Here is a 72,089-nt window from a genome sequence, read left to right as displayed (position 1 = left end):
ATAGTAATTAATAATACTCATTTCGATTCAATTTTAAAAAAAAATGGATAACCACACTTAGTCAGTGGCGGTTTTAGGTACGTGGAGACTCAAGTTACCGACAGGTTTGGAGGCCTCGTCGAGATTTTTTTCTGTCTGTACGATAAATCATAATAATATAACAATATAAACAGTGGTGTGCCTAGTAGGCATGGAGCGCGCCGGGTCAGCGCTCCGACACTTTTTCAAACGGCTACCATCAATATTATATTGTTACATACAATGATGTTGAATCACGTGAATATAGAAAATTGTGTGGTTGTTACCTTTGACATGAAAAACAAATTGACGAACTCAAATAATAAAATATTGTTGAGAATAAATTATGTGTATCGCCAGGATTGAAATACAAATTTGATTTTGTACACTGGTATTGTTAAAAATCCCTACGCTTAGTTACAAGAGTTTGAAACGCTCAACGAAGCGACCGTGTAATATAATAATATTATGCATCATAGAAAACCGCATAAAGTGCACAACTGGCACTTGTGCACTTTATGGCCTGGCTTGACCTAGTATAATAATATGGTAACATGGACATCTCACTTGACCTCATTCTCCTAAGAATAATCTATCAGGCATAGTTTCGTTAGTAATACTATTCTCAGCTAATACATCGTCTGTTGATTTATTTTAATAGAAACTGGTGATGGAAGAATTGGAAACTGTGATGTCAAGCTGCGAAGGATTGCTGGATTCTTCAGCTTGCTCGAAGCTCATCCATCTCGATAAATGCGTCAAAGAGACAATTAGACTGTTCCCAATCGGACCATTTATTGTAAGGTACAATAGAGAAGATTTTGAACTGAGTGGTAAGAATTTGAAAACATTATATTTTTCATTGCCTACAAATTATAATAAATTAGAATAAATGCTAAAATTGAGAAAGTAGACATTATTTTGTTGACTAGCATATTAACGCCCGCGATTTTCATATGTGCGATATGGTGTGTAAAACTCCCACCTCCGCACCCGTTATATATAAATATGCAGCCACGTCAATGCGCGGCCGCTTAACATAACCCTTACATGTGCCAGATAAAAGAATTTAAGCCCTCATTTTGTCCCGAGCAGAGCCGCACGGGACTGGTGATGCAACCTTGCACCGAAGTGCGAAAGCATGATGTTAATTTATATGGCAACTATCAAAGTGACTTTAATTTGAAGAGTCGCAAGGAGAAAGTGCCGAATGTAGGGCGACCAAAACATTTTTTTTGTTCAGAATAAAAAAAAATACAATGTCAGTTACCGCCGCTTTTCACAAAGATATTCTCCAATTCATCATCATCATCAACTGGGGTCGGTCTACTGCTGGGTGAAGTCTTCCCCTAGCTCCCCCACTCTTCTCGGTCCCTAGTCCTTCGCCTTCATTCTCAAATTATACAGGTATAAATGAGAACTCTGCCATTCTGGGCAGTGTTGACCTGTGTGTCCCTGATAACTATCTTAGAAATAGGGAGCATCAGTTGTTTATTCTCCCAAGGTGCAGAACCAACCTGCCACTGTTAATGCCAATAGGGAGGGCGATAACTATGTTCAACCAAATTGCTTCGGGTGAGGGTGAGTTTAGATGGACCCTATTTTATAAATTCTTAAAATAGATTCTCTTTAGCAAACTCGGTGTAGGTACTTCTTTGAACTACTATAATTGTATTTTCACTGCTTTTGTATGTTTATATTATGTTGTCTTTTTATATTTTCATTTTTATCCCTTTTATAACCTTTCTTTTTTTTTCTTCTTTATAATAATGTTTCATGTTATGTTGTGAACGTCTTAAACTTATAATTTGTAATGTCCATAGTATGTTAAAAAATAAATTAATTTTAATTGAATTGAATAAAGTAAACCATTCTGTTTCAGTGAAGTGATTTCGTATTAAATATTATATTTCTTACATATTTAAAATAAATGGTTTCAGTAAGGTATATAAATATCTAGGTACTAAGCTAATTTGTGCCATTGCCCATACCAACCCATTTGCATATTAGTTTGGAAAGTGAAAATATAATATGTACAAACTAAATAATATTATAATTAATTTAAATAATTATAACTTATCTCCAGAAATATATTTATACATAGATACAATGTGCATGTGTTTATTTTTTATTTTTGAAGGAGTTTTTGTAATTCGTACAGGGGCGGCCGAGTCCCTGTGGGGTGACCTGATCATGTTACATGTATTTTTACTATTTCAGAGACTGAAACCTTGCCAGCTGGAGTGACGGTGTTCATGAGTCTCTTCTCAACTCACAGGAATCCATCACATTGGAAAGAGCCAAACTCATTTCGACCCGAACATTTTTCGCCAGAAGAAGTCAAACAAAGGCACCCCTATGCATTCTTGGGTTTTAGCTCTGGAATGAGGAGTTGCGTTGGTGAGTAGCTGATCATTATTCGCAGTGGTGGAGTGGGACTAAAACGCAGGACACGACGGAGCGTCCTTCAAAACTTTTTACCTATAACATTTCTCACACATGAGGATCGCAATACCGAATGAAATCATCAATACTGGTATTTCAATACTTTATATTGAATATCGGTACTCATTAAAAGCATATCAGGAAAATTCTCTCACTGCGCCCTAATTTTTTCCCCTGTGCCGAACAAAATGAAAACAAACTCTGTCCAGAATTAGAAAACCAATGTTTTGAACAGTTTTTCAGACAAGACCTTTTCCGTCCTAGATAAATTGTGTAGTAGATTTTGTTGTCAGATGATTTAGTCATTTTATACATTTAACCTTTTTTCATTTTCTCTGCTTTCATAATTCCGAAAATACCAGCATTTTAGATTTAAAAAACCGGTATTTCGGTATGGATGAATACCTGTCCTATATGGTTACATGTAATCTGTACGTAAAACATTTCACCGTAGCACAGTTCGCCATGACCGTATATTATACAGTCTCCAATTTTAATAGATTCAATCTACATTAATTAAATTTTTATAGCTGATTTTGGCAAAATTCATGAATTAAAGCAAAACCTAACCTAACCAAACAAATAACCCAGCATATCGGCTATTTTCAAAATTTGTTTGCTGCTGGCTTCCTGTAAAGTGTAAGCCGACAAAAACCGTGTTTTATTTAGACATGAATTTTATGTCAGTACTATACGACCCATACGACCATATATTTCCGATACACTATACCGTGAAGTGTGATACGGTGAACTGCATACGTACAAGTTTACGGATACGGTCCTACAAATCCTGTGAACTTTTGAACGATCGGTAGGCCTAATTCCTTAGTAGAAAAGTCTATAGATAAACGTGTTCTTTTTTTTTTTTTTTTTTTCTGTATCCATGAAAATATTGTAGTGAAAAATGATAGAAAAAATGTTCCGTGTAGCAGTAAGTAACACGACTATAAACATTGCAAGGTGCTATCCAGATTTAAGGTAATTTAAAATATTAGTAGATTTTTATCTACTACCTATCTTTTACCTACTAAAAATATGTTGTGGCTCTTTAGAATAACGTTTATGACCACGTAGTGGACTTCACACCCAATTTGAGGAGCAGTGGTCTAATGCTACACTTTTCTTATTCTTCTGAGAAATAAGTATTACTGAAAAAGTGTGCACTATTTTTGTCGGATCGCCCATAGCATACATAAACTATTATGATTTGGTTTAGGCAAGATTTAAATGAATATTTTAAAACCTAACCAGCAGTTTATTGTATTCTTAGTTAAATGAAAACAAATAAATATGACTGACAAGGTTTAGTGTGCACTATTTATGTCGAATCTTAACAGACTACTTCCACCCCTTGCCACTAGCGGCTATTATAAACATGCCGCCATATTGTTTAAATTTTAACTTATATTAATTCCGATCTGGCGCATGGCTTCAAAATTAACCGCATTGAACAAGACTTCCCCTAGTTATAGTCACCTATCACTCTTTATGTGTTAAGACTTGTGCCATTTTATATTATATATTTCCAGCTAGAATAATAATTTATTGTTTCAGGTAAACTGTACGCAATGGTCTCTGTTAAAATACTGGTGGCTGAAGTGATGATGAAGTTCTCCCTAACTCCTAAACGTGGACAGCCAACGGTGGAGAACCTTCCTCTGGCCAATGACATATCCATCAGACTAATCGGAGGAAACCGTGTTATACTACGACCAAGAATAAAATAACAAAATTTTATTTATAAATTATATTCTGAAGATTTTTTTTATATAATGTAGTATTCATTCATAAGTCATTGTTATTTATAAACGGTTTATATACAGTACACCCTGCAATAACAAAATATTATACCTATACTGGATATTTACTTTGCCCTCAATAAATACCAGAGCGTTGGAGTGGACCTCGGAGCAGTAGTACGGAGCACTGGAGCTATGGGATTTTACCCGGAGCACCGAAAATTTGTAGTGCTCCACTGCTCCGGATGTTATTTTTTATTATCAAGTTTTCTCCCTAAAATCCAATGAAAATAGTATATTTTGACACTTCGCAACACTGGAATTATTTTAAATATGGCAACACTGCCGAGTGATAAATAACCTCACTTTTTTGACAGAAGAGGCAAATAATGAGATACGATTTGCTGCCGGGAATTTTGTTTAATAGAATTAATAATGAAAAAGATGATTATTTTAAAACTACTTTTTACCCTGAGGGAGCCGGAGCAAGTATTAGGTCCCGGAGCGGAGCAACTCAAAAAAGGGTCCGCTCCAACACTCTAATGTCAGTTTATCACACCGGCAAATTTTTCATAAGCCTCCACGTACCTAAAACCACCACCATCTGAGAGAAGGTTTCGTTGGAAATGCTATAATTCTCAGTAGTGTGTATGTCAATTTAAAGATTTTTGGTGTATTTGTATCTTTAATTAATTGTCCAAAAATAAATAATATAATGGGTAAGTAGGTAGGTACCTAACAAATTTGCAGATAATATAAAACTAAAAAGCGCCCGTCTGCTTAAGGGTGGCACTTAGTCTATTAACGTCTTTGATAGTGGTGTACGTAATGTAAGGGATTGAAGCGGAAAGTCAGGGGCATAGATATCTACGTGAAAGAGTGAAGGGGCATCTAGTTCCAAGACATCTGCAGCGATGATAATATAACGTCGTTTCCATTGCGTAATTGTATATATGCAAAATATGCGTTTTTCATATTTTTGTATAATTAACACAATGCTTCCGGGCAATTAATTTTGTAATTAACGTGTTAATTTGCATTTGAAAAGTAATTAGCAAAAACACAATTTTGTTCGGCCCGTAAGCTATGGGTTAAAACTGCGAAAATCGCCTTTACACACATGTAAAATAACATAATTTACAAAAATTGCATTTTCGTTGAAATTATGAAAATCTTTTTTGAATTGATTCAAGTGCCATACTGTTTACTGTAAACTGTTTTTATGCTACCCTGAAAACTTAAGATTTTGCAGATGTACAATTATTTTGCAATGGAAGGGACGATAATGGTATCTATAAATGTGACATTTTGGTTTTTTAGTTTATTATTACTATGGTGTAATTCTGTATAACCGTCAGAATAATAAACTCCGCGGTCTGTTCGTTGAAAAAATAAATAAATAAAATTCTTTAAATCAGGCCATACGCATTTTTATTGTAACATTATAATATTATGTATAATAACAATTACATTTTATTTATAGTTTAATACAGTTATATATTATGCATGATTATACAACTTCACATTTTTTTTTGTATCGCTAGATTAATTTCTATACATTCATATTTATTAAGGCAGTTGTCTCGTTCGTAATATAAAATAAACACAGAGACACCAATGTAGTGAACAGAATAAAGTCAGACATTCTAGGCCAGCGATGGTGAATGTTTTTTATTCTTTTGATAAAGGTTGGCGTGGCAAGGACTAATTATTGGGGAAAATTATGAATATTATTAGGAACAACATTATGTATATATTTTAGTATTGGTGTATTATTATAAATTTTGATAAATTTAATTAGTACCCTACCCTTTCGCCCCATGGAGATATTACTAAAAAAATGTTAAATGCGAGTCTTTTTTTAGCGTGCCTGTACACGTGCATGGATTTACTTGCACCAATAGTATTTTAAACTATCGCGATAATAACTGTTTACACGTAAAAAATATTACAATTATTAATTATTAACGCTGCGAAACTTTTATATTTAACACTACAACGTTGAAAATAGATTATGTCGTGTAAAATAATGTGATAACAGGAAGTCACTGTAGTCGCATATAGAAGACATCTCAGTGCCATACATGTCATGGTGGCAACGCGTGCTAGAAGCGTGTTTAAATAATGTATCGGCTTTCCTTTTAGATGTGACTTTTTTCTTCTTCTCAATAAACCAAAAGTTTACTAATAATAATTCTAAGATCGCTCCTGATTATTTTAGACATATATTATATATAAAAAGGGCTGACTGTCTCACCAATCTCATTCTTCAAGAGTAAGAGTAAGAGAGACGCGGTGTTGTCATTTTATGGTACTATTTGACAGGTTGTGAAAATTGGTTAACCTCAAAATGAGTGCGCGGTGAAGTTCGTTTTTTTACCGGCAGATTCGCCACTATTGTTCTACTGCGCAGGTGCAGATATCGCACAGTCCAATGAAAATTCAGAAGCTTCTGAACTTTTTTAATCCATGCATGCAATCTTACAATTTGCACGATAATACTTGTTTACTTGTGCATTTTTTTGTTATGGCCACGATAATACATACTGTCAGCAGTAAATTCATGCACGTGTAAATGGGGTATTATGCGAGCACGACACAATGAACACACTCAAAAGAAACATTTACTGGTGAAAACCCATTTAATCAGATGCTTGTTCGTAATATTATAATAACGACTGTCCAATCAGCTCTGTCTACAGGTGCAGTATAGCAAGTGTGACAAAGACAATCCAACACCGTCTTATTATAAAATTGATTTAATTTACAATTCTTTCACATGCCAACAGAATTTCCTATCGTGCCATAGATTCATCATCGCTGTTCTAGGCACTGCCATTGATTCAAAGAATACGTTTTACACAGTCAATCACAAAGTGTTTAATTCATGAAGATATATATATATATATAAGACAAACTAAAACAGGAGACAAATTAAAATTGAAAACTGCCCCATACGAACCACATTTTGCAGTTTATATGGGCTGTAAAATCTAATCACACTAACATTTGTCCCACTGTAGCAGACTTGTACAGAAACTACAATTGCATCTACAAAATATAGTCCGTGTGAGGCAGGGCCAAAAGATCAAAAAGGAGCAGCTGAAAGTGTTTAATTATATACAAAGGTATAGTGTAGGACCTAAAATGGCCCGAAACCGTGGACGGCTTATTGTAATGCCATTAACAATACAAAGTTTTACTTTGATAGAAATATTTCAGACATGCATTGATTATCTTTAAAGATTGGTTTTCATGTATTTTTAAAGATAAATTAATTACTCATTAATTGAACTAAAAAGAAATGCACCTCAATTTTGTTGTCAATTTGAAGATACCAATAGATATTTAAAATTTTAGATACACATCTTAGAATCTTGATTTACGTGAAAAAAAATATTGGAAGTCGTAATTATTATCTCATGAATCCTAGTCAGTGATGCTACAAAAATTGTGAGAATGCTAAATTTTGAGAGTAAATATACACATTATAATATTTTATAGAAAATGTAAACAGTGACTCAAGGCGCACACACAAGGAGGGGTCCTTGGGTCCGAAAACCCCCAAGAATGAACAAAAAATGCAATACATATTACTAACCGCGGTGATATTAAAAGAAATCTTAATGTGTTGTGTGCTTATAATATTGCCATGCGGTATGTCTGAAAGACGGGAAAGTGCGGCGCGGTTGACACAAATGGACCTAATAATTAGAACTGTTAGTCCAAGCGCACACAATAATCACTTGCGATTACGATTGGTCACGAGGAATGTTCCTGAGAAAATGCAATCGAAGCAACAAGGCAGGATAATAGCGTCTGTACACGTGCATTGATTTATTTGTAGCAATAATGTGTATTTCAAACTATCGTGATAATAATTGTTTACACGTAAAAGTGCTGACCGTCTCGCCAATCTCATTCTTCAAGAGTAAGCGAGACGCGATGTTGTTATTTAATAGTACTATTTGACAGCTCGTGAAAATCGGTTAACCTCAAAATGAGTCTGTGCGGTGTAGTTGGTTTATTTACTGACAGGTTCGCCACTGTCGTTCTACTGCCCAGGTACAGATATCGAACAAATCCCAACTGCCGCGTGAAAATTCAGAAGCTTCCAAACTTTTTTAATCCATGCATGCAATCTTGCAATTTGCACGATAATACATGTTTACATGTGTATTTTTTTGTTATGGCCGCGATAATACGTACGTCAGCAATAAATCCATGCACATGTAAATGGGGTATAAGAGCAGATGTCAATGGCACCAGCTATGTAGTTGTGAAATACCATACTCTGTAGAAAATCACATCCAGCGTAATATCAAAATATAATCAAAATTTGAATAATATATAACCAGATTTGAAACAAATCGATAATAAATCATTATAGAAATGGACCACCCCTATTGCATGTTTCTGTGTGCACGCCTGAGTGGATATATATTAAATTTCATGGAAAAGCAGTTGCAATACTATAATAATGCAATACGCTACACACAATTTGCTACTTTTCTCATGTTGAGTTTTCTTCGATGTTACATTGTTACAAATTGCTTCTACTTCCACAAAATTTTAATTAAATTTGAAGACAGAAGTTTTATTAACATTTTTTAATTCAATATTCATTATGTACACTACTGATATTATCATAACTTAAAAATAAAGTAAATCTATGTGCAATGTGATTTCATTTTTAAAACTATAAAATAGCAAATATAACCGAGATAAAAGAAAGAAACGCCTTCAGGTTTTCATTACAGACAGTAAGTAAATATTAATTTCTATTGGAGTAGACAGCAGTGGCGAAGGGTGGAGGTAGGCTGTTCAGATCTGACATAAGTAATACACACTAAACTTTGTCGGTCATATATATTTGTTTTCATTGAAAAAAGACTTAAAAGTCACAGATGGTATTGGTTAGTTTTTAAAATTCAATTAAACCCTGCGAAAACCAAGCTATAATAGATAATAATCAAAAAATACTCGTCTATCTATAAAAAAATCTAAAATTATGCAATTAAATCATACATAACCTAGGATCTATTATAGATAGAATAATATTTTTTATCTATTGTAGTTGTAGTTTAGGCAGGGCTAATGAATTTAAAAAAATATTCTTAATCCAACGAAAACAAATAAGTATGAATGAAAAAGTGTGTACAATTTTGTTGTACCGCCCAAAGTATGCCAAAACTATTATGGTTTGGTTTAGGTAGGGTTTAATTGATTATTTTAAACTAACCAACACCTTCTGTAAATTGTACGTTTAGTTCAATAAAAACAAATGCGTATGACTAACAAAAGTCAATGTGCACTATTTATGGCGGAACTTAATAGCCTACCTCCACCCTTCGCTACTGGTAGACAGTAATATTTATGTTGTTAAACTTTTGCGTAGCATGAAATATTTATATATAAATTATTAATGTGTATTTCATACAGAATAATCATTAATAAAACTGTTACTGTAGGTATAATTATCAATAAATACATTTAATTAGGGGAGACAAAAAACTGAATAATATTTTAAATACAACCTGAGCGGAGATATACAAAAAGCATAATATTCATTATAGTATTATTATTTTTTACATTAATATAGAATTTATACATACTTACCACAATTATTATCATTACATATTAAAAATATTACTATACTTTCATAATATTGTCCATGGTTTAGGTCGATTTAGGACCATGGTTGCACAAACTACACATCGACAGATTATAAATAATGAATACATTTTTTAAAACAAAACCAACTGTACGATATGAGAACAGAAGTCAAGTTAGCACATATATATTATATGATTACTATTGCTACAAGGCCCACTATATAGTCAGGCCATGACACGAAAATGTCAACTTCGTGGTGGTGCTAGTTATTGATCATACTTCGAATGCAATAATATGATCCAACTGTTGCTTATTTAAATAAGTAGTAATAATTTTAACGAAACATGCAATCGAAAATCTTCACTTATTGTAAACAAGTTACCGCATTGCATTCGAAGATAATCAATTACTAGCACTACCGCCGTAATTCGAAATTCAGTGTCGCAGCCTGCATAATAGTCGCCTTGACACTGCTACTAGGCTAGCTATATTTTAAATACAAAAGTCAGTATGTATTAATAAACAATTAAATGTTGTTGCTCGATTTTATACTATGATAAAAATATACATTTGCTTAGTATGTGTGTAGTTAGTTTTTCAAACATAAACTATGAATATATCCCACAGAAATAAAATTCAACATTATAATTCGTTAACTCAATTTATGCAAAAGTCCAGGTTGCCTGACTTCCATTCTCAACTGTGATTTTAGTTAATGTTTATATTTCAGTGTCACACAATAAATAACGTATGTTTACAATTTTATTCAGATAACACCAATTTTTGATTAAGGAAAATACGCTTCAATGATTAAATAAGTTACATCGATAATATTATCACTTGGAATAACACCTCCATAAGCTTATAGGATTAATATTAGTTTATCTCATGAAGTTGAAATAAATACTGTCGAGAAATGTTTTATGACACAATTAATCAACAACCTAATTCAGTTAAAAACAGTGATTATTAAAGGTGTATTAATTGGAACCACCATTCTAATCAGCTCTTCATAACAGATTTTTTTAACGAAAATTATGTTGTTTATTGTTAATTTTTTATAATTACAGGTAACACTCATTGATCGCGGGAGATACAATTACGACACGATCGATTGCGATTAATAAAGGATTTGAAAAACCAAACAATTTAAAACATAAAAACACTATATTAACAAACAAACCAAAATTAATAACAAAATAAACGTCAGCCTATAACGTCGTGGGTCCCAGGTTCGAATCCTGGGTCTGGCAAGCACACATATTGTTTTTCAATTTGTGTATGAGTCAGAGTATGGACCTACTAGGTTGAGCAAGTGGTTAACATCCATTTCTCGTAAAAACAAAATCTGTACAAAACCTCCACTCTGTGAAGGCCCATATCGTCACCGTTCAGGCAAAAGTCACCAACCCTGAAAATGGCAGTTTTGAGTTGAGTATGTCACCCGAAGCGTAAAATTATGTTCTTTAAGATGCAAAACTCACCTCGGTACATAAGTTAGTAAAATTTTGCTTAAATTCGAATTATTTGTTTTTCACTAAATGACTTTCGATAAAATCTTGACAAGCAAAAGTCATTATAGGTGAATAGACATTATTGACTCTATAAAAAAAAAATCCTTCGTTATAAATATACAAGCAAAAGTCACTATACTATGGATGGTGAGTTTTACTGATGCTTCTTTTGGCTAACATTGTTCAGATTATTAACAAGCAAAAGTCACCAAACCATAATTTGAGTTACCTTGCCTCCTTTAAAACCTCCCAGATGTTTTAATTCATCAAAAAGTAAAAGTACCTTAAAGAAATTATTAAGAAGACATGAGAAAATAATTTAATGTAGATAAAACCTTAAAAACATTAAAATCTGATTTTTCCTGCATTTTCAAACTTTCAAATTGCGATATCTCAAAACTATGTTTTTAGGGTTGGTGACTTTTGCCTGAACGGTGACGATATATTATTAGGATCGGAAATGGTCAAAAAAAAAAATGTCATACATATGTATATTACTTATAATATATTACCGACACCACTTACATAAAAGGTCGTAACTGTTTTATTGGATATTTTGACTTGATTGCCTTTATTAAATAATTTTAAAGATAATAAAACGATGATATCGAAAAGAAAACAATAATTCAATCAATATTTTATAGGCATAACTAAAAAATTATAATTCCGGCATTTAATTTAACGTTGTGGTGTCATTAAAATTTATTGAAATCGTACTACTGAAAAGTTACCATTTTGCAGTTCCGACTATATACATAGGGGGTGTCGATATAACATTGCAATCAACTGAAAAAAACAAAAAAGAATTTACATAATTTTTTTTACCCTGTCTGCACTTATGTAAAATTTTTCGATAACTGTCAATTAATCTGATCGTACGTGTATGATTCCACTCATTATGATTCCTGGCATGTGGCACATGTCAAAATAAGTTAGCAACCAAAAGATATATTGAAAATCAATCGCAATATAACGAATTCATACTCGCCGGAGTCGCGATGAACGAGGGTTACCTGAATTATCCTTTTTTCAAATTTGCTGCCACTTAAAATAATTATTTTTCACTATATTAATATATTTTATATTTTTAAGAGTTCATAATTCGTTTATAATATCTTTAAAATTCTTTATAAAGATATTAGACAAAGCACCTCAATTACTTTCAGAGTACCAGCTTTATTAAATTTTAAAAGATAACTATGAACCGTTATTTAATATGCTTATTAATAAATCTTTGATATTTATTGAACTATATTTTTCTAGAGTGAAGTGAGGTGCAATTAGTATTTTTAAATCCAATTAGGTACTCTGTGTAACTGCTACGAACATTGGAAGTACGTACTTACAATTAAGTAAGTATTAAGACATTACGAAAGAATCATTGAAAAAACAACAAAAAGAATCCAAACATTCATGAATTATATTATCATCAATCATGTTGTTTTGTCACCACTATTTTGGACTCACACCATGCAAATACCAGTTGGTTCTAATAATTATCATCAAAACGCGGGTGTCATATTCCAGTATCTCATATTTTATAGAGGAACAGATATACATGGTCCAAATAGCGTAATTTAATAACCATTAAAATACCACATGCATCCTTTGAATAGTTGCAAACAAAGATTGAAGAGTGAGATTGTGAAAACCACTTAGTCCAAAATAACAAATTTTCATGTACATAACCTGAGTGTTAAAATTTATAGCTGCCTTAAAATTCGTTAGAATCAAAAAAACCTAAGTTTCTTTTCTGACATCAAATGACCTACGAATTTTTATAGTGGACTCTTTCCAAAATTTACAAGAACCTGAAGAAAGAGACAAATTTATAATCAATTGTGTTTAATATAATAATTTATTTTATTTATTCTTTTTGACACTACAATAAGGCAGAGAACCAATGACAGTAGTGTAGTAATAGACACCTAAATATATTGTGATCTCACTGGGAATCGAACCCGGAGTACCCTGATGAAAGGCCAATGCCTTACGCAATGTTATATTCTATATTATTTTCAATGTTAATTTTACTCTAACAAAGTCATTAAAAAATTGGAAATCATAAACACATGATTAGGGATCGTCCATAAATGACACAAGAGTTTTGGGTAATTTTCGACCCCCTCCCCCATTCGACACACCATTTTCACGGAATATTCTGTTGTAACAGAAAAATGAGTTTATATCTCAAAATTAGTTTCAGACTTAGTACAATTCGAAATGTCACTCTTCAATTGCAGTGAAGACGTAGAATTAGAAAGCTTGTTCTAGTAAATAGCATCATGATGTTCAGCCCATGTCCATCGGCAATGTATACAAAATTATATCATTACGGCTGTACAAACACAGCTAAACTTATATCCAATATCCATTGTATATTCGCTGCACAAGTACAGGTAATCGACAATAAAATGTCTATCGGTATTCACAACAAAAAGTATCACCTCACGGGATTTGAGTGTGCTCCGACTCCAAACTAAAAGACTATACATGTTCTTGGAATAGGTAACTAGATTAATTATTGTGAATGTCATACTGAGGCCTGTTTTACCATGTGCAATGCATTGTCTACGAGAGAACAATAATTAATACCTACTAACTTTTATCGTAATAATAACATGTTTTTTTCTCTTTAATTTAGGCAGCTAATTCAATGTCGAAAATAGACTATGTTATTAAAATTATATTTACATCTAAAATAACAACGCAAATTCACAATAATCAGAATTCATACGAAGAAGAATCTATACAAAAAGGATTTAATTAACAATTATTTATGACATAAATGTAGTAAATTATATTCTAATATTTATGTTCATAGTATGTTCATGAATACAGATATCCAAAATATGTCAATACTTTGAACATTATGTCTGAAATTGTCAGTTATTCCTTTTTGTATAATAATTCCACTTGATTATTTTGTACAATAATGTTTATGTAATATGAAAATATGCACAATGGATTATAATATATTATACATCGTCACCTCAATACTACAACTAAATAACTTGATTTTCACTATTTTTGAGATAGCTATTAAATATGATTCTACATTTCTTTCTCTACAAAATGATAAAACCAAATAAGTCAGAAGTCAATGGGAACTGTATTAAATTTGTGTATGAAAATATTAGATAACTTTAAAACCATAAATGCATTAAATAAATAAAATACTATATCTACAATTGAATATTATTTAATTGTTCCCAATTAGACAAGCACAATTTTCCATTTTTATTTTAAATAATAATTATAGCCTAGATTTATGTTAATCAAGTAAAGTTTCAATTTCATTTTTGCAACAATGACCAAATCAGAGTTATCTAGTTGCAGTATTGAGGTGACGATATTATATAACGTCCCAGTATTGACAGAAAAGTATTAAAAGTATTGATATAGCAGACACCGTTGCATCAGAAATATTGTAATGATTAGATTATTTCTTGCAACAACTGTAAACATCTCTAAAAAAATTAATTGTCGTTGATAGAACATAAATCGGTTTCTTAGCACTATAAAGGGGTGGTGAACACAATAAGTAAATACATATTAATTAAATTATTTTTATTTGACACTGAGTACACATAAATACTTTCCATAAAAACTGAAAATACTTGTATCAAATTCTATATACTTGACTCATACCTTGTTTTATCATTACCCATGGTTCATTTTTAACAGATTTATTAGTAAACTACTCCCCCAGTTCTCGATATCCACTTTTTGTTTTAAATTTTCTATTAATTTCATAACTCATTGACAATTAATATTTTTTGTTACCGTTCGTATCACGTAAGATTTACCTTAAAGTCAATACAGAGACGCTAATATAGAAAATTAAATGTCTTTATTATAAATGATAATAATTTATACAAATAGGTTGTTTTGAAAATTTCCAGTGAAAACTTACCAAATTTGAATAACATTTAAAGATATTCACAATTAAAGATTCTGAGGCTATACGAAATATCGATTTTAATACCAGTTAAATTTTGTTTAAAACTTCATTTAGTGAGTTTTCGCTGGAAAGTAGCAATTAGATAAACAGATTATTACCACATAATATCTTTCAAACAGTGTATCAATGTACCACATTGTCAGTAAGGTTCGTTAGTCCAGGAAGATACAAAGAAAGAGAGATTAGGATGCCGAACCAGAAAAGCCGGTACAATAACGTCTTGTGGACGGGAAGAAATAGTATCTTCGCACCTTACTCTCACGGTGGTACCACTATAGCAGTTTCTCATAACAGTCTTACTATAGTGTTAGAATCACTATTTTAATGGATGTTAAGCAGATGGAGCACGAAAAAATTAATTACAGTCTAACAAACGGAGAGTACTTTCACCGTAACTTTGAGCATAAGATTCACCTATATAACTATTAAAGAATTATAAGACTATTAAGAATTATATTTCCTATAAATTCATGAATTAAATAAAAATGTTACCTGAAGTCTGATAGTATAGCTTAAAAAATGTACTCTATTTTGTTTCATTTAATGAATTTTCAGTTGTTTAAAAAGGCAGCGTTTGTTTTACTTAATACTATGAGACCGTTCCTGTTTAATTGCAACGGAATGATGTTTCAAAATATGCTAGCCTTATTAGCAAATGTATTATTCTGCCTGCTGCGTATACCAGTGGCGAAGGGTGGAGGTAGGCTGTTAAGATTCGCTATAAATAGTGCACACTAAACTCTGTTAGTCATATGTATTTGTTTTTATTGAACTAAGACTACAATTTACAGATGGTATTAGTTAGTTTTTAAAAATCAATTAAACCCTGCCTAAACGAAACCATAATAGATTTGGTCTAATTTGGGCAATACGACAAAATTGTGTACAATTTTTCATTCATAGTTATTTGTTTTCGTTGGATTAAAACTACATGATACACATATTTTTGGTTCATTTTTTTGATTCATTAAGCCCTGCGTAAACCAAACTATAATAAATAGAAAATATCATTCTATCTATAAAATACTCAAAGTTATGTATGATTTAATTGCATAATTTTAGATATTTTATAGATAGACATGTATTTTTTGACTAATATCTATTATGGCTTGGTTTCTCAGGGTTTAATTGAATTTTAAAATCTAACCTACACTATCTGTAAATTGTAGTCTTATTTCAATGAAAACAAATATGTATGTCTGAAAAAGTTTAATGTGCACTATTTATGGCGGATCTTAACAGCCTACCTCCACCCTTTGCCACTGGCGTATACTGTTAAAGCTAAAACTCTAAATTGCCCATGCATAATATTGCCATAGTCACATTGGATGGGCATACACTTCAGCAGCCTTGAATTCCGCAATAACAATACAATTGCATGGTAGACTAAGTCCACAAGGGAAAAGTCTCGTAATAATGAGAATCCCAATAGACAGATAATAAAATATTCATATTGCCTGGAGAATATAAATGTAATTAAATAATAATATTTAACTGTCAAAGTAATTAATTATACTTTAAATTGAAGGGGTCTTCAATATGTAGTTTGGATATATTCAGGATCTTTCAGGAATTTAAAAAAAAAACATTTAAGTAACATTATTTTTTATTAAACAATATAATACAATCATCTCTGGGCTTTAATGTCTTATCTTTAAATTGCAGAATATCATCTGAAAGGCATAGATTTTTTTATTAATTTAATTAGAATTTACCATAGACATCGTTACACAAGCAAACGAAAATATTTAATAAATAAATTAATTATTTCTTTGTGGGTTACCGTATTTCAAACAAACAGGAATGTTCTTTTTAAATTTCACGGCTGGAACGATCAACGTTGCCAGTACATCGAAAGGATAACATTTGAGCTAGCGGAACCGATTGGTTTCTTCTGAAAAATCATCCAAACATTACTAGCAACATTATTTCGATTGTTGCTGCATTCAATCAATAATGAGTACTGTACAATAGATTCACAAAATTTTAGAACCAGCATGAGTCTTATATTTATATGGTCAGTATTTTTCATAAGGCAACAGTAAATATTTTTAATAAATGGTTTAAATCAACTAAAGTGAGAGTGTTCAATAATCAGATCATTCCGATTGATGGGTGTAACTTATTACCATCTATGCTACCCTGAATGACAAACTTCTGCAGACATTTAGGATCCCTCTTTTTTTAAATAACAATTAAAAGATAAGTGTTTCAATGTATTTAAAATACTAACTGTTTAAAGAATACTGACCAAACAAATACAAGCCATATAACAATATAATACTTTTAGTTTTGTTCGAAAAGACGGCTAAATACTCTCCGCACTAATTAGTAATGACTATAGGGCCTACGAATCAGTTTACTCGCTAGTGTTGATGGTGATTGTCTTGCCCTTGGGGTCATCGAATCTGTCCATTGTCCTGATGTCCATCATGAAGGTCATGCCGGCGGCAGTGATGAAAAGGAGAAGGAACGTAACGAAGATGCCTGTCCAAATTGGGACAGTGGTGAAGCCAACGCAGTCATACGGTATGTTGCTGAAACGCTGCTGGCCTAGGTCTGTGAAGAATGGCTGGGCCTGGAATAACAATATAGTTTATCCATATGATAACAATCAAAATAAAAGGGTCCCTCCTCACAAGAAATGGATCGTAAATATATGACAGTGAATCTGAAATTAAGCACATTTCATTTCGCATTGTGGATGAATTATTCATAGCAAACTTCTCTATCTTCACCCGGATCTATCAAAAACCACAAGCATTTCAACACATTAGATTGACTGAAACGGTCATTTCCATAAATAATTATTATTACTAGTATAGGCAGGGTTAATGATTTTTAAAAACTAACCATCTGCAATTTGTATTCTTAGTTCAATCAAAACAAATAAGTATGAGTGATAAAGTTTAGTGTGCACTATCTATGTCGGATAACAGCCTACCTCCACGCCTAGCCACTGGCATGTGCATATTCAGGATCCTGACAATTCATTCGTCGAAAACAGCCAGTGAAAAGGTACAAGTTCAGTGATCCCAGTCCTCGGTTTTACGCTTGCACTTTCAAGACCCCCCCCTACTTATGTGGTTACAGTTACCCCCATCCATACAACCCAATTCTCCATTCAAGATTGTGACAAATACCATATTAGGCTTGCTCTATACCTATACTGAAGGTTTAAATTTTAAAATAATTCCTTTGACATAAGACCAACGACAAGTTTTAACAATGGTATAATTTGGATATATAGCGATGGTGACACAAGCTGATTTTAACCTTCCGGGATAAAGCCAGAACCAGATTTGGATAGCCTTATATCAGGAGTTTGATGTGAATCTAACTGTACTATATTAGAATACATGTCACATTGAACCGGTATTGTGGCATCCATCTCTCTTACACGGCGTCTATCACTCCCCAATAGCGCCTCTCACTTGAAAGTCCCACCAGACAACATAGAAAATGCGCAATAGATGCTGGGATAATCTCATGGTGCCTGCTACCCAGGCACATCGGGATAGTATAAATGTGAGCTCCGAGGACACCTGCAGTCACTCGTTTAACTTTTATCACTCTCTCACAAAGTCAGATACCTATTTGGTCGCTATCTTCAACATTCTACTTATTTTGTCTGCATAAACAAACTACCATTCTCAAATTGTATTTCACCGGAGCCATACGCATGATTAACCTCATCCTCATCTCCGGAAGCGACAATAGATCCTACAGTGGAAAAAATCACTCACTTGGAAGTTTTTGATGTATAGTGTGTAACTGCCATTAACATGGGTGAATCTAACATATGGGGAGCAGTGATAAGAAAAGCCACGCGCCGCATATATGCTGCGATCAATGATCTGAAGTTCCTCGTTGCCTCCTTGGGTGACAGTCAAATCTGAAAGCAATTACATGGAACAGTAAATAACTTGACAAGTTGTGGTTTTCTTTCAAGATTTATAATGCAATTGATTCCAGTCATCAAGACCCTTCACTAAGGATTTTCTAGCACTCAAGTTTTTAAAAAACCAGTCGTGGTGAGTCAATTACCAAATAATGATAAATAAACATTAAACATGCCTAAATGAATCGAGTCTATATTGTGATAAACATTTCAAAACGCCTCAAAATTTCAAGATTTTGAGTTAACCCCTTACCGCATAGGGTGCCATATATGGCCGCAGCACAAAATAAATTTTTTGGGTGTTACGAAAATCATTTATCGTTTTACTGCATATAGAACCATATCGGGCAATATTCATCTATCGAATACTGCCACCTAGCGGTCACTAACAGAATTTTTCACTCAGTTATAGCAATTTCAAACTGCAACGACAACACGTGTTATTTGTTGCGTTTTTAAGCGGCTATTTCAATGCAACTGTGTACAGTATGAGCGAAAAAAAAAATATTTCATAAGATCAGATATTGCTGAACACAACTGTAATATTTTGGTAAGTATTTATGTTTCAATCATTATTATAATGTGATGTTTATGTAAGGACAAATCTGGCACTATATGCATTGAAGACTATATGTATACGGCCATATCTGGCACTACATGCATTAAAAGTTATTTTTATATTTTCCACATTTGGCACTACATGCATTAAAGGTTATTCTATTAATAAACTTTCTTTATGAAGAACTAATGACGGTGTTTTTTTTCGTCGCATCGAACTAGATGCTGGCAGATTCTATGGGAACGGAATTTTAGCATGGAACATGCTTTAGTCTTTTTTTAGTCCGTTTAGACCACCCGGGCGGATTCATTATGAAAACATTGCACAGCATTGCATTGCGGTAATGAAAACGAAAATAACACGAAAGTAGCGCGGGCCGCGAGTGGCTTTAGAGTTCACTTGGTCGCGAACGGCGCTTCGGCAATGGCGTGTGATCCGCACCCCGCAACCTCAATTCCATCGACAAAATTGATTCAAAAAATATTACTTATTTCAGCTATCATAAGCCCATATCCATTACTTCTAGCGATTATATATATACTATATGAATTTATAAATTTTAGTTTTTAGAAAAGTAAAATTGATTAAATCCTTTGGATTCGGTTACTTTAACAAATACATTTTTTTCGAATTTGGACAACCAGCATTCAGAGAATCAGTAGGCAAAGCATGTTCCATGTTTAATAATTTTAGCCGTCAGGGTTTAAGTAATCATCATTTGAGGGGCAAACTGCTTTGCCGAGTTTCATATTGCCTAATTTCTGTTTTCTTTTTATTTCACAATTTTCTATTTCATTCATGTTTTTTATCCTCAATAATGCATGAGGTGCCAGATATGGGTACATTGTTAATATTATCGTGACTGCATGTAGTGCCATATATGGCACAATTAATTATCTTTTAAATATACTATAAATAATACAGCAAAAATTTTTTAATTATTTTTTACTAACCTTTCCAACCATGATTCATAACATATATTTTTTTCAAAACGAAAAAAAAACCCATGCGGTAAGGGGTTAATAATGCCATTCAATGTAGAATGGTCGACTCGAAGAAAAATTTCTTCAATGCGTCATTAAATCGAAAACCCGAATCGATTAATCATTAATTCAGTATACACTGGAATTTCTGGGTTAATTCCTTACGTAATTTTAAATTTTCATTGCGCATTGCTGAATTCCATCCAACTACTTACTTAAATACATTTTCCTAAAAATCATTTTCATTTAAATGAGAATTTCTGCAAAAATTCAAACGCCAATATCTTGAAACAACATTTTTTGAGTTGTTTCCCTATTGAAATATGGTATCGATTTAAACTAATTGAAATCAAATTTTGAAGCGGTTAATTATTTATATTATGCTATAATTGGTGCACATTGAAATTATTAATGTTTACCGTTATTGGTAACGAAATAAGTTTAGTGCTAGAAATAAAGCAAATCAATATTAATTTGTTGGTATCCCACGATGGCCGCACGGCTTGAGCGTCGGCCTATAGCATCGTGGGTCCCGGGTTCGAATCCTGGGTCTGGCAAGTACACATATTGTTTTACCTAATAGGTTGAGCAAGTGGCTGACATCCATTTCTCGTAAAAACAAAATCTGTTAATACAAACATCCACTCTGTGGAGGCCCATATAATCCTATTAGGATCGGACATGGTCGAAAGATATTTAAATTACACACAGCGTTTTTAATGCCATCATACGTACATCAAAATAGATTAGGTGGATTTTGCATAATTTCAAGTACAAAACATAATTATAATTATGTATATCGATATATTAGTAATTTTAAAATACTATATTATTCGATGCAATTGTACATGTGTGAAAAAAGTTAACTACGCTGAACTCACAATTTACACGGTAGATACGTTCCACGTGATACCATGTTAAAAAAAAACATGAGAAAAAGTATACACTAAAATATTTTAAAAAATCAAGGGTAACAAAAATTATTCACTATGTTTTATTTTAACACATTCTGGCCAAATTGGTCTCCAACATGCATTCAGAGTTGATGGCTTTGCACCGTGTCATTTCGAAATCGTGTAAAAAAACTGTGCAAGGGAGATCAGTGAATATTATTTTTAACAGCAAAATACTGAAGATGAAACAAAATTCAACTTCAAGCCCGTAGAAAACGTCGGAAAAGTAGACAGAAGTTGCTGGACCAAGCAAATAGTTAAGTTCTCCAGAATTATTTGGCAAGAGAAATGAAATCAGTTTAGATAGGCCTCCATCCAGTAGTGTGTAGTGCATTGATTTAAGCTTATTATGAAGATAATACTTACTCAAATACCAATAACCAGACGGCTCTTCAAAGAACTTGAATTGAACATCGATGGTATCGTTGAATAACAGATTCACACTTAATTCAGTTTCAGAAGTATTTGACAATGACATGATGCCGTTTTCCAAGACAGTTCCATTTTCGATAACCATACTAGGATCGCTTAACAGGATAAACTTCTCCCCGTAAATATAAATTTTATCCTCGGCATTGTAAAATCCGGTGGTGGCGTTCGCCGTGCCTACGGGAGAATCACTTTCGGCCGTTTCCATCAGGTGACGTCGCTGTCTTGATGACTCGGGGGTAATCTCAAATGACGGGTATCGGGCTGTATAAATGGCCAAAACGCTGTCATGCTTCTTGAGAAGCTTATCGAACATTTCCGTCATGAATTTGTCGTGACGGGATAGCATATGAGTTCTGTCTTCGCCCTCGCGAGCATCCTTAAGACTAATGTACAGAAAATCACCAGCTCGAGGTAGAATGTCCGCAGACAGCCCTACGTCTGACAGTTGAACTCGGTCAATTTTAGAGGGGTCTGCGAGTTTATTTAAAGTATGTATCGATGACGCGACGAATGGCAGATAAATGACGGATTCTCCAGTGATCTTCTCGCGTAATCCTGGGAACGGAGATTTTCCTCGTAAGTCTTTTGAAGTGAAGTCTTCTACGCTTAATGTTTCTTCGATGAAAACGACCGTAAACGGACGGCTGTCTAATTGCTTCGATAAAATACTACTGTATTTATCTGCAGACAGCTTGTATAAGGCCCTCGCTTTGTGATCAGAGCCTGCGGTAGCTCCCCACATGAATACGGGGACATATTCATTCGGCTGCACTAGCTGTAACGCTGATACAGCGCAAAGCGCAGATAGCAGCAATCCGATACGCGACATTTTTCTAAAAGGTTAATCGTTCTAAGGATCAGCGAAACATCCGCGATATTTATTTCTAATTATAACACAACTGGGTGTACGTTTCCTCACGATTGATGGAAAATATGTTCACTTCACTGACAAACGGATGGCAGTAGAGAATGACTGGGGTCATGTGAAGGAACAAATCATATGATCACCCCGCCTCCAAAAATTGTCTATGGCATACTATTTGCTTATTGTTGGAACACAAAAGCCCTGAAAATTTTGGTTTTTCAATATCTTACATAGGTACCTAGGTAGGTAGCAGTAATAAATTATTTCTTGCATATTGTACAATACCAAAATAGAATATTTAAAAACATTAATTATCCTTGACATACATAACTGTAGGTATGTAAAAATGTTACAATATTATTCGAATTTGACTTTGAAGTCCTTGAGATAGGGTTTGCTCTTTCTTCTTCGCGTAAGGTTATATTCTACTAATTTATTTTTCTTTTTCTTGTCGTTGGTCATTCCTCCGTTTTTATTTACTGGTCATACCCGCGCGTCTATTGTTTTATGTATGGAGTTTGGCATCACTTTGTCTTCAATAAGGATTTGACTTTCTTATTGTTTACATGTTGCGTCTGACAGTTCATTTTAACTACCTATCAAAAAAATTATCTTGGACGAATGTTAAGTGATAGTTAAGTGAACGTTAAGTGATTAGTGATTATGGCGCAACATCTGAATGACCGTGAGGAGGATATTCCAAAAGCAATGGACACCAGATGGCGAGCAGAACTGCTACAGGAGGAAAAGTTCAACGTACGAGCGTCGATTAAAATGCTGATGTTTGAGGTATCCTCGTTACGTACCTTATTTCAGCAGGGGGACCGGCAAGGAGTGGCACAACGCCCAAAAAACAATTCTTGGCGGCCCCTACGGTCGTAGAGTTAGGTCCAAATGACAAGATGCGTGGGTGCGACCATTCGTCATCAGCTAACCATCTGACGGAGAGGACCATCGCGGCCCTCCAGAATGCGATGTTTTCCCAACGGGACAGCTTCTGAAAGGGTATGCAAGGGTTAGTGGATTGGGCAACTAATCCTGAAAATATCATAACAGCGATGAGCCTGTACCAAAAAATCGAAGAGGGTTTTGGGGACAACGCATAATAAAATTTGCAAGAACATTACTCAGATCCTTACCAGAAGTATACCTTCACTCGGGAGGCACTATCAAGGAATCCTCCAAGCTGAGAGTCCCGGAAGGCCCTCAAACTCACATTATGGCCGGGGTACTCCCAAGGGGCGACGTCCTGTGGGAAGGGAGTTCTCCATCGGAGGTACGGGCTCCGCCAGGGATCCGTACTCTAAGCGAAGGTGACCGCATCTGGACGACCAACAACATAGGGGGCTGCCTAAGAGACTTTTGGAGAGTCTGGATGGCGTAGTGTACCCCCCCAACATTGCTAAAAATAATAGCCGTAGCCCGCATACCTTTTGTGCGGAAACCACCATTGGTAAGTCCTTCTTTACTTTTACGGAAAGAATTTCAAACGCAACAAACAGCAGAGGTCACTCTCCAGATCGAGGACTTAAAGAACTAAGGGGTTCTAGAAGAAGCGGGTCAAACCCCCAGTTTTTCTCTCAACCCTGTTTCTGATCAAGAAAGAAGACGGGGGGGGCCCTATGCTCTGTTTTCAACCGAAAGCGTTTGAATGCGTTCCTACAGCCAAAGCCATTCAAACTAATTCACCATTACGACGTTCCAGCCGTCTTACAAACAGAAGACTGGCTAGTAATAATAGATCTAAGCCAGGCGTCCCTCCAGGTACCAATGGCTTCTCAACATCGTCGATTCGTTCGACTAGCCTACCAAGGGGAGCTCCTACAATTCACGTGTCTCCCGTTCGTGCTGCCAACCGCTCCGATTATGTTGGCATCCCTGACCAATTGGGTCACCGAACGCCTACGAAAGAATGGCTGAGAATATTCACTTACCTAGACGACTTCTTAGTAGCCAACCAATCCGAGAAACAATCTCGGTTCAGGTGGAATACAGGATAACCTTCCTACAGTCTTTAGGGTGGTTAATAAATATTAAAAGATCCTGTCTGAACCCAAGCCAACAATGAGGGTCCCTGGACATCACGTAGGACGCACACAACAAGCGGAGGTCGGAGGTTCTGTCGCCTGAGAAGTGTGTAGCACTCCGTCACCATCTGCTAATGCAGGTACAAAAAGGCAGTTGGTCCCCCAGACAGGCACATATCCAATCACTTCTGGGGCGACTCAACTTCACATCCTACCTCCACGAGGAAGGTTGCATTGTTGACGGCTACAATGCTCCAGTCATCAATATGGCCGAGGTCCCATCCTCGCCAATTGATGACAATCCCACCACAGGCCCAACGGGACATCATGACGTGGTGGCTCTAGGTGATAGGATCCTCAGAGTTGACATAACGCAGGTACAAAAAGCCAGTTGGTCCCTCAGGCAGGCACATGTCCAATCCCTTCTGGGGCGACTTAACTTCGCATCCTACCTCCACGAGGAAGGTTGCATTGCCGACGGCTACAAAGCTCCAGTCATCAAAATTGTCGAGGTCCCATTCTCGCCAATAGACGACAATCCCACCACAAGCCTAACAGGACATCATGTGGTGGCTCCAGGTGATAGGCTCCTCAAAGTTGACACACATCAATCACTTCCTGACGACAGACGCGGCTGACACAGGCTAGGGAGCCCAACTGAATGAACACCCCCTTTCAGGTACGTGGAAACAAGACCAGTTAACATGGCATGGCATTCCAACAGGAAGGAAATGTTTGCAATTCAATCTCAGATACAATCAATCATAGGATCAGATCTGCTTCTGCAGACAGACAACAAAACAGTGGTGGCATACATCAACAACGGGGTCTAGGACGATTTGGCACCGCGAACTGACCTCCGCCGATTGGCCTCCGGTAATTGGCCGCCGGTACAATCGGACGCCGGCTCAATTGGACGCCGACCCAATTCGACGCCGACCCAACTGGCCTCCGGGAGGATTGGACGCCGCACAGTTGAATTAAATGCGCAAAGGAATAGACGTACGGTACGATTTGTTGGAGTAAATAAGCAAGTCAGTTTAATAAGCTTCTATCTTCTCAGTAGTCGTACCTTATACATTTTGCGCCTTGACACATTTTTAATATAGATTAAGAATAATTATTATGCCTTATGATGTTTATTAAAAGAAAATAATTCTTCCCTCGTTAAAACTTAAAGATGTGCATAATCAATTAATTTATTGTCTATACATGGGTACTTATTTATATTTACAACAAATATTAAAAATATTGTTAGATGTTAGAATGAAAATTACATTATATTTCAGCGTTTTATCGACTTGAAAATATTATAATAAAGCTTAAACATGTATATTATTATGCGTAAATGTGTATTTTAAGATAGTATGAAATTACAAACAAAATATTAAGTAAGTTATCTGCTAAGTATAAATGTTTCAGTAGTTTGATTGATAAACTACTTAGGTACTGGGTGCCGGACGAAATCCCGAAGGCCGAAATCCCGAAAAATAAAAAAATACAAACATCAATAATTGCGCAATTTTTGCAAGAGAGACAAAAACCCATTTTTTGTGGAAATATAAAAAAAAATGTAAAATACAAACATCAATAATTGCGCAATTTTTGCAAGAGACAAAATCCATTCGTTCTGCAAAATGGTCTCTCCTGAAAAAAATTGCGCAATCGGAAAAAACCCATTTTCCGCAGAAATGGGATTTGTCTCTCTTACAAAAATTGCGCTCACGATTGCGCAATAATTGATGTTTGTATTTTACTTTTTTTTATATTTCCACAAAAAATGGGTTTTTGTCTCTCTTGCAAAAATTGTGCAATTATTGATGTTTGTATTTTTTTATTTTTTGGGATTTCGGCCATTCGGGATTTCGGCATTCGGGATTTCGGCCTTCGGGATTTCGTCCGGCACCCAGTACCTAAGTAGTTTATCAATCAAACTACTGACACATTTATACTAAGCAGATAACTTACTTAATATTTTGTTTGTAATTTCATACTATCTTAAAATACGCATTTATGCATAATAATATACATGTTTAAGCTTTATTATAATATTAAGTAGATAAAACGCTGAAATATAATGTAATTTTCATTCTAACATCTAAAATTAGTTTTAATATTTGTTGTAAATATAAATAAGTACCCATGTATAGACAATAATTTAATTGATTATGCACATCTTTAAGTTTTAGCGAGGGAAAAATTATTTTCTTTTAATAAACATCATAAGGCATAATAATTATTATTCTCAATCTATATTAAAAATGTGTCAAGCGCGAAATGTATAAGGTACAACTACTGAGAAGATAGAAGCATATTAAACTGACTTGCTTATTTACTCCAACAAATCGTAACGTACGTCTATTCCTTTGCGCATTTAATTCAACTGTGCGGCGTCTAATCTTCCCGGAGGCCAATTGGGTCGGCTTCCAATTGGGCCGTCGTCCGATTGTACCGGCGGCCAATTACCGGAGGCCAATCGGCGGAGGCCAGTTCGCGGTGCCAAATCGTCCCATTCCCTCAACAACGAGGGCGGCACAAAATCTGTCACCCTCCTAAACCTATGCCGACAGATACTAGAATTTACCAGTCGAGCCAACATCACGTTTACTGCACAATACTTCCGCAGAAATTACAACTGCGTGGCCGATCATCTCTCCCGCAGACAACTCATTCCCGAATGGCACCTCATCAACACCGCAACCACCCCCCTGTTTCAAAGATGGGGTGTTCCCGAGGTGGATTTATTCGCAAGCGAATCAGCACAAATGTCATTGCAACGTATGTGTCACGAGACGTTACAGACAGTGGCGCGCTGTTTCACGACGCCTTCAGCCGAGTGTAGGACTTCAGACTGGCGTGGATATTTCCCCCACCAAACATACTTTCACGAGTCCTAGCGCACCTGAACTCAGCAAAAGGGAAGTACTTACTAGTGGCACCGAGCTGGAAACAATGCTTTTGGGGAGTGGGCGATAGTACCTCCTTATACAATGCCTCACCTACATACGACACTAGTAGGTATGGAGACCAACCGTCCACCTCCAAGGACCCGGGACCTGTCCCTTTAACTATGGATAATTTCGGGTGGGGTGGAAATAACATCAAATATGGTGGAATAAAGGGCACGACTCTAAAAACTTATAAACCCGCTTGGAACAAATGGAAGATAATGACATGGGTAACATGAACCTAATGGATCATAATAGCCGTCAACCAATGGAATTGGCCAGATACCTAGGCTACATGCACAACATGGAGGGTTTGTCGTACAACACCATCCTGGTGCATAAGTCAGCCATAGTCACATTTTGCAAACCGATTATCTTTGTAGATATCAGCATCAACGTGGTAGTACAACACAATATGTTACAGGCAATTTCGGTACATAAAACGAAACCCGTCAAACCATCGGTTTGGGATCCAGGACGAGTGGTAGATCATCTTAGGAAAACAACACCGGTGGAGTACAACCTATTCGAAACCTCTCGCAGTACAGCTACCTACTCGGCTGCTTCTCGCATCGGGACATAGGGTTCATGACCTCACACTACTCAGTAATAGTAGACAATGGATTAGTGGAAAAAAGTGACCACATAATTGTATGGCCAATGTTTGGCTCAAATACAGATACCGCCAAGCATCGTCAATCGGAATGGAAGCTAAGCGCTTCCACGTGTCAAAACATCGACCCAGTATTCTGGTTACGGAAACTCGTCTGCATGTCAAACCCAAGGAGAGGAGAAGGTGGGGATATTTCGGAATTATTTATATCTTCAAGAGGATCACCAAAACCAACCACCTGGACAGTTATAGGGAATTGGATAAGGTCAGTACTGTTGGAAGCAGGGGTACAAGAACCACCAGGCAGTGTCCGCTCAGTGGTGGCTTCCTTAAACTGTAAATATACCCAATAGATGATATCTTAAAGAGAGGTAACTGGCGTAGTGAGTCGACATTTCACGACAACTACCAGAGAACGATAGATACACCACCATCAGAAGGGGAAAAGAACCCATTAACTTTTCTATTCAACCATATACCTACATGGAAAGTCACGATGGTCTATACCTCGTCAATGAATCATTGTCATATACAGGTATTTGGCATACCCAACACCAGGTGATAACAAACAGATATCTCAAGGACTTCAAAGTCAAATTCGAATAATGAAAGGAGTTTTACCTACCAATAAAACTCTTATTATTCATGTTGACTTTGAAGTCCAGGTAACTTCTACCTGGTTCCTTGGGTCATATCATAATGAAGACAAAGTGATGCCAAACTCCCTACATAAAAAATAGACGCGCGTCATAACCAGTAAATAAAAACGGAGGAATGACCAACGACAAGAAAAAGGAAAATAAATTAGTAGAATATAACCTCACGCGAAGAAGAAAGAGCACACCCTATCTCAAGGACTTCAAAGTCAACATGAATAATAAGAGTTTTATTGGTAGGTAAAACTCCTTTCATTATGTGCCTGAATAATTTAACGTCACTTCGTCGAGAAAGTAAAGATTTTATTAGAAAATTTAATAACAAAAACAATATTAATTATGTAATCGTATTTACTTCTATGTTAAATTTATTTCAAGCACAATAACCTGTAAAACAAAAATGTATCCTCAGGTAAAGTTACCCGTCTGTAAAACTCCATGTATCACAGACAATAAAAATAGTTGCAAAAGAAGAAGAAGTTTTCATAACATACTTCAGTCAGTTTAGCCCGCCTTTTCAAACATACGTACGTAAAAATAAATAAATGTGATCATAATATAAACTACAATGGATGAAATTATCTCAACATTAAAGAGTTTAAGCCGAGCCAAGAAGAATCGAAAGCAGTTGGCAGCGTACGTCGATAACATTTCTTCAAAAGATGTAAAGTATTGCAGTAGAAATAATACAAATTCGTAACAAATACTATTTTCATTTTGCGCATACATTATTATTTTATGCACGTAGTCTGTGTTAATGTGTTATGAAATAATGTATCATTGATCTACAAAATAGTTTACTTTCATGGTTACTTTTCTAATATCCAAGTAATTTTAGTCAGAATTGATAAGCAAAATATTATCGTTTGACAGCTAACACGACAAGTTCGGTCTTGTCAGATCCAATCATCATATCCGTTTTGTTATATCAGTTGCCAGTTAAATTGACGTGTAAATAATTACTATGTTGCCCTTAGACTATAGATACATCTAGACGCCACCCGTTGCATTGCTAAATGAAGCCGCGTGCCTTGCGTTTGGTTTGTGGGCGAGCGAACGCATTCGCCTACTAATGTTCGAGACCATAGACCATTTCGCTAGTGCTCGCACTAGACGCTCAGAATTAAAATATAATTTTCTATTTTTTTACGTTAATAATTTAGTATTTTTAAGCGGTCACAATGCAACCATTAGGTAAAGATATCCATAATTTAAGTTATTTTAAAGAAACACTAGGTCACTGATATTAAAATATATAATAATATACAAATAAATTATCACGAACATGTATCAACTTACCTATGAAACGTAATACCATATTCTTGTTTATCAGTACGGCTACCACATTTTAAGACAACACACAGAACCATCTTTTCTACTTAAATAACTAAAAATATTTACCATTGACTTTATGTTTAACACAAAAATTATCAATTTTAGCAACTCGAGCTCGCAAGTTATCGACGCTATGTGAAGCGTTTCGCCCCGATTTGATGGCGATAGTTTTGGCAACTAGCTCACAGATATGTAGACCTTTTATCTTACTCTAGCGCGTGTCGCAGAGATTGTAAGCGTGCCGAATACTTTCTCACTCGCACTCATGCATCGTTTTTGTTCAGGCCTTGGATCCTAGATTCGAACTTTGCCAAAAACAAAATTCTCAGGGAAAAAATATAGGGTCTTTTTACTGGTTCTCTGCCACCGGCCGCTGTCATCTGTCAGTGAGCGCAGTGTTGCCAACCGAACTATAATTATAGTACATTTTGGTTCGCGTACTATTCGAAAAGTTACATTTTCGTCCGCGTACTATTAAAAAAGTATAGTACGTCAAAAATACAATTTTGAAAATTTTTATTAATTGAATTCGCCGGTTTGGTTAGGTTAGGTTAGTAAAATGTTCCTACTTCAATCACAGCAAATCGTAATAACGTGAAGCGAGGGACGGTGTATAATATAAATAATATAAGATCTCAGTGTGCGATATTAGTCTATGGACGTGGTTTTGCGTTGTATACCTACTCTAAAAAACTAACGTGACAGTTAATGACGGCGGCCGGTGTTAGCATTTTTCGGTCGTAAGAGGTGTTATAATTAAGCAGGGCATCGGAATTTCTCGAATTCTCCGTTATGTTTATGTGACAAACAAAAAACTTTCATTTTCTACACGTCCTATAATTTTTGCCGAAATACTATAATGGCTTGGACCGCGTACTATAATTCGATGACAAAAAGATAGCTAAAATTCAAAATGGCGACTGACAGATTACGATGACGGAGAACCAGTAAAAAGCACCAAAATATATGCTTACAATTATATTTAAAAAAAAAAAAAAATACAATAAGTATATCGAAATATTATTTACCTAAGTAGGTATTTTTTATTTCTTATAAATACCTAAGCTATAAGACATCTTAAATTATTGAAATGAATGTTCCAGAGTTATAATTGACATACACGATAGAAGAGATAGAGTGTGCAGATATCATTTCACCCTGTCGTATCGTTTTGTCTTGCTGCACCCCCACCCCCCTGTTACCCGCTCGGTCTATTAAACTTTCTTTACAATCAATACATTAAATTTACACTATTTACAGTACCTATTCAGCTATCAAACCTTTCGGATAATTTTTGTTACCATTTCTTATTTCAGCTGGAGTTATTGGTGTCAACCAAATTGATGTCATCGTCAGGTCCTGAAATTCTCGATGCTCTGTTCCTCGGTTTTGTTGAAACTCCACACGGACATGCCAAAAGACTAAAAGTACCTAATGTCTTAAAAATTAAATTGTTGTTTTCTCTGTACACGAACGAGTTTACTAGTAATTTACCATTGCTGCACTCAATCGTATTATAAGTATTCAAAGGATTTTGTATATGTGATTTAGTTGGCATTCACAAAACACATGTAACTTAATGAACTGAAGCACAGTGTCGATGCAACATTGTTCATTGGATAAATAGTTGTTCGTGTTTGCAATAAAGCTGGAAAGAGCTTAGTAGAAATGTAACGTTCGGGAATACTGTCCGACAACAATACATCGGCGATAACAGGAAGTCGCTGTAGTCGCATATAGAAGACTTCTCAGTGACGTACCTGTTATGGCAGCACGTATGCTAGAGACGTGTTTAAATAATATATCAGCTCTCCTTTTAGATGCGACTCTTTTCTTCTTCGCTATAAACCAAAAGTTTACTAATAATAATTCTAACATTACTCCTGATCGTTTTAGACATATTTTTATTATAAAAAAAGCTTCAAATTATAAGTAAATTGATAGATCCGTACACCATGGGAGCGTAAAATGAAATGAAATTTGGGGGCATTCCTCATTTGAAAATGGAAGTGCGATTAGCTGCACTGGAGGGGATTGTTAGTTCACAGTTTAAACACGTGGACAAGAAGTTCTTGTTGGACAATAATGGCAAAATTGAAACGCATTAAATATAAATATAATTAAACGTTTATAATATAAAATTACGTTGGCTTCGTATATTGTATCACATTGTATAATATATTCAGTACCAGACAAATGTGAATGCCAGTTCATATAGACCCAAAGCTTTTGCGTCATTTTTAGTTTATAACTTAATGACAGTTAGGCCATTAACCATAAGAAATACAAATGTCCTCAAATATTACTAATATTGAATGCGTGTTTCATTTACGGGAAAAACTTGAATGATTATTATGATATAGACATAATTATTGAAAATAACATATTCTTTAACACGTGTTTAATTTTATCCCATATTTTTCCACAATCGAGAACTTCCCTTATTTTTATGTTCCTTAGTTATGTATTTTGTGAATGCCATCAATATCGATTATTGCTGTTTTCATTGCTCAATGATCAGTTCCTTTGCCGTTTTTCAGGCAGTATGATCAAAATACTATTTGTTTAGTTCTATTGTGCCACTATAGGTCATTCATTATCTTCAAACGTATCGTATTAATTCTTTCAGACGGTTCAGTCGATGTTGTCCAATCACTGTTCTTTAGAATGTCCGGCTACTATGGTGACGACTTTGACAACGGCACTGCTTCTCGAAATGCCGCAGTTCACTTCCGATCATCTTGCAGTCATCGCCAACGACTGCGTAGACCGCATCAGGGATAATTCTGATGCACACACCAGGTTTCATAGGAATAATTGCAGTTTTATTAATACTTTACCTACCGCAAATATCAGCAATGTCAAAAATCAGTAAATTTCAATCACAATTTTAGATTTGATCAGTCAACCAATTCCATAAATTGTCAAATTTACATATAATGTCCTGTGACTTGAATTTGTCTTATATGGATTTGTTTTTATATGTACATTAACCATTTCTAATACGAAACATCGACTAGTACTGAAACCAAAGCATTCACATTATTAAACAAACGGAGCTATGACTACTTGTGAAAACACATACTGCAGCAATTATTGTACACAGATAGGCAGCCAAATACACCGAACCAAAATTATGTAGAACAGTTCGTTGTATGAGCAACCACAATAAATCATGCATGCCATACATACATGATAATATCGTCGGTCCCTATTAAAAAAGTCGGATCTGAAATTTTGTCATTTTCGGATTATTACGTAAAAGTTATTTAAACACTTTAAACATTTATATCACAATCACAGTTTTTTTTGTTTGTTTGAAAAATTTCGAGATATTCAAGTTAAAAATGACGGATCTACCGAGAGTGTCCGAATAACAATGTCGGTTCTTACCAACCGACATTGTTGGCTGGGCGTGGGTGAGCAAGATGCGTCGGATCTGACAGTTGCTGCTATGTTCACCGGACAGACGGATGTTTTTATTATCGTTTAGAAAAGTTTCTATAACCCGTATTTTTATTCAATATGGCAATCAATAGGTCACAAAGGATATTTGATGAAACATCTTTGATTGCTCGTACTGAAAAATAGCATTTTGCAGATCCGACTTTTTTAATAGGGACCGACGATATGATGTCATTGCATCTATTCTATACACAAGACTGCTATCGGCAGCTATCGAGGGTAGTTTTGTATCAAAGTATTAGCAATTATTGTAACAGTTACAATAAGTTAGTGGTAATTGTTACAATAAGTGCTATGTTTTAACTATTTTAACAGCACCTCTCTTTTGTGTGCAAAATTTTAGAGCGAGATAGACAGTTTTGACTGTTTAGACGGCTAACTTATTGTAACAATTATAATACTTATATACAAACATATGAAAACTACCCTCGATAGCTGCCAGTGGTGAAGACTCCATACTAGACGATTATTTAAAGCCTACCTTCTTAAGGGCGGACATGTTCAGCGTGGGTCATACCTGGACATACCTTAAACGTTGTAGATAATCTATTTATATAATTTTGAAGCCTTATTATCCGTTATATTTATTTAAAACATTTGATGACTGCATAAACTATTTTTATTACATAAAATAGTATTCTTTTAAATCTCTCGCTCTAATGTTTTAGAATATAGTCATATTTCAGTACATAAATGTGCAGTGGTGTTAAGATTTTTTACATTTATTAATTTTTAAACGCATTTATAAAACCATCAGTATAATTTATATCGACATTACTATAGTGAAATATTTACGATAAAAAATTATATTGATAATCTCTGTGATCCCAAATTTGACAAGAATTAGGCATTTTATCATTCAAAAAATGGGCAACGTTAACACATTTGAAGATAATTCTAAATTTACTAATCATAAGCTATGTCTTTGACCATTCAAGTGTGATAAACATCCTACGAATAATGATTGCTTTATAATAATTATTGACCTAAGAATAAGGTAGTGTTTTTTTGAAATACGCCATTTCTTTTGGCATTCCCCAGTGGTTAAGCTACAACATACGGCCGTAGCCATAAATTGATAAACTATAATTGAAGTAGGGAGTAAAATGATGTTAACGGCGCGTGTTTGAACATGTACCTAACCGAAATTTTTTTTTTTTTTTTTTAACAGTACATCTATCTTGACTGCGCACTTTGTCCAAAATCATTATTAATTAGATAATTAATTTAAAAAATAATTTCAACGGCGCTTAATCGAATATTAATAAATAAGTAAGTATAGATTGTTTTTAAAAATAAAAATAAATTTTATCTAATGATTTTTGATGGGTATAAATGTTTTGAAAAATACGTAATTTAAACACATCGCTCATTTTTATGTAGTCAATAAGTTTTTGAAGTTTCATTGAATTAGTGTGTCGTTGTCATTTATTAGTGTGTACCTATTCATTAGTAGTAAATATCGTACTATTCTCGTAAGTATACCTTACAAGTGTGCTCTTCTTATCAGATGTCCACAGCCTACCTCTTTCCAAAAGTCACCCTTCGCCATTGATAGCGGCCGATAGCAGTCTTGTGTATAGAATAGATGCACAGGTCTGCAAAGACAATGGCTAAAACAAAATGTACCCATTACTATTCAATGTGCGAACATATTAATCATATGGTTACCAATTAACCGGCTCTATGCCTTCAGCAAGTTTTCTCGCTCTATGAGCCCGTGATCGACAGGCCGCACATACAAATTTCGCGAGTCATCTCGTCCGACTTCAAACTCCAATTACTAGCCACTGTAGATTGATTTGAATAAGCTAAAAATTAAACACAGTGACATCTGTTTGAATAATTATGAAATACTTAGCCACAAATTATCGGTATTACAGCGATATTAGTAAAGCTTCGCTCTACATTCAATGTGTGTCGTTAAAAATCTGCGGCCTGTCAGATACTGCTATAGTAATATCGTGAGGCATAGAAAAGGTTAAACCACACTAATAACATTATGGAATCACCATCTAGTGTCATAATACGATAAATGTATCTATTTGATGAAGAAATTATGATGATAATTTTTGTGTTTTAGCTGGAAAGACATATTGCCAGAATGTCTCCGACTTTTACGGGAACGGAGCGGAATAGTTAACCAAGACAATACAGAAATGTCGGGTGAAGAATTTGTCACGAGGTGTATCCACGCTTTGTGTCAAACTTCGTGGAAATCGCCTCTTATAACCCCGTTGGCTGCCATGTTCAGGTCTATTGAATACTATTTATTTTCTATACTACTCTATTGTACCATCTGCCAAGTTATTATATTATGCCGTAAAAAATGGCATTTTGGGCTGCGGTTTTTGCATCAATGGCTATCTACACTAGCTTATATTTACAATCTTTCACAGTCTGTCATCGATCATTTGTATTAGTTTTTAGGCTTATATATTCCCTTTTTCACTTATCTTTTAGATGTTTCGCCACTAGGAGAGATGTGTGTCGAAAAGTGTTAGGGTTAGCTGATAGCGAACGTTGCTTATGCCTTTAAACTTTGCCTTTCACAACTGAATATGACGCAGCACATCTGTAGTTAGATATACCCATGGGGCGGACTCTACGTTAAGAGTTCGTAGAGACCATCCCCACATCGTTATCAAAAATACACGTCCAATATACATCATCATATCATAATATACCTACCTATTTAATTACATTATTAAATGAACTATTTATTTATTTTATCCATCTAAACCCGTTTTATAGAGATATTTATTATTATTATTCAAATAAATAAACCTATTGTTACACTCCCAAATGGTCCCCATTTGGGGATGTCTGTGAATCTGTAGAGCCCTAATCGGTATCAAGCCGACAAATAGTAAGGGTTGATTACGAAAATAAATAATAAACCGGCAACGTTGTACATGGTTGGCGGCAAAATTTCATACTGGCAACGCCGCATTGGTATCGCTTCGTAAGCGGCGGTTTTTTTTTTGGCGCGTCAACGCTGTAAACAGCCAAATCGTAAACATATACATTTCGTCCTCCGTAAAAAAAATATATAAAATGTAGTAACCTAGTAGATATTAATGCAAATAAAACTCGTCGTTTCTGACCACAATTCCGGTGTATTATTTGTCCACCACCAAGTCCCGAATCCAGACGAAAAACCATACAAAAATAAAAGTGACAGCATCTTTTCACTTTCGCAAATGGAGGGAGATGACACTATGTACAAATTAAGAAAGTTATGGCATCTATTTTTCGCTGACTGGGGTGGGGTCACTCAGTCCCATCCTGTCTCTCTCGTTCTCTAAATCTCGTTCTACAAAGGATGTGAATACATTAGCATTAGTATACGCATACTGGGGAGTGAATCGAATAACCCTTGGTGAGTAAAAACTCTCAATGTATGCCGTTGTTCATAACTGATAATAGAAAGTCTATAATAATAATTATTATAACCACCCACGGTGGCCGCGCGGCTTAAGCGTTGGACTATCATGCCGTGGGTCCCAGGTTCGAATCCTGGGTCTGGCAATTACACATATTGTTTTTCAATAATTTGTGTCTGTCAGGGTATGGACCTAATAGGTTGAGCAAGTGGCTGACACCCATTTCTCGTAAAAAACAAAATCTGTTAATACAAACCTCTACTCTGTAGAGGCCCATATGATCTTATTAGGATCGGACATGGTCGAAAGAACGAAGTTAATATTTGAAACTCAAATTGTTTTATTCTGCATTGCTGTACTTTATATTTTGAAAGAAAAGTATTAGCACATATCGTAGAAGGATTCTTATTTTCAGCAGCTTGTCTATTCTGAGAATGAACATAAACATATACATATCTACACAACGTTATAATTATTATAATGTACTGTTTTCAACTGAATTTATATTCAAATCTTGTAGTCAAATAACGCCATGTTTTTATTTATCAGGGAAGTACAGCTTTCAAAAGATGACCATTCACTGGTGGTCAACAAATTGTGCTGCGATTTTGATCAGCTGACTCCAGATTCTCTCCCACCGTTGCTACATCAACTGCTGAGGTATTTTTTTAAATAAATCTTCACAATGTAAAAGTGTCATATTGGTCTACTTTATGAAAAATGAGTTAGCGTTTACATTACGTAAAAAACAGCATGTAATTATGGCTCACTGATCTCCAAGTTGAATGTATGTACTAACTAACCTGCACTTGCGCTTAGTATGAGACATTACATAGTATTTGAAATAATTCAACCATCATGCTTGTTACATTACGTTGATGTTTAGCTCATCAGTGTCACAATAATTGTAGGGATTCATAATGTATCCAAATGTCACTCCAAAGCTAAGTCGGCTCGCACATCAGAATTCGCCGCATGTCGAAATCGTCAATGTGACGTCATCGTTATCGTCATAACACATGCTGTCAAATGGAGCTTCGCAGATTGGTCGAATGCAACTGAACAACAAATGCGACAGTTCGACTACCGACTCTTCTAACATGTTGGATGTCGCGAGAGCCGAGAACATGTCAGACCGCGCCTGCGGAAAGCGCTCGATGCAGCCATTTTTAAATCTAGACGTCAGTGCGCGCACACCGGTCACTGGGTGCTTGATGAGTTTTGCTGCGATAAATGATCCACTGTGCATGGATATTATGCCTAATAGCTGATGGATGAATCCAATATTTTCGCCTTCTGCTTAACCGGATGGCTGCCAATGACGTCTTAAGATGCAAACTTTTCCGTGAATGGAACGCCGCTCATACAAAAATGACGTCTTTGGACGTCCCGCTTTAAACGGGGAAAAGGGGGTAATTCGCGGGGGAAATCAATTATTTTAAACATACAAACATGTTGAACACACAACGACATATATTAGGAATATCGTCACATACTCAAAATTGAAACAGAATTTGTTTTTACCTCTTGAAACGTAAATTGATTTTATTTTTTTATTTTTGCAATAAAATTCACGGCGTGTAAGGTACCGTCATACACACACCTACCGGCAGTAAAAAGGTTAAAATTCTGCGGTACCAATACATATTTATCTCTTTTTCAGCGTCTGATGACATATTTGCGTAATGGCGCTGGCCAACGTACTTATTATTTTGACGTTTCGAGACGTGAGTGTCGATAGTGACACTAGTAAATGTGCGTTTTCGTCACGTGCAACAATGTTTAGCGCGGCTCAGAACTCGGTCGCGTCGAACGAGGCGAGTCTTGATATGAGAGCCAACACTTATTTTAGAGCAATAGAGTGACGCAGTTGAACAAATCGACATGAGATTCGCCAGATGAAGAATTTCGTCTTGAATTCTAAGAGCCCGAAGTATGGAAAGTTGACCTTACATAAATCTAACTAATTACATACAATCCCTATACATCAATGATTTTTTATCAAAATTGGTGACATTTTTTAAATAACGATTTTCCGTAGTTTATTAATATATTTTTTAATTGACATACAATCGTAGAAGTGCGAAAACTGCCCAATATTAGTTGATTAAGTAATTATATACTAATATAAACTTGAAATATTTTAATCATTGCATTTACTGTGATTAATTGAATAAATGAACACATCTCGGATACAGTATACCCACAGTGCCTTCTCATTCATATATTTTTATTCGTATGGCAATAATTTGTATATTATTAAGATGGCATCTGTTTGCATAGTAGATGTCGACAGTATGCATAATAATAATAAGACATTTATTTAATACCGTTAGTCTTTCATATTTGCATAGACAATTGACTCAAAACAATTTTGCTACCTGTAAGCTTAATGTTCAAAACCATATTTACTTGATTTCTGTTTAGGTAATGTAATTAACGCATAAGCCAACTTATTTAAAAGTTATGATATCCACCATGAATGACAATATCACAAATCTTCATTATTGATTATTCCCAATCGCAGTTCTAATCAATTCTTTTGTATATAATTTCATGGTATACAGATTATGCACTGAACAGCATAGCACCATGGTCTTCTTTCGCATCGCGGACTACTTCACTTCAAGACTCTTTCCCAGCTCTGTGAACCAAGGAGATGGACTACACGATTCCGAAAGTCCCATTCTGGACCCAGATGATGGAATAGGTGATTATCCTTCTATGTACTTGTGTTTTCTATATATCATAAACTTATTTATTAGACATTCAGCACAGCATACAGCACAGAAGCCATATAAATACAAAAATCTTATTATGATATAGTTGGTATCACAGAATATTGAAGTTAATGGCCCCATCAAACCACACCGCCCCACACCACACCCGGTCTTCATCGGGCGTATCACGGGGCCCTACGTTTGGATGTGAAGCGTCATTATGACTAGGAATGTCTCAGGAGCAGTTATCCAAAACTGAGGTCGGCATGCACTCAAATGTGCTTTGACTGAATTTACATGACTTAAAGTTAAGAGTACCCATGGGAGAGAGAAGCACATAGAGGCAAAATTAAAAATTGTAATAACTAACGAAAGCTAATAAAAATCTGCCGAACAATCCACAGAAATATCACAGAACAGATTAATAAGATAGAAATGCAAAAGCCACTCATTACAGACCAAGACTTTGAAGCTAGTTTTAGTTACTGTATGAAAACATCTTCTTGGCTACGTTTCCTGGCGCTGTTGTTTACTAAATGGGAGGAGCTTATAATGGAATTGCGGTTAAAAATGGGCGGAGCATGTTAGTTCACAGTTTTAACACGTAGCCTAGAAAATGTTTTCGTACAGTAATGACGGTCAGGCCATAAAATGCAAGATATAGAAAGTCTGCTGAATTTCCTCAAATATTACCAATATTAAATGCGCGTTTCGTTTACGTGACAAAATTTAACGCAAATACACAGCGCATCCCCAAATTATTCCATCCAACCATATATATCCATAAGATTATAAATATTTATTTAGTGTTAACTGTGGAAATTAGAAAATATTACATATAATAATATTTTACTTAATTAATAAGTTGTGATCAGTGCGTTATTTGCGTTGTCAGTCAGTATTGACAAGACATGAATAAAATCTGTCGACATAATGAAAACGCCCGTTCGGCGCTGACCGCGCTACGCGGTGCAATGACTCAATATTCTACAGATGCTGATGTGCAAGTCCGTATCGCCACTATTTCTTACAGCACAGCTGTAGTGCTGCGTATATGGACGGAAGAATTTCATGTGCATACAAATTGTTTACGCGGTTCAGCCGGCTATAGTATAGCATGTTACGCACGTAATTATTCTGTGTGAAGTTACACATTATTCATTCTGTGCTATTGATTTCATTAATTTGATATTACTATAATATAAAATCAATGTTTTTTTTTTCTTAGAGCAATACAGTAGTGATCAAATCTGGAGATCTCATGCAACTTGTTTATTTGTTGCCGGCAACGGGGGTGCGGCCATGAAAAGCTTGTCAACAGCACTGAGAGGAATGGCAAAAAGACCGGCGGCTATTTTGGCAAAACCACCCCTAATTCAAGTAATGCTGGTCAACTCACACTATTGGGAGAATAACATACAGGCAAGATGACTTTTTTTTATATAATACAACAAAGAAAATAGTCATCTTATTTAACCTTATATAATTATAACTCTACTTAACTTATCTTTTAAACTTTTGTAACTATAATATTAGATGTCCTAAACATGAGAAAAAACCTTTTATATAAATGAAGCCTAAATGTATGAATTAACAAAAAAATGATTAACCTTTTCTATGCATCACAATATTATTATAGCAGTATCTGACAGGCCGCAGATTTTTAATGACACACATTGAATGTAGAACGAAGCTCTTACTACAATCGCTGTAATACCGATAATTTGTAGCTTAGTATTTCATTATCATTCAAACAGCTGTCAATTGTGTGTTTAATTTTTTAGATTATGCAAATCAATCGACAGTGGCTAGTAATGTGAGTTTAAAGTCGGATGAGATAACTTGTGAAATTTGTATGTGCGGCCTGTCGATCACGGCCTTATAGAGCAAGATAACTCGCTGAATGCATAGAACCGGTTAACTTGTAGCTAGGGACTTCACGTTGCAAGTTCATTTGAAGAGAACTTCACACTTCTACTCTGACACTCCACTATATTTTCAGACTCGCTCAATTAGTTAATTACATACATGATTCTGTATACAGATATTGCAAAATAAGCCTTGATGCAGTGGCGAGAGGTGAAGGTAGGCTGTTTAGATTCGACATAAATAGTGCACACTAAACTTTGTCAGTCATACTTATCTGTTTTCTTTGAACTAAGAATACAAATTGCAGATGATGCTGGTTAATTTTGAAAAATCAATTAAACCCTCCCTTAACTATCGCGTGAAAATTCAGAAGCCGCTGAACTTTTTTGATCCATGCATGCAATCTTGCAACTTGCACGATAATACGTATTTCCATGTGCATTTTCCTGTTATGGCCGCGATAATACGTACTGTCAGCAGTAAATCCATGCATGTGTAAACAGGCTATTAGATTAGCGATTATAGTAAAAGAGTAATCAAGACTCACAACAGGTTGAATAATTGAATATTTTTCTATTAAACAACATATCCATATTATTTTGTCACAGATACTCCGAACTTGTCTGACTAATAATTACCTGGAGGACCAGAAGAGAGCGGAATTTTCATGGTGTGCTGACACCATTCCCAAGACAGTTGATGTTAAACTTCTTGTGAAGAACCTTCTGGAAAGCAGGTCTCATATACCAATTTTATTAACAAATTATGAATTAATCACCATTTTCTTTTCAGAACGGAGCATATAGATCACCACAGTGTGGAAGTATTTTAACAGATTCTGCTATTTTTTTAAATAATTACTAGATAAAAAGAACTTTTTATATAGGTACCACGTTTTTAAATTCTGTTCAATCATATAAACTTGTCAATTCTATGTAAGTATTAAAAAATACTTTTTTAAAATTTTTTTGATGAATTATCCCATCCTGCGTATTATATGAATTATCCCAAAATGCGTAATAAAGAGAGCAATTATAAGAAATTTTCAAACATTTATTAATTGAATAATATATATGAGACTTGTACTTAATATGAGATAAAAAACAAACAAACAAACAAAAAACAAGAAAGCGAGTTAATTCTTTTTTCAAAATCGTCGAATGCCGTTACGCAAAAGTGCAACCATTGAATTCGATCGAAACGCCACCTTGCGGATTTTTTCCGAACTAACTTTCCATACAAAACAGAATTAACTGAAAATTAATTCAATTTTGCTTAAAGATGGCTAAAAGTATTAAAAGAATCCATTGTCATCGTGTTCTAATATATTCTAAAAGTTTCGAATTCAATTTCAGTTAGTTAAAAATCGATTGCAAGATTTGTACTGGACAAACAAGAAAACGAGCTAATAAAAACGTGGTAACAAAATAATGTACGAGAAAATGCTCTCATATCATTACTAACTCGATTTCCAAAAATTCAAATAAATTCGTCAAATGTTGATGAAGACAAAGACACAAAGTTACCGAGGCTTATGATTAAATTAGCTTTTTCATTGTCTTTGATTGGTGGAATCGGAAGTACCGCAGATAATACATAGTCATTAGAAATAATTCACATGAATCATAAAAAGATCAATAGCTTAAAGGCGAGAGCACTCACCCGGATCGTGAATGATGTGACTTTGAGTCCCACTTGGTCCAACTTTATTTGTAGGTTTTTTTTCTAATATGAATTTTTCTGAGGTTTTTACTATATTAAAGAATACAATATTCTTAAATCTTGTATGTAGAGGTTGTAACTGAGAAATCTCATCTCGAGAATAATTAGAAAAGGCCAATCTCGAATCTCGAGAAATTAATTTTCCGAAATTTCGAGAATTCTCATTTCTCTTTACTAGACGAAGCTGCCAATCGAACCGGAATTTTAAAAATTACCTTTAAAAAAAAATTTTAGGAAAAATTTTCTCACTGAAAATTTTTTTGGCCAGAAGAGCTAAAAAAACCTCTTGACCGAAAAACTAAATCGAGAAAACAAGTTTTCTTGATTTTGAGAATTCTCAAATCTCTAGAACTGAAAAAAGTCGGAAATGACAAAAAAAAATTCAATATGAAATTTAACCAATTCTACCATATCTTATATTCTAGAATCCTTATCAAGTTTTGTTTCAATCTCTTTAGCTACACCCAATTTTGTGCTGTGTTTTTGATGTAAACAATTATATTACTGTGCTTAATTTTTTTCTAAAAAGACCATTAAAGTCATGAAAACCTAATAGTATTCAGTTGTAGTTAACACCGGCAACCGATGAACTTCTTTGTTTAAATCGTCTCTCGTCCTTTCATGTCTTTGTCTTTGCGAAAAATATAAAATGATACTTTTCTTTCCAGCAATGATCATTGCCACATAACATCCGAAGGCCTGCTTGCACTGGCGGCATCACTGCTTTCATCCGGAGTGGCTCCCGTCGGTGGTGTAGGCTTGGCCACATCTCTTAGAAACACAGGAAAGCTTCTGGCAGTTTGGCTGGCAAAGAAGACGCCTGGAGCTGCGAAGCCGGTACTTCAGCTCTTGAGGGACAACTTGGGTACAGGAAATGCAGCACAGAAACATTTAGCCGGTGAAATTATATTCTATCTTTGCCAATGACAACAACAAATTAATATTTTTTTGTTTATAGTGAAAAAAAAATAGCGCCACAATATACTATCACACCAAGACTTATGGTACTATGGACTTATGGTACTTTATAGTGAATTAAAACTCATCATGATTATTTTGTTTCACGGAGATGGAGTATGATTTGAGTTACCCCATCTCCACCTGCCATGTATATGCAGCCGCGGTTTGTGCCCGGCCGCCTTCCATGACACTATAAACGTGTCAGAATGAAAAGATTTTAGTGCCACACTTGACTGACTTCAACCTGACTGCAACCAATGCTTAAAGAAAGAGTTTTAGAAAATAAAAAGAATCTTGACTTGCTCTGCCATCATTTATCTTTAATGATGTGAAGTGTCCTCTGTACCCGTGTACTGAAACTGCCGAAATAGAGGAGTCAGGAGTTGAAAGTGATGAATCTAAGGAATGATCGGAATTATTCCGTCCTCCATATGACGCAGAAAACTTTTTAAATGCCTCAAAGGAGATGGAGTAGTACGTAATTGATAATAGGCACTTCATTTACGGTTGGATCCAAGCAAACACATTTATCTTTATACTAATTTACACATTCAACAAAGCCCGTTTACATGTTAGTTATACACGATTATGGAATTAATTTTAACTAATTGAAAGGGGTTGGAGGTTACAACACGCTCTCTAGTCCCAAAACAAGCCTGACGAATTTACATTTTTGAATTGTATCGTTGCTAACTTGATCGAACGACAACTGCCTTACCATGAGGTCACTTAATCACAATCACAATACATTGGTTCAGACGTCTTACAGATTTATCATTATGATGGTAACATAACCCGGTGTAACCTTTCGACTTAAACCTTGCTTGTACTAAAACCGTGACACATAATTCAATGCTAATTGTTTCACTCTCGAAAACAAAATGTTTAATAAAGATACAACTGTCATATTAGTTTATTATTACTCAGCCTGGTGTAGGCCCTAGCCGTCTCCTACATTGCTTTGAACCGTCTCCTCTCCTCAGCCAGAAACATCAATTGGACATGCTGAAAGACTGAAGATCTTTTTGTACACTTATCCAGGCACCGGGTTCTGGTATCTCAGCATGTCGTCGTCATTCTAACTTTGTCGACATAGAGCTCTTCGACACTGATATGTTGTTCCACCCAACAGTGTTTTAATCTGTATAAATTTATGATATCCAGCTCATTGCAGACACTATACAGTTTGCGATTAAACCAAAGACGTCATACTTGTAAATCTCTATCATAACTTCATTCAGCTCTAAAAATATTTTTAGTCCAAACAGGATATTAGAGATTGTTTCTTTCAAATACATAATAATATATGTATCCATTTTATCTTTGATTCAGATCATTCAAATTTGATTTTCACAAAACATGCATATCTGGACGTACCTCTGTATATCCCATCGACATATCATATCAGTAAGAATTGATTCAAAGGCATAATATGATTGTTTGTGTTATCTATTGAAGAGACGCTTGGCACATTATGCCGAGAAGCGCCAGCGTCCGTGACGTCGTGCTGTGCGTTGATTCAAGGCATCCTCGAAGACTGTCTAACCTCAGGGAGTGAGGACACCATCGTTTCCAGGCTTTTAGTCTTAGAGTCCGCCAGGGCTTCTTATCGGAACGATTCTAGGTTGAGAGACACACTTTTTATGGTCTGCAGAAAAGGCCTGTTCTCAAGGTAAGACATACTTTATTTTACGTAAATGCCCTATTCATTTTTTTTTTATAAATGTGGGTTATGTAGTCTTATAATGCCATCCCCATTCGGAGGTCGGCCACCATCGGGGCGATCTAATAAGTTGAGCTTACATCCATTTCTTGTAAAAACAAAAATCTGTTAATAGCATTGTTAATGTTAATTGTTAATGGTTAATCTGGTAATAAAATTGGCAGTCATATCGTCACTGTTCTGGCAAAAAACACTAATTTGAAAAAATGACATATCGAGTTAGTACCAAAATGTTCCTTATTTCAAACTTTACCGTCTGGAAACCTTCTTAATAAATAAACAGTCTTTATTTTAAAGTCACCCTTTTTACGATTACTTAATAAACTCACATGATAGACCATTTCAAACATTTTAACAACTTCAAAGTCAAATTACTCAAAACTAGTATTCTCCAGTTAGTGTGTTCTGCCAGAACAGAGACGATATGCTCTGCTTAGGGTTGAACAATGAAATTTACTTTTATTAATAAACTCCAGCGTCACATTGATATGATCTCTCCGCCCATATGTCTACTAAAATCAATGAAGCCTCTCTGGATGGCAGGAGAAAAGCTGATTCAAAGGAACGATAATCCTGAACAAGTCTAACGCCTTGAATGGCAGGCATCCAGGGTAACAAACACTCATCTGGTGATAAACCTGATGGTACAGCTCCCAGGAGCTCAACTCTGCCACAAAAACATTGTTAGCATACACCGCAAGCTGCGGATATACTCGATGTGTTTAAATTGGGATTAAAGCCCTCTCCTTTATGTAAGTGCGGAGAAATTCAAACCATACTGGTGAATGAATGTGAATGAATATTCATGTTTGTTTTTAACATTATTCACGTACAGATGTTCTTGTAGGGGTCGTCGATGGTGTTGTAGATGAAAGACGATCGTGATGATGGAGGAGTGAGAGTTTATTTATGGTTACATTGTACAAGGGTACAATCGGTACAATAATATAAATAAACTGACAGTACATAGACTGAGATAGTTAACGGACCAGGTACTTAGATTCGAGTGACATGTCCAATGAATTATGTTTCGCTATTTATACAATCAAAATAATATCTACCCATTATAATTTAAGAAATAACTATATTAATCGAGTCAGCTACTTACTGTCATTTGCGTCAAAGGACATACAAGTAGCTGACTATTGTATAAAATATAGATATCGCGGAAATAACCTTTGCTTACTTATTGTACTATAATTTGACAGTACGGAAACGCATATTAAAGAATTTGTAATTGTGGTAAAGTATTTAATATCGCCGATCAATCTACTGACACAGGTAATGAGTTGTTTATCGCCGTATTCTTAATACATACAAAAAAATCAACATGATTCGTGATCCACAAGTAGACAATTTGTTAGTGCTCCACATTAAACAATAATGTGTGACTTTTTATTTATTGTATGTATAATAATAATCTTTTTCACTATCTCTTTATTCCTATAGAGACCCAGGTGTTGGGAAAGTAGCGGTGAGAGGTCTGTTATGTTTGCTGAAGTCCTTGAAAGGAGACGACATTGGCTTCTCGCAAGACACCGGTTCGACCAACCACTCGGTTCTGACGCAGATATCCATCGATGTCCATTCTTCCCAATCCGGGTCCAGGTATTTATTATCCAAAACATTTATTATATTTTAATAGTTTTATTTCACATTTTTATGCAATAGACTGAAAATCATATAAAAAATCAAATTATGAAATTTCGGTATCGAGCATTCAAATAATATATCAATAATTTTATATTATCATTGATACAATTTGTCTTCGACACTGCCATCCATTCGCATTTACCCCATCAAAATATCCCGAAAAAAGCACCCGCATCGATATGGAAGGTCCGGTCAAAAGAGTCTCAAAAAATAGCCAAATATATGACAAATTGATGGCTTTCATTGTATCTTTTGATCCCCTGCGTGAATAAATGTTACGTTAGTTCATTAACAACAGGTAAGTAGGGAGCATTACAGCGGCGTTGGCTTTTTTTGAGACTCTTTTGACCGGACCTTCTGTACCAGTGGCGAAGGGTGGAGGTAGGCTGTTAAGATCCGCCATAAATAGTGCACATTAAACTTTTTCAGACATACATATTTGTTATCATTGAAATAAGACTACAATTAACAGATAGTGTAGGTTAGATTTTAAAATTCAATTAAACCCTGAGAAACCAAGCCATAATAGATATTAGTCAAAAAATACATGTCTATCTATAAAATATCTAAAATTATGCAATTAAATCATACATAACTTTGAGTATTTTATAGATAGAATAATATTTTTTATTTATTATAGTTTGGTTTACGCAGGGCTTAATGAATCAAAAAAATGAAGCAAAAATATGTGTAATATGTAGTTTTAATCCAACGAAAACAAATAACTATGAATGAAAAATTGTACACAATTTTGTCGCATTGCCCAAATTAGACCAAATCTATTATGGTTTCGTTTAGGCAGGGTTTAATTGATTTTTAAAAACTAACTAATACCATCTGTAAATTGTAGTCTTAGTTCAATAAAAACAAATACATATGACTAACAAAGTTAAGTGTGCACTATTTATAGCGAATCTTAACAGCTTACCTCCACCCTTCGCCACTGTTCTGTACCGATGGCGGGTGCTTTTTTCGGGATATTTTGACAGGGTACTTGGTGAATATTCGCGTTGGTTTGTGCGAGTCTTAAACCTTCATATAAAAACGCTCTAAATAGGTAGGTAGGAATGCGAAAATAAGGAAAATTTTTCAAAATAACGTTATAGATAACGATATTTTATTATATAAAATTGAGCCGTGTTAACTAAACGACATTGTTATAATTTCAGATAATTCCGACTCAAATTTGATCAATAAAATAAGAAATACGAGTGAAAATGGCTTGGATGGCTTTTATTTACTCTTTGATTAGCAAATTATGAAATACAAAATGTATGGCAAAAAACAGTAAAACTTTTTTGTTACAGTTTTGCAAAATTGTTCAAAATCGCTATAAATAGATTTCATGAATTTTCGCGAATATTTTGACTTATGGCAAATTTCGAATTAATCGTGTTCATTTTAACGGGGTTTAACGTAACACAAAAAAGTAGCTTCGTGTTTGTATATTGTTATATTTCTAAGTACAAATGATTTCTTTATTTCCAGTTTTAAGATATCTATTATTAAAATAAAACATTTATTTCGGATCACAATCGTAGACAGAATCATGGCTTCAGTATTATTTTAATTCCGGGATTTTAGGATCAGTCAAAACCACATTATTATGAATTTATATTTTCTTCGTAAAAATATTTACTATTATTCGATTTTTCTTCCTGTCCAATGAGACAAATTATTATGGGTTGATTTTTATATATACTATACATAGCCAAATGAAAATATCTCTATGATCAGACCAAAGCCTTGTATTTATGCATATGTTTTCCTGATTCCATATTACTCTACTTACAGTAAAACCTCGTTAATACAAATTCCATGGGACCGAAAATCGAAAAAAAATTCGAATTACGAATTACGAAATGTATGGGGGAAAATATAAAAATAATTTTTGATTTTCATTTATTTCGTTTCTGATCATAGATGTGCCTACCGAATTGGGTCATAAAATGTCAGGATTATTTTAATTACCATCATAAAATAGGTAATTTTTGATGTTTTAAGGAAAGTCTGTCACAATTTTCAATGACTGACTCCCGAAATAGTGTACTTTATTACGATTTATTGAATATTTTTATATGCCACGGACCCTGAAATCATTTCGAATTACGAAATTCGAATTAAAGGTATGGTTTTATATGAAAATAATGTGCAAGGGACTTTTTTTTCGGGAAAATTTCGAATTACGGCGAATTTCGAATTATCAGTGTTCTTACTAACGAGGTTTTACTGTATTTACTTTTGACGAGGTCGTGTTTTTTTTAGTTCATATAAAACTTTGTATTAAAAAAAAACTTTAAATCACTGTGTTATGAAACATCTCTTCTGCAATTGAGACATAGGTCTGGGCACTCGGTGAATGTCGATCAGATGCTACTGATATAGGGAGTTGAAGCCTGAACATTAAAGGAACGGACAATAAGCGGACTTATGGTTTTCGAGATGTGGTTGTATCAGCGTATCATAAAGATATCCTGGTCTGCTCACATTTCCAATGAGCCAATAAACCGGGAGAACTTATAGATACTATCAAACGCAGAAAAGCGGCATATTTTCTGCAATGAGAAGTTGGATTTCATATGCAATATTTCAATGCAGGGAAAGGCAGAAAGCTTCATAAATGTCTCAATATCCAAGATGTTAGGGATCTGATACGACTGGCCCAGAATAGGGATGTGTACTGCAAGTTGGTTGCCAACCTCCGATAGAAGACATCAAACAAATCACCAAAAAAAATGTGTCATTGTCGCTGAATTTTCTTTAATAGAGTTACAATAATGTCCCTTAGCACGGTGGCATTAGATACCTGTTTGGAAGACATTATACAATAGTAAATTATTTTTTCTAGCATCCGCTCAAAAGTGAATGACGGAGCAGTTTGTATGGAAATAGTTTCACTTCTACGAAAGTGTTTCAATCAAAACGCTAACGTCAAGGAAGAGCTATATACAGGTAAGATAATATTGCAAAACCGTTAATGTTTTAAAGCTTGTTTGCGCAGACTTCATTAGGACTCGCTAGTTGCACTAGCCACTAAGCCACTTAAAATGCTTAGTAAAGTTTACACGACTTGACAGCTAAATTGTATTGTTAGCACGATGGCGAATACAAAAAATTTAAATTTACGCATATTTCTGCTAGTATTCTTATTTGTCACTAATCACTAGTTGGACAAGAGTTGGGCGGTTTACACGTTGTGACAATTTGCGAGTGCGAGTGGAGGTATGGTGAGGATACATACTAATGATTACGAGTCACTTCACGGTGAGGTTTCATAATAGTTTTTTATTTTACGAGAAATGGATGTTAGCCACTTGTTCAACCTATTAGGACCATGCTCTGGATCTCAAACACACGCGTTACCAATCGGCTATCGTGAGCCACTATATATATAATACCGTCATTTTCTTATATTCTCATATTCTCAAATGCCCCGAAATTCATTCATGTATTCTGCAGAGAGCTCTGGATCTCACGCACCATACTAATATTCAATGTATCATTCCAGGTCTTCCACGAGCCGTATTAGGTAGGCCAGCCCTGCTCACTTTGACTTTGGATCTCCTGCAGGAGCAACTGTCTTCAAAATATGTAGCCCCAGGGCCAGAAGGTTTACCACCGCTGATCATAGAAAACTGCGTCATGGTGAAAGATGGAAACGCACACCTACAGGTAATGAATGAAAATTTCATTTTAAACACTTGACAGTGATGTCGAAATATTTTCAGATGTCTCCAATATAACAGCGGTGAGGTGTGGAGGTAGGCTGTTAAGATTTGACATAAGTTAATAGTGCACACTATGGTTTGTCAGTCATATTTATTTTATTATATTGTTTTCATTGAACTAAGAATGCAATAATTATTTGCAGATGGTGCTGGTCAGTTTTTAAAATTCAATTAAACCCAACGTTTAGTGTGCACTATTTATGTTGGATCTTAACAGCCTACGTCCACCCTTCGCCACTGCGATATAATTAGAAAAGTGCTAGCGCTAATAATTGATTTTTCAGGAACCAATCGGCCGTCTGCTGTTCACAATTGTCCAACTGCTGTACCAGGCTCAAGAAGATGAGGACGCCGAGGAGGTGCTTACATTTGGACCGTCCCCCGCCGGACTATCGCTTCAGAGAGATCGACTGAGGGGTCCACATCTCAAATTGTACGACTTGATGATATCCATTGCTGAACTGATGGCCAGATGTACACCAATACATTTTAAATTAGTAAGTTTTAAAATATGATAAGTCTGAAGAGTTTGTACAGAGGTTTATATGAATTTTTTACCGTTTGATATTGCTTTGACAGCATTGAAATATGGCGGCTTGTTTCGATGTTTTGTTGTTCGTATGATTTATTTACGATTTTTGTGATTGTTCATCTAAATCAGTCATGGATCCAGCCCGCAAGCCAGATTTGGTTCTTCAGTGCTTCCCAACTTCTTTTATGTTTAGGCACACTATTCAAATTATAAAATTTTCACTAAAGCTTTACCTAAACTTTATTACTAAATTTTTACGCTAAAGAATACTTACCTACATATTATATTACAATCAGAATCAAAGTTGAGAGTTTTTTTCAACAGTTTGAACAGTTTCCCCCCAAAAGAAAATTTCCCTCCAAAATCTGAGCCCAAGTGAGCCCCCATGTATGTCTGTAATTATAAAATCCTTGTTAAATTTCATTATATTTACTATATAATATAAATATATATTTTTCGTTTAAATTCTCTTAAAAATTGCAACTCTCACTACGTTTATCTTATGACAGACTTGCCGTTCTAATTCTGGTCGTGAAACAAAAAAGGTTGTCCATACCTGATCTAAATATTCTAAATAATGGTGGTACATTATATAAAAACTTTTTTCCACTAGTAACGCTTAATGCAAGGGGTTTACCCCTGTTTTAATTGTCAAGTAAATTTCAGAGAAAAGAGATGTGTGATGCTACCTATAAATAAGTCTGCAATACAAAGTGACTTGTAGCTAATTTAATCATTAGCCTTAGTTACCTTTTTTCAGCATCACTTTAATATATTTCGGCTCCGACAGAACTTGGTTTTCTTCCAACGATTGATCAGTACTGTTTTTTCCTTTGTTGATACACTTATTTATTTACAATACCTACCACACTGTACATAAGGTTTGAGGGGGGCCAAGCAAGTCAAACCAATGTCGGCATTAGAGACCATGGACTATATATAGAAATGTGCCTCACATCCACTGCGGTGTCATTGTCACTATAAGTGCAGTAGCGCCAACACTTCTTCTAGGCAACATATCTAACGACTCAGATAAGTATAGAAAGTATTCCTACGGTTTTATCATTTTTAATTATGAATGCAATTCTCTCTTACAGGATGATGGAATTCCGTTAAATGGTCCTGATTATACATCTGCAGCAAGGCGATTGGTCTTACAGCAGGCACTGCAAGCCATAGAAGCCCTACAGTCCATATCACCACCCCCGGTTCTATTGGCTTTGCATAAGGCCGGTCAGGGACTTAAGGACTTCGTGAAAGTATGTAATAATGTAGAATATTACTCTGAAATAGTTGCATAAATTTAGAAAAACCTCTCTAACACAAGAACAAAGTATGTTTTCATTCTTACTATGTCATTGTCTTATTTTCAGAGTAATTTAAAACCAAAGAAGGTGGACAAGACCACCAAATCATCGCAGAAGAGTCCAAATGCTAAAACTCAAAAAAGTCCAAAGGCTAAGTCACAAAAGAGTCCGAAAGGCAAATCGCAAAAAAAAATAATTGATAAAGGAACCGTTTTCAAAATGCCAGAGACAGTTTTCGACTTGGTTACAGTGGCTAGATTGTTCGAGTTACTCTATGGGTGAGTTCACGATTTCATTAATATTCTTATAATATAGCATTTCCTGTACCCAAGATTGTTATCCTTAGAATTGTACATGTTTCTTTGTCAACTCACTTAACCTCTTAATGACCACAATTTCAATCGCCATCGCTATTCTGATCTATCTTCCGTTATTCTCCTACAATCCAGAATGCCGATCCTGAGTTACGCCATCAAACTATCACAACTTCATCAGGCCTTCTTTACACCCAAAAAAATGTTGACTGGTCAATATATGTAAATTTGTTTGATTTTGATGTTTTAGATTATGACACAATGACATTTGTTTACATATTTTCAAAACCAATACATATTTAGGATGAATTCGCCTTCGCATGGACTAATGTCTATGTAAAGACGTGGTCATTAATTGTAAGTGATTCCCAGAAGTTACAAATATTTGATTGTAATCTTAGAATCCTCCAATATATCTGGCAAATACTTTTTTTTCTTTTTACCTCAACAACATGAGGCCCAGTAACTTAACAGAGTTAACTTCTCGTGATAATTAACTGCCTTAATACATAAAGTGATAATATGTTAGAATAGCCTGTATAGATGTAGGTATATACTACCTGTGCTTTCAAAGTGTGTATTTTTTCAATAACGTATAAGCATTTAATTTAAAAAAATCATTTTGATGTTATATTCAAATTGAGATATACAACTAACATAATTCCTTTGTACAATGAAACATGTATGTTTATTGCTATTTTTCGACAATATATGAGATGGTTACTTTCTACAATCACTTTATCAAAATTTCAGTGATTATGAAGAACATGATGGGAGCCATGAAACACTCCGAAAACAGCGTGAACTGCACAGAGATGTGTGCCGCGCTGCAATCACCATCATCAAGGACATGACTTCAGACGCCCACTCTCGCGGCGCCAGAAGTGCTATCCCCGAACCAGTATATAAGTGCGGACGATTACTCTACATGAAATGCATTGCCAGGTAACCATTTTTGTAATTATATAGTACTATAAACATACCACGTTACCGTGAAGTTTAATAGTTTTGACAGAAAATAATACTTAGAGTGGCACTGAGGGAGAGAAAGCGATGCAATAGCAGTCGATAAATAGCAACCTAATCGCCTAATTGATGCGGACTAGAAGAAATTACATCTACGCATGTTCAAGGTTAAATTGTTCCACTAAAATATAAATCGCTTTCAAAGCCTCAGCTAATTCTCATCTCTATTCCAACGATAAAAAGCATGCGTAAACATTGTGGCCACCATCTTGATATTTTATCGGCTCCCTTGATCCAATGTTATCGAAGATGAGCCATATCATTTTTCCATCTTTTAAACTTAATAAATCCAAAACGACTACAGGACACAGTAATTAATATTAATAAGATAGAAATATAAAAGCCATCGCCATGGACCAAGGTTTTGAAGCAAGATACTTTATGACAGTCAAGCCATAAAACCCAAGTTAACAAAACACGCCTGTGTTCAAATATTGAAATCGCATTTTATTTACGTGACAAATTTTAATGCTTATTATAGTAAAAGCGTAACTATTGAAAATAACATATCAATCACGTAAAATGGAAATTCTAATGGATTCAAGCTCTGTACTATTCCATTTAAGTCGTTTTTTGCGACCCGGGTTTCGCCTTTCGGCATCTTCAGGCGTCGTGTACACTCACCAAAGGCAAACACACACTGACAACGAACACTCTTAACTCTACCTTATATAGTAAATCAATACAATAAAGTAGGTAAAAACTCCATTACCTACCTATCTAGTCAGAGGTTACAAAAAAAAAAATACAATAAACAAATTATGAATAGTCGAAGTGTCAGTAAAAAACCTAATTAGTAAAGTTAAGAGTGTTCGTTGTCAGTGTGTGTTTGCCTTTAGTGAGTGTACACGACGCCTGAAGATACCGAAAGGCGAAACCCGGGTTGCAAAAAATGATTTAAATGGAATAGTACTGAGCTTGAATCCATTAGAATTTAAATTCAAATTCCATCAAGTACCTTCGGTCGATAGTATTAATACACAAAATGGAGTTAACCGGTTTGCAGATAAAGCAGTCGATATTCTCTAATGCATGTTCAAGTTTATCCCAATTTGTCCACACTCGAGATCCGTAGCCTATTATAACATACCCAGTAGGATAAGCCAGTTCCCATTAATTTTGTGCTCCTGGTAAAACTGTGTTTTCTTTTTAAACGGAATATTGAAATTGCTATGGTAATAAATTTCTGGTATTTACAATGTTTAAATTTTTTCAATTTATATGGTTAGGATTTACGTCGAAATTTCGTGGATCAGTTTTTGAAATAATTATACATGTTATGTGTGCAAGAATCTTAACACAAATGTAGACAATCGTTTTCAATAAAAATCGAATTTTTCACCATGATAGGATTAACAAGGTTTACAAAATAGGTACCGATAGGATAACAATATGCTAAAAGCTCTAAAGATATGTAAGGATGTGATGCATTAAAAAAAAATTATGTCATTTCTCTTTTTCCAGGCATGACAACTTCTGTGATTTCGACCTGGAGACTGGACTTCTCGTGGTTGAATGCTTTCACGAACTTATGGAACTCATCACAGAGAATCACCAAAAAGACATGCACACCTTTCTTGCAGCCGTTTGTAAGACTTCTTACAATATTATGCTTACAAATATGTCATTACAGTAGAACCTCAATATAACCAACTTTGGATAAAACAGACAAAATATCCAGTCAAATGTGAGGATTGTTAAAAACGTCCTTTTAATGCAGGGGTTCCCAACCTTTTTGTACTCTAGAGCACATTCTAAAATATCGGTAGGGTGGCGGGCACCACCTATTTTTAATCGACAAACTCCTTCCATAACTTCTCATTTTCCCATAATTTATTTTCTTATATTCATAATTTATTAATAAATAATAAACAAAAATGTTTCAAAATAATAAAACTATTATTCAAATTGCATACACACAGAGAAATGTATTTACAAAACGTAAACAAAGTAAACAAAAAACACAAATACAAGGAAAACATTTTATAAAAAAATAGATTATCAATATGTCAATGTGATCTTTGGCATTGCATATCATTGGCCAGTGACTCATAATTAGGAGAGTATGACGATAATCCTGTTAGCAAACAATCATAAAGATGCTCATCGGTGAGTCGAGATCTATATCTTGATTTTATTAAGTTCATGTTTGAAAACAATGATTCGCATAAATATGTCGAACCGAAAAATGATTCAATTTTATATGCCGCTTTTTTCAAAAATGGGAACTTTTCTCTGTCCACTGTATTCCAAAAGTCCTCCGATATTAAGGATTTAAGCAAAATATCATTCTTAAGCTCCAAAATTTCTAACTCTAGTTCTTCTGTCTTACCTTGAACAAAATCTGCAATACATGCGGCCATTTCCATTACATTTATTTGGCAAGTAAAAGGATTGATACAGAAGGAAACAATTGGCTCGATATCTGTAAACTGCAAAAATCTCTCTTCATATTGTTTTTTTAACACTTGAAGATGCTTAATAAATAATGACCCGTTTAATTCATTGTTACCTAGCATTTTATTCATATGTGGGAAATGCACAAGAGAATTGATCTGCAGATGTGATATCAACAAATCCAATTTAGCTTTAAATGACTTTACAGAGCTTATCATTTCAGCTATGTTTTTGTCTTTCCCCTGCAACTCAAAATTTAAAGAATTCAATTTTTCCATGATGTCTGTGAGAAATCCCAAACCAATCAGCCAGCGAGAGTCAGCTAGTTCATCATAATTTTCCTTTTTATCGTTTATAAATGTTTTTATTTCTTCAATTAAACTCACAAATCTTGTAAGAACCTTTCCTTTACTGAGCCAACGTACTTCAGTATGCAGAATAAGATCATGTTTTTTATCTTCAGTATCTTCTAACAGGGCCTTGAAAAGTCGGTGTTACAAAGGAGCTGCTCGAATAGAATTGATTATTGTTGTAACTATTTTCATAACGTGTTCAAATGGCAATATTTTACAACACAGAGCTTCCTGGTGGATAATACAGTGGTAGGACATAAAGTTTGAAAATGATTCATCCTTCTTCAGAGGGCAATAAATCATTTGTTTTTACCTACCATTGTTGGTGCCCCATCGGTGATTATCGCAGACAGCTTGTGCAAAGGCATATTTATTGACTTGGCGTATGTTCTGAATGTATTATAAATATCCTCACCCCTTCTCTGTCCTTGTATAGGTAATATTTGCAACATATCCTCTTTTACTGTGAAGTTACTAAATACCATTCTCACCATAACTGCTAACTGTGCGGTGTCTGATATATCTGTTGACTCGTCAAATTGTAGCGAGAATTAGTCACATATTTCCAAGGCAGTCTTTAACTGAGTTTGTATGTCTGTTGAAATTGCATGTATTCTTCTTGTGACGGAGTTATTTGACAACTGTAAGTCTTGTATTGCTGAGACAATCTCACGTTTGTTAGAAAATCCATCAAACAAACAATCGGCACCAGTCAAAAATAATTTTTTAAACAACTCACCATCAATGAAAGGTTTCTTCATTTTTGCGAGCATGTGAGAAATTTTGAAAGAAGCAATGGTGGTCTTTTTAGAATTTTCCACATGTCTAGTGAAAACAGTCTGTTGTGCAGTTAGACTTGATTTTAGTTGATATATTTTTTTCTTTCTTACTTCAGATTTAAGTGGATAATTCACATCAAAAGTGGCATGAAGTGTCGTTCAACATTATGTTTTTTCGGCACTGCAATACTACTACCACACAACAAACAGACGCATTTATTTTTCACATTAAAGAAACAATATGATTCCTCCCAGTCAGTATTAAAATTATAGGTTCGTTGTTTTTTACTCGGTCCACTCATTTTAGAACCATATAGAAGGAATATCAAAACTCCTAATTCGTGTTTCGTCAGACGAAGATGTCTAACTGTCGCGACCCGAACGGGGCAGCAATCACAATCACAATGACAACAACGCGGTTCCAGGCGGGGAATGCTATTTGCAGATCACTCCTTGTACACGCCGAAAACCCGAACTGAGCCGATGATCGCCGAAGCAATCGGGATGGTACGAGCACGTGACTACTGTCACATGCTTCGGCGTTCATCGGCTCAGTTCGTGGCGTTCGTTCACTTCGGGTTTTCTGCGTGTGTCAGGCAAGCGTGAAAATGCCATCTCTGTCGAATAGTGGTGGGCACATACGAATCGTTCCGCGGGCACGGGGTTGGGAACCCCTGTTTTAATGTTATACATGTTTAAATCCAAGTGTGACCGCTTGTAAACAATTGTGAAAATTTTGACACAAATTTATATTTCATAAAAAGGGTTTCATTTCTTGTCACCATGGAAGAAAGAACCAACCTTTCAATTCTTTACGATCGATTCTTTTTCTTTTGGTATGCTGGCCCTACATGCTCCCCTCTTGAGATATGAACTCCACTTAATTGGTATGATCAATGTAGTCTATAAACTGTGCAAGTTTCATCAATATTGGTTCAGTAGTTTAGACTTAGAACAAACGGGAACAGAAAGACAGACAGATAGTGCAATTTTATTAAGTAGTACATATCGCTTTCAGAGCCTCAGCTAATTCCCTATATGGAAGTTCTCTTCTCGTCTCTATTCCAAATGTATATTTTTGCAGGCGACTTGCCAGCTTCTGATGGTCTGGCCGCACAACTGTCGTCGTTGGCAAAAGTACTTTCAGTGCAGCTGCTGGCTTCTTCTTCCGGCTCCCAAGACACGGCCGATCCGCTAGCAGGAAAGCTGCCTCAAGTTTTAGCCAAACTTTTCGCCAAGGTCTTGGAACTGGTGCCGTCGAACACAAAAGAATGTGCATTGGTAAGTTGAAAATTAATTAGTTTGCATGATTATTATAGCAAACATACTTTTTTTTGAAACATGCGAAAAATCCAAAATCTTTAACATATCTATGAAATACTTGAATTTGAAGGTATTTGAAAATTGGAGGGAATTTTAACATTTTTACTTATTAAAATGATTTTTTCCCTATATTGAGGTGAGCCGTGCACTCTATATAGGTTACATTCCATTCACCTTAGAGCTGAAAGTGCGGAAGCCACATTTTTGAGTAAGTATGCAGATTTAAATGTGTATTCACGTTCTGTTAATGCTGAAAATTTGGGAGTCCAACGTCACATGCTTTTCAAAATACTGTATTCTAAAACAATGGTAGTCGAATTATTATACTTTAGAGCTGAAAAAGTGTATGTCCAATTTAAGTCATTTATTCTTTAACCGCTTCACCGGTTTTTCAGCGGAGCATTTAATTACTACATTTAAATAACATGCTAATTATATCTAATGGCCCCCTAATGAGGACACAACAGCTGTGCCATCTGCGCTGTAAGGATTAAGCTAATTATTAAGATTAATTGCAAAAGTGCAGAAGTCCAACAATATGGTCCGAACGCGAGTGAGTATTTTAACTAGATTAGATTAACTATGTTAAAACGGCTCTCCTGCAAAATATTGAATAAGTAACTTCCAGACTTTCAGCTCTGTACAGGTACAGATATATTATGCAAATGAATACGGCAGACGGTTCATTAGGGGTTTCCGACTTAAAAGGTCATACGACTATTTAGTCCAAACTCTTTAGGGGTGACATATAATATTTTCGTTTTTCTTTCATTAACAGTGGACTGAATGGATGATGACGCAATGCTCCGGCGGTAAGGAATCCCGCTGGCTCGGTACGTCCTTAGTGACGCCCATTTTAAACATGTCCGCCAGGTCTGCAAGTCCGTGGTCTGTTATCACAGCACTCAACGGTACTCTACTCAACATTATGGGACCCAACGATGAAACGGTAATATATGTTTTTTTTATGCATGCTTCCCGTTATGGCTTCACACGACGCTACTTACGGGATGTGTTCTACACTTTTATGCTATTTTGCCTATTCTTCCCAAATTGCAACCATACCAAACCGACTATGTAAATATAGATGACCTGGGCGCTTGTGTCACAATGTGAGCATTGCCAGTGTATTATGAGCTACTAGTTTTCAAAATCTCCGCACTTCAAATTATAATTGTCGGTCTCTATCGTTATCTTTTAATTACATATTCATATTCATTCCTTTAATAACTCCTGACGCTATCTATAAATCATGTTAGTAATGTCATTCAGTCTTACTGCCGTATTCTTATACATTTGAACTGCGTTCAACGTAGTAAGCCGTTTATCGGCCGATTAAGGAAACTATAAAAAATGCATACGTCACAAGGTGCGCACAGGAATGCGCACCAAACTTAAAATGGCGGCGATCTGCGCGAGCTGTCAGTGTCACTTTAATACACAATGACTTCATCACAACAAACGTTTAGTAGGAGGCTTGAAACCTTCGTAGGTTTTATAAATTATTGCGAAAATGTGTGTGAAACAGAAAGGAGGAGACGCTTGCGACTGCAAAAAAGATACATCAGAGATTATCAATGTTTCCCTATCGGCACAGCTAACTAATATTTCTTTTTCATCTTGCGTGAAGTTAACTGCCCGTCGTCGTTGTGCCACAATAGGATTCATGATGATGCTAAAAAATGAAAATAAAAATGATGTTAAGCTTGTAAAAATGATCGAGATCGTGGTTCAATGGAGGTGTTTGTAAATATAATATTGACAACGAACCGTGAAGCTGTATTGCCATATTATGGAAATATTTACTGGGTATACTTTGATCATTTCGTGCATTATGAAGTAAAAAATAAATATGATTTTGTAACAAATAAATTATTTATAGTTCATGATAATTATTTATTTATAATTATTAAATTTATATGGTACCGTTTGCACATTTTTACACCGATTCACAATTTCAAAATTTTAAATTAATTTTCGGGAAATTTAAATTTAAAATTAGGTAACATTATCCATGGCATGACGCGTATTACGTCGGCGACGTGACGTCACTATCCGTCAGATACATTTAGGTTTATGCATGCAAATTTGCAGTAAATAGCTTGAATGCAGTTTGCTGTTATATGCATACGCCTGTTAGATTGGATAAGAAATAATTTAATTAAAAATGACTGATGTCCGGTATGAAAATTTTGATATATTTTTGACCACCGATGGACATTAACATAGAGGTATTAAATAAAAAGAGGGGCAAGATATTGGCTTTCTCATATAACTGAATGAAGCAGGCCAACAATAGCCGACAACTTACCAGAAATAGCGACGCGATAAAAAAAATGCAGGGCATCACGGAGGATTTACTTTGGTCATTATAACGTACCCATATAATATGATGTTAACGTGGAAATTTTGCCGCAAATTGATTGCCAGCCGGCCTCGCCATACTTTTTCACCATACTTGCTTGCTTCACCATACTTTCATATAACCTGCCGCCCCTAGGACATTAAGGTGGATGGATGAACAATTCATTCAATAGTATTCAAAGTAATCAAGACAATCTTACTTCAATACGATGATGCACCATCGGTATGATACATTTAAATGCATGGCCCCCAGGCCAGGATCTTTGGCAGGTCTCTGTACCTATCGCTAAGGTTAAAGTCTAACGTTCTACAGTGTCGTTTTCCAAATGAAGTTTGGGTCAAATAAAATTCAGTGTATTTTTAGCGATTTTGTAACACATTGAATTATGGAGTTGTCGACTATCAACATAACTACCAAAAATGGCATCGTACAACCGTGTATTTTAAAATGGTAATAATCCCAAGGTAAAATAGCGCCACAGGCAACTTTTTTTACTATTAGAGCAAATTTAAGATGTGTGTTTATCTCAGTTATCTAGTCGACCCGCCATGCTGGGCCCCAAGGTTAGAACCCTATCAACCCCCCCCCCCCAGGGCCATGTTTGAATGTTTCAGCAGTTGTTTCCTTCAGGCAGTAGTAAAATGTATACTGCTCTTCCCTTGTATTTTAGTTTGACGTTTTGAAAAACTGAAAAGTATAAAATACTAAGTATGCATAGAATATAGATTGACCTGGATAAAATAACTCCCATGTAAGATTCTGATATGGACACTTTTGATTGTCAGCTCTAAAAAGCTATAAAGATGTTTCGAATGTGATTGTAAAGGGAAGTTTTTCAATTGGCTGTTCAGAACATACATTTTTAGGGATGAATGAATTATTATTCTTACAGATCACCCAACCGGACTTTCCCCACAACGATTCGGGGCCGTTCTCCTGCATATCGTCATCATCAGCACCGGCAGCTTTCCTCTGCCTCTGTTCTCAGCTAACTTCGAGGATAGGGGCTACTGACCTGGTCGCCGGTCGACTACGGTCTGAATTCACCGGACTGAGGTTTAGGAAACCTTGTGATCAACATGCCGGTAAGTCATCTGATACAAATAATTTCACGACTAAGGGCTAATCGACATCGATTGCAGTGTCACAATGCAGGTTTTGCTAGATTCCAAATGGATGCAATAGGAATCAAACAAGAACTGCCACTGTTTCCATCAATTTTCTGCAAATTGCAGTGCCGTGTGTCATAGGTTTAACTCATTACGTGCATCCAACGCAACTACTGCGTTGCCCATTAGATATAATTAGCATGTTATTTAAATGTGGTAATTAATTAGTAATTAACAGGTCTGCAGTGAATGAGTTAAAGAAGGCGCCTATCGAACTTTGAATTATATTTAACACATTATACTTGGTCGAATTGGTAACTATAAAAAAGTTAATATTCACTGTGTTAGTAATACTCAATGACATTAATATGGACAAATCATCTGGGAATAAAAATGACACTCACTTTTTTGTCGGGTCTACCGAATCTGTTCTAACGCCATTACAATAAAGGTGATATTGCTATAAATTCCCGATGCTTTTAGTCGGGTTTGTCGAACGGTTCGGTTCGAACGGATTCGGTCAAATGAACATTGACACTAGAAACACTATTCTAACGCCATTACAATAAAGGTGATATTGCTATAAATTCCTGATGCGTGATATTGCATAATGGAAATTGCGTAACGTCTACCTATACATGTGCGAATGTCGCTGTGCATGAATTTAATTGCTAGCTACTGTATTGAGTGCATTGTCCATTAATAATGTCATTGGTAATACTTAATATATTGATTGACACCCTGTTGTTGACATTCAATTGGTTACTTATATACTATTATTTGTTCATCTAAATCATGGCTTCCCAAAGTAGGCAATACCGTCCTCCTTGGAGAGATCTGGGGGTTGAGGTGAACGATTGTGACTAATTTAACCAGAAGTCCATAAGACCTTTTGTTCAGCTTCACCTTAATATATTTAAACTCCGTCCAGTAGTCTAGTAAAGAAGATTTCCTTCAATGTCTTTGTGACTAACTCTTGTGTTTTTCAGCGGAATCGTGCTTGAAGAACCGAGAGCGTGCAGTGTGCACAGAATTGTGCCAGATATCGGGTGAATGCAAGCGCCTGGCGAAGGTGCAGTGCCCGGCCGGCCCGTGCTGTACGGCGGCCTTACGTCTGATCACCCGCTTCTATGCCGTCCTCGCCACTCTCGCCATGCACTTCACCCTTAGAGGAGATAAAGCTTTGCTCGCAGCTAGGTGACTACATATATAATATATTATTGTCTTTGCTTTCTAACATTATTTATACATCTTTCAATTATCAACCTATCACTGCCTTTCTTTATACCAACCTATACAGGAATTATTATCTGACCGCTTTACTTATGTGCGCGGTGCATGGGGCTGTATGTATTTCCTGTTTGAACACGTAATGAAAAAAAGATTGCCAGAGTTTGAAAATTTTAAATTCCCTAATACTTCTTAAAAAGATTAAGATTACAAAACTTTAAACATAACTTTAAAATAATTAGTAAATTAGTTTCAATACTTCTTATATCTTATATCAATATATTATTTATTTATCACAATATAAAAACCAATTTAACACTAAATTATACTGATAATTTAAGAGCGGAATGCAGAAACATTTGTCATAACTAAAATTTCCTTAGCAGAAAACACTATGCAGAAACATTGTCCTTAGTTAAGATCATTTTTATTGAAAATAATACCATATTTAAAAATTTTCTTTCCTATAGTTTATGTAAATTATTTTATAATTGTTAAACGATGACAAAAAAATGACAACTGCATTTTATAAATGCAATAACTATAAATACATATTAATATTTAATTATAATACTCTAATGTTTCCGTTATAAGTCATTATACGTGATTCCACAGGCACTGCAAGATATTTTTTTAACATGGTAACACTAGCGTCAAGTGTCATTCTATCATCTGGTATCTTGTATTTCTGCGGGCTGGCGTATAAAAGTAAAATAATATTCTGCAAGTACATGCCAAACAAATTAACACTATCAATATCCATATTGAGATACATTGTTAAATGAATTTGAGTGTTTGGACTGTTTTATAGACATGCGAATTTATTTTGACAGCAGCAGCTGTCAGTGGTAAATGGTAATACAGAGGGGGGTGTGTTCATAACAGAAGTAGTCTATCGTTAAGGATTCCTTAACTCTATACTCAGGATTGTCTATAGTTAAGTCATGCTTTTCGGCGACTTATCCTTAGGATCGAAATCTTAGATTGTGCATGCCGCTCTAACATTACAGATAAAAATAAAAATCAAGTAAATGAATGCCGATGATGGCCGAGTAGCTTATGACGCCGTGGATACCAGGTTCGAATCCTGGGTCTGACAAATACACATAAAGTTTTTCAATATTTGAGTCAGACTATGGACCTAATAGGTTGAGCAAGTGGCTAACATCCATTTCTCGTAAAAACAAAAATCTGTTAATACAAACCTCCACTCTGTGGAGGCCCATATGATCTTATTAGGATCGGACATGGTCAAACAGATGATCATTCAAATTTTGATGTCCTCTTCATTTAAATTTTTAATTCCAGACTAATTGACAACAAACTTCATCATCTTCCACATCCTCTTCTCCACTGCCATCAGTTTCATTCTCGTCACTACTTCCAGTATTTACACTAAAAATTAAAGAATCCGTTACTCTGTCCAAACAAACAATTCCCGGTTCATCATTAAACAATCCTATTCCATTCACACAACTTGATTGCATTATTTTTTTGACAGTTAAATTCGTTTATGCTTTCAAATGCTTATATTAAAAGATACAGATGTCAGTTATAACTAAAAGTAGTTGCTGTAGAAAATGTGCATGAATTTATTTCAGTTACGATTCAGTTATTTTCTTAAAAAATAACAATATATATTATTTGATCTCAGTTAATATTTTTTCCCCAAAGGTAACTTAACTTAACTTTTTTGAAGTTGGTAATACAGTTTCATCTTACTTGTTATTTTTGCGATATGTTCATTTGCCCTTGTCTAAAGAAATTAAGGGTGATCCATGTCGCTTTTCTTCTTCACAAAACTTGGCAACATTTGTAATGATATTTTTAGCTTGAGATCGCAAAGGTTTAAGCATTATTAAATCGATTATCAATATAATGACTATGCGAAGCTTCGATAAAGACTACAATCGTGAACAAGGAGCGGTAGATAGAATGCTTTGTGAAAGAGGGGGTGCATATTTAGTTTCAACGGCCAACGCAACTTCTGTGCACACTGGTTAATAAGCCAGACTTTAGAATACAACCTCAATCATCCTGATTTCTCTATGATTATCTTAAAAACTATGTAGCCAAATAAAGATCTCTTTTAACTTTTATACTGCTATAAGCATCCCTAAGAAAAGGTTGACTAAAGCCACAGATAGTGTAGAGGTTTCGTATAACTCTACAGCTGTCAAAGGTTAACAACGCTACGATAATCAAACAGTTGTCTTCCAGCCTAGCTACAATGTAGTCGATACCTCCCCCCCTCGCTCGCCCGCATATCCTTTCTGAATTCAAAATTCAATCTACTTAAATCAAGCAATATAAATGTGACAGTCATTTATACCCTGTTCACGCAATATTTTCGAATGCGACTTTACGCCAGATGGCGTGCAAAACGTATAATTGCGTTCATCCAGATTTTGTATATAAGCATCTCGCCAAATCCGTACACAGAATGCCCCTCTACCATAAGTTTAGCGAACCGATTGCTAAATATAGCAGAGTCGATGTTTGACAGATTGCAACTGACAGCCCGCGTTTGTTGATAATAATTGTCATACGTACTTGTTTTCTTCCGTATTTCATTATGATTCAGTGAATTATTGTCTAATGGTATTATCTATTTTACAATTGATCCTATAATTGGTGCTTCATTTTATTCAATCATGATTGCTTTCTTTATTACTAAACTTTGCTTTCGTGGATGAAACTAATCTACAACGCCGTAAATTTCGTAAAAGCGATAATGCTTTCGGATTCAAAAGTTTCGTTAGTAAATATTTATCAGACGCAGATGAATGAAAATCTAATTAATATAAATATATATTTTAATAACTCAATTCATATTATAATTGTGCTGGAAACGATCTATGCATAATACATGGTATACTATCACCATCAGCATTTACTTTTATTTGTTTAGATAGGTACCTACCTTCCGCGATAGTAATCATGTACTTACTTCTCAAGAGTATTATATTTGATTATGTTGATGATATAATGATTTTATTTATTCAATAACGTTTATTCGGCATTTGGATTATCCGGCCATATTGTAATATAAATCAATAAATATAAGAAATAATGAGTATGTAAATGACGTAGCGATTTTAACATCTTTCATTTTCAATATTGGTATTGTATTACTACTAGAGGTATCTCGCGGAAAAATGCAAAAATTATGTCCTGTGTCGTTTTTGTTTGACGTTTAAGCGTCCATAGACATCAAACTTGTTAAAAAATGACCATAGAGAAAGATATTCTTCTGATTTTGGTAGAATGAATACTTGATCCAAATATGCGAGCATACCCCGAACACTATGATTTGAGTGAAGCATAACGGAACACGAAGCGATGTCTGTATACAGTTTCGCAAGCACTTCCATGAACACTCGACTAGTTAGTAAATGGTTGTAAACGGAAACAGCGTAAGTTTGGAGGGTAATAAACGATTCGGTTCGGCTTATTCCATGGATAGGGTATTACTCTGTGCCGTTGTTATACTAAATTTATTAACACAATATAAAACCATGAAAATACCATCTCTGTGTGTTATTCATCACGTCCCGAAACACTCCATGTCACGCACACATCCACAACTTCCAGAACAGATATTATAACATCGGAGGTAAGAACAGCACGTATGTTCATCCCCCCGATAATAGCATCCATACATTTATAAGTAAAAATAATAGAATATGTGGTGTAATTATCTAATATAATATTTTCAGGTTCAACACGGTTGTCAAATTGTCCGGGAGGTATTTCTCGCATCATGTGGATGGGTTAATCATCCATGCGGAGAGTTCCGGGAGTGAAGTCAGCGAGATGGGACCTCTAATGTCTGCGAAAATTCTACGAGACACGAAACAAATCCCTCGCCTTGTTTTTGAAATGGAAAATTTCTCCAGGAGGATTACGCTGTTATCCTCGAAGACAAAGGTTTAAACATTTGAACATTATATATATTATTATGTAAATACATACTAATTCATGAAGAATTCATTCCACGCTGTGTCCCATCTCAAACTTCAGCTTAGGAGGCGACAGAAGCGAATTGGCTCACCGTGATACTAGGAGAAATCCCGGTAGACTGATGAGATCCAAATGCAAAAAAAAATCATGTCGAACATTTTATTTTGGTTTAAGACGCGGGATGTTAAGGACATCACATTGGTTGTGGTTTCTTGACTTTTGATTCTCTAGAATCAAGAATTCGAGAATTTAAAAATGTTTTTTTGGTTTTGGATTGTGGAATATAAATAGAGATACAATTTTTAGTACTGGACAGATTAGTTCTCAAGAAACGAGAACCTCGAATTTTCATGATAAAATATTTTGGAGAAAAGAGAGTCAAAATTGAGCGTAGTTATACACAAAGCAGCCAAGCCATAATTTTGAAATAAATGAGTTATTGTGATTTCCATAATGTCACACGTTTGTTTTACGTTCTGCACAAATCAGCCAAGCTGCTGTAATGCAAAAATCTCATATAAATGCGTTTTAAAGATTTTACAAATCGCAGAATATGACTTTTTAGATCTGCATAAAGCAACCAAGCTGCTGTCATACAAAAATGTCATATAAATGTGTTTTAAAAATATGCCTTTTTCGATCTGCATAAAGCAACCATATGATAATATTATGTACCTAATTATTAAAATCCTAATTGTGTAAGGTATGTTTTTCATTTTATTATATACAAAATAATTTAATATATAGATTTTTCATGTAAAAATTAGTGCCAAGCAGCTAAATATTAATTTATAATTTACAAGTTTTTCGAATTATTTTCAGAACTTTGAAATTCCCATAATACTTGAGTAACTTAGAAGGTTTTTTTTAATGAAAATAGTTGCAAAAATAAAGATTTTTCTTACAAAAATAAGAGTTGGCTGCATCCAGAATGAACATTCTAAATAAATGGTTTTGCACAAAACAGCCTGGACTGCTAAGACACCATAATTTCATAGATTTTATGCTTTTATCTTTTGAAAGTTACACAAAATCATATATATATATAATATCTATCATTCAAAATGTATAAACAGTATACACAGGCTTTGTAGATTTAAAGAAAGACACTTTATATAAAAGTGCTTCTATCTCTGATTGAGGTTGGTGTGGAATGGCTGCTTTGCATATAACTATGCTCAATTATTCATAATATCTCAAAAAATGACAATCACAACCTCTAATTACACCAATAATAAAATAAATTGTCTATATGCCAATGTATGGACTTAATCGGATGCATCCACACAATGCACCAACTTTAATATGTAATACTAAAATCGAACATTCAGGAATTAACTTTCAGTTGTGAAGTGCTGATTGATACCATTTCTTAATATTATTTTCTTATTCTCTCCAGGTCGATCTAGACCAGTATCTATCAAAGGGAAGCACTAGGGATTTCAGAATAAAGGCTTCAGAAGTAAGAGAAGCACTCAGAAGCAACAACAAATCCGACTCAGATGACGAGATACCTGCAGAGGAAGACAATGACAGGAGCCGTGAGCAAGAGGAGAACAGCATCGATGACATCATCGACAATGCCGAACTGGACGAGGCCAAGAGTTCCGATGGAGACCAGGAAAATAATGGTAATAATTGCTTTGCTGGTATTCCAAACAATCATGATTTAATGCAATTTTTTCTTTATTCCTTTTTAATACTACAACAGCTCATGCGGCCCAATAACAGTAGTGTAATGAAACAAAGTGAGTATGTATTGCAGTAGTAGAAGTGCAACAACAAGGGCCCCGCCGTATTTGACAGATCAGCTAATGAGAAATTTAAATAAAATTTCTTACGTTAATTAATCATTCATTCACTTATACGGCAGCAGGTTGTAGATGACAATTAAAAATATCCAGAGAAACAAAACCGCAGTCATCAACACAAACTCATTTTGCCAACAACACAACTTCTCGACGGAAAGTCATTGGTAACATCAGTGCATCTATTCTATTCACAAGACTGCTATCGATGGTGGTTTTTCATATTTTTTTATTAGTATTATAATTTTTACAATAAGTTAGTTGTAATTGTTACAATAAGTGCTATGTTTTAACAGCACCTCTCTTGGCTGTTCTAACTTTTATAGACAGTTTTGACTGTTTTAACTTATTCTAACAATTATAATACCTCAATACAAAAATATGATAAACTACCCTCGATAGCGGCTGATAGCAGTCTTGTGTATAGAATTGATGCGCAGGAGTCTCAAAGGTGGAGATCACTTTGATGATTGAGGTGGCACTTGAAAAAGAATAATATTTCTCTCCTCACTATTATACATACTAATGCACGTTTATTTTTCTAAACAGGTGACTGTTCCAGGAAACACTCTCAGGAAGACGGATCTGATACAAATTCCAATGACAGCGACGGTGAAAATAAACAACCTGTTAAAAAGAAATCTAGACGTGTTTAGTTAGTTACACATATACCGTGGCATAGGCTAGTTAATACACTATAGACCAGGGATGGCGAACGTATGGCACGAGAGATGATTTTAGCACGCCAACGTTTCTTTGAACATGGAAAAATTATTCAAAGAATAAAAGATATAAAAAGGCTAGAAACACGTCGAAAGATAGAATCTCAAGAACTCGATTGTAATTTTCCAACTTAACAGAATTCTTAAAAATATATATTTTTCATTTTTTCCCTATGAAAAACTGCTCAGCACGTCAGACAGTCGAAAAATAATATTTGGGAAATTTAGGCACACGCACGTAAAAAGGTTCGCCATCCCTACTATAGACTATGTTCATGTTGTATTTTTTTTTTATATAAATAAACCGGCAAACCGGGCAAACAGATATTATAATTGAATTCCAGTGCCTATTTGTAATCTAATGTTATTCCAAAGTAATAGAAATAATAATTCATATTTTTAATAGACAGAAGTCGAAATCAATGGTGAATAATGCCTCAAGGTCCCACAGTCATTTGGTCCAACAAATTATAATAAGTTTACTTTTGTGTTATACCTCCAAGTTCTTGTTTGGACATTGTTCATACTTACGTTTATAACTTGTACATAATATTGTCAGGATTACATCTTGTGACTTGTTAATAACAAAGTAATAAAAACAAAAAAATAATTGTTGATTTTTTTATACTGTTTCAGTAAAACCTCGTTAATACGAATTCCATGGACCGAAAATCGAAAAAAAAATCGAATTATGAAATGTATAGGGGGAAAATATTACTAAAAAAAAATTGATTTTCATCAATATTGTTTACGATCATAGATGTGCCTACCAAATCTCCGGTGCCGTGTGTGTTAATCGGTCATTAAATGTCAGGATTATATTTATCACCTTCTTAAAATAAGTAATTTATGATGTTTTACGAAAAGTCTGTCACAATTTTCAATGACTGGCTCATGAAATAGTGTGCTTTATTACGATTTATTGAATATTTTTATATGCCAGGACCTGAAATAATTTCGAATTACGAAATTTTTTTATATGAAAATAATGTTCAAGGGACTTTTTTTTCGCGAAAATTTCGAATTACGGCGAATCTCGAATTATCCGTGTTCTTATTAACGAGGTT

The 72,089-nt window shown here is 35.0% G+C and overlaps 3 protein-coding genes across 3 annotated transcripts in view; 2 read left to right on the top strand and 1 right to left on the bottom strand.

Moving 5' to 3' along the window:
• LOC147066873 (cytochrome P450 4C1-like) overlaps positions 1 to 4,190 on the top strand; it is a 20,344-nt gene extending 16,154 nt beyond the window's left edge. The window contains exons 8-10 of the mRNA XM_085954759.1: positions 680 to 851; positions 2,239 to 2,418; positions 4,018 to 4,190. Coding sequence (XP_085810885.1) covers positions 680 to 851; positions 2,239 to 2,418; positions 4,018 to 4,190 — 525 coding nt within the window. The remainder of the gene's footprint in view (positions 1 to 679; positions 852 to 2,238; positions 2,419 to 4,017) is intronic.
• Positions 4,191 to 16,884: 12,694 nt separating this feature from the next.
• VhaAC45 (Vacuolar H[+] ATPase AC45 accessory subunit) lies at positions 16,885 to 23,109 on the bottom strand. Its single transcript, XM_085954060.1, has 3 exons — positions 22,059 to 23,109; positions 19,043 to 19,191; positions 16,885 to 17,874 (listed from the first exon to the last, which is right to left on the bottom strand). Exons 1-3 carry the CDS (start codon positions 22,951 to 22,953, stop codon positions 17,656 to 17,658), a joined length of 1,263 nt encoding a protein of 420 aa, XP_085810186.1. The 5' UTR covers positions 22,954 to 23,109; the 3' UTR covers positions 16,885 to 17,655.
• A 6,584-nt stretch (positions 23,110 to 29,693) lies between these two features.
• FANCI (Fanconi anemia complementation group I) lies at positions 29,694 to 71,613 on the top strand. The gene is made up of 25 exons (XM_085953856.1): positions 29,694 to 29,897; positions 31,885 to 31,995; positions 33,198 to 33,370; positions 36,117 to 36,287; positions 37,969 to 38,079; positions 39,987 to 40,129; positions 41,368 to 41,561; positions 42,617 to 42,744; positions 44,399 to 44,628; positions 46,149 to 46,362; positions 47,863 to 48,021; positions 50,915 to 51,018; positions 51,575 to 51,738; positions 52,079 to 52,291; positions 53,424 to 53,585; positions 53,700 to 53,911; positions 54,701 to 54,892; positions 56,438 to 56,562; positions 59,587 to 59,783; positions 60,604 to 60,774; positions 63,083 to 63,275; positions 64,289 to 64,496; positions 68,249 to 68,459; positions 69,892 to 70,123; positions 70,850 to 71,613. Exons 1-25 carry the CDS (start codon positions 29,802 to 29,804, stop codon positions 70,954 to 70,956), a joined length of 4,221 nt encoding a protein of 1,406 aa, XP_085809982.1. The 5' UTR covers positions 29,694 to 29,801; the 3' UTR covers positions 70,957 to 71,613.
• The last annotated feature ends 476 nt before the right edge of the window (positions 71,614 to 72,089 follow it).

Source organism: Rhyacophila brunnea, unplaced genomic scaffold (genome assembly GCF_057557595.1).
Source record: "Rhyacophila brunnea isolate RB1 unplaced genomic scaffold, BYU_Rbru_1.0 scaffold_4, whole genome shotgun sequence".
NCBI classification, from domain to species: domain Eukaryota; kingdom Metazoa; phylum Arthropoda; class Insecta; order Trichoptera; family Rhyacophilidae; genus Rhyacophila; species Rhyacophila brunnea.
The sequence above is the reverse complement of the archived record's forward strand: the minus strand, read 5'-3'. Positions and strand labels throughout refer to the sequence as shown.

Excerpts from the sequence above, each read along its gene's own strand:
- VhaAC45 (XM_085954060.1), bottom strand. The coding sequence starts at position 22,953 with ATGTCGCGTATCGGATTGCTGCTATCTGCGCTTTGCGCTGTATCAGCG. Across the intron at positions 19,192-22,058 it reads GTCTGGTTATTGGTATTTGA|ATTTGACTGTCACCCAAGGA; the intron begins GTAAGTATTATC and ends AATTGCTTTCAG. Across the intron at positions 17,875-19,042 it reads TATACATCAAAAACTTCCAA|GCCCAGCCATTCTTCACAGA; the intron begins GTGAGTGATTTT and ends TTGTTATTCCAG.
- FANCI (XM_085953856.1), top strand. The coding sequence starts at position 29,802 with ATGGATGAAATTATCTCAACATTAAAGAGTTTAAGCCGAGCCAAGAAG. Across the intron at positions 42,745-44,398 it reads AAGAACCTTCTGGAAAGCAG|CAATGATCATTGCCACATAA; the intron begins GTCTCATATACC and ends TTTTCTTTCCAG. Across the intron at positions 63,276-64,288 it reads ACCTTGTGATCAACATGCCG|CGGAATCGTGCTTGAAGAAC; the intron begins GTAAGTCATCTG and ends TGTGTTTTTCAG.